The 72,089-nt window shown below is 43.2% G+C and overlaps 3 protein-coding genes across 4 annotated transcripts in view; 2 read left to right on the forward strand and 1 right to left on the reverse strand.

The window, feature by feature from the left end:
• The first annotated feature begins 3,921 nt into the window (after positions 1-3,921).
• On the forward strand, positions 3,922-7,391 carry LOC124044299 (tubulin alpha chain-like). The gene is made up of 4 exons (XM_046363950.1): positions 3,922-4,051; positions 5,453-5,675; positions 5,886-6,034; positions 6,256-7,391. The coding sequence occupies exons 1-4, from the start codon at positions 4,049-4,051 to the stop codon at positions 7,231-7,233; spliced, it is 1,353 nt and encodes a 450-aa protein (XP_046219906.1). The 5' UTR covers positions 3,922-4,048; the 3' UTR covers positions 7,234-7,391.
• Positions 7,392-9,193: 1,802 nt separating this feature from the next.
• Positions 9,194-55,689, forward strand: dnajb2 (DnaJ heat shock protein family (Hsp40) member B2). Of its 2 annotated transcripts, XM_046363955.1 has the most exons (11): positions 9,194-9,470; positions 13,037-13,126; positions 17,166-17,275; positions 17,395-17,451; positions 29,819-29,935; positions 32,404-32,505; positions 33,171-33,306; positions 33,467-33,537; positions 36,195-36,524; positions 54,281-54,354; positions 55,297-55,683. In XM_046363955.1, the coding sequence occupies exons 2-10, from the start codon at positions 13,062-13,064 to the stop codon at positions 54,307-54,309; spliced, it is 1,017 nt and encodes a 338-aa protein (XP_046219911.1). In that variant the 5' UTR covers positions 9,194-9,470; positions 13,037-13,061; the 3' UTR covers positions 54,310-54,354; positions 55,297-55,683. The 2 variants fall into 2 exon arrangements, with proteins under 2 accessions (XP_046219911.1, XP_046219910.1); XM_046363954.1 differs by having other exon boundaries at positions 54,281-55,689.
• Positions 55,690-60,762: 5,073 nt separating this feature from the next.
• LOC124044483 (receptor-type tyrosine-protein phosphatase-like N) overlaps positions 60,763-72,089 on the reverse strand; it is a 132,653-nt gene continuing 121,326 nt past the window's right edge. The window contains exons 16-23 of the mRNA XM_046364111.1: positions 70,251-70,324; positions 70,060-70,137; positions 69,397-69,516; positions 66,730-66,896; positions 64,927-64,980; positions 63,031-63,095; positions 62,794-62,867; positions 60,763-62,689 (exon numbers count right to left, since the gene is read on the reverse strand). Of these exons, the coding sequence (XP_046220067.1) occupies positions 62,618-62,689; positions 62,794-62,867; positions 63,031-63,095; positions 64,927-64,980; positions 66,730-66,896; positions 69,397-69,516; positions 70,060-70,137; positions 70,251-70,324 (704 nt within the window). The 3' untranslated portion in view covers positions 60,763-62,617. The remainder of the gene's footprint in view (positions 62,690-62,793; positions 62,868-63,030; positions 63,096-64,926; positions 64,981-66,729; positions 66,897-69,396; positions 69,517-70,059; positions 70,138-70,250; positions 70,325-72,089) is intronic.

The raw sequence follows: 72,089 nt of genomic DNA on the forward strand, positions 1-72,089 counted from the left end.
CAAACACTTCATCATCTACATCCATCAGCTACATCCATTATCTACATCCACCATCTACATCCATCAACTACATTCACCATCTACATCCTACATCCATCACCTACATCCATCAGCTACATCCATTATCTACATCCACCATCTACATCCATCAACTACATCCACCATCTACATCCTACATCCATCAACTACATCCATCAACTACATCCTACATTCCTCATCCATCATCTACATCCTACCCCCATCATCTACATCCACCATCTACATCAATCATCTACATCCCCACCAACTACATCCACCACCTATATCCATCATTTACATCCATTATCTACATCAACCATCTACATCCATCATGTACATCAACTATCTACATCCGTCATCTACATCCTACCTCCATCATCTACATCCATCACCTACATCCATCAGCTACATCCATTAGCTACATCCACCATCTACATCCACCATCTCTACATCCTACATCCATCACCTACATCCATCAGCTACATCCATTATCTACATCCACCATCTACATCCATCAACTACATCCACCATCTACATCCTACATCCATCAACTACATCCATCAACTACATCCTACATTCCTCATCCATCATCTACATCCTACCTCAATCATCTACATCCACCATCTACATACATCACCTTTATCCATCAACTACATCCATTATCTACATCCATCACCTACATCCACCATCTACATCCTACAGCCATCAGCTACATCCATCAACTACATCCTACATCCACCATCTACATCCTACATCCATCAGCTACATCCATCATCTACATCCTACTCCCATCATCTCCATCCACCATCTACATCCATCATCTATCAACTACATCCACCAACGACATCCACCATGTACATCCATCAGCTACATCCTACATCCATCAACTACATACATCATCTACATCCTACATTCTACATCCATCATCTACATCCTACCCTCATCATCTACATCCTACATCCATCAACTACATCCACCAACTACATCCACCATCTACATCCATCAACTTCAACCACCATCTACATCCACCATCTACATCCATCATCTACATCCACCATCTACATCCATCAACATCCCAACATCCTACATCCATCAACTACATCCATCATCTACATCCACCAACGGCATCCATTATCTACATCCACCAACGCCATCCATTATCTACATCCTACATCCATCAACTACATCCATCATCTACATCCATCACCTACATCCATCATTTACATCCATCATCTTCATCCACCATCTACATCCATTATCTACATCCATCAACTACATCCACCGTCTACATCCATTATCTACATCCTATATCCATCAACTACATCCATCATCTACATCCATCATCTTCATCCACCATCTACATCCACCATTTACATCCATCATCTTCATCCACCATCTACATCCACCATCTACATCCATTATCTACATCCATCAACTACATCCACCGTCTACATCCTACATCCATCAACTACATCCTTCATCTACATCCATCACCTACATCCATCATTTACATCCATCATCTTCATCCACCATCTACATCCACCATCTACATCCATTATCTACATCCATCAACTACATCCACCGTCTACATCCATTATCTACATCCTATATCCATCAACTACATCCATCATCTACATCCATCATCTTCATCCACCATCTACATCCACCATCTACATCCACCATCTACATCCATTATCTACATCCATCAACTACATCCACCGTCTACATCCTACATCCATCAACTACATCCATTATCTACATCCTACATTCTACATTCTACATCCATCATCTACATCCTACCCCCATCATCTACATCCACCATCTACATCCATCATCTACATCCTACATCCATCATCTACATTCATCATCTACATCCACCATCTACATCCATCACCTACATCATCTACACCAATAATCTACACCCTACATCAATCATCTACATCCATCAGCTACATCCATCATCTACATCCATCATCTATATCCATCATCAACTGCATCCTACATCCATCATCTACATCCATCATCTACATCCATCATCTACATCCATCAACTACATCCACCATCTACATCCTACATCCATCAACTACATCCTACATTGCTCATCCATCAGCTACATCCTACCCCCATCATCTACATCCATCACCTACATCCATCAGCTACATCCATCATCTACATCCACCATCTACATCCATCACCTACATCCATCACCTACATCCTACATCCACCATCTACATCCATCATCTACATCCATCACCTACATCCATCACCTACATCCTACATCCACCATCTACATCCATCACCTACATCCATCATCTACATCCTACATCCACCATCTACATCCTACATCCATCAACTACATCCATCAACTACATCCTACATCCCTCATCCATAATCTACATCCTACCCCCATCATCTACATCCATCATCTACATCCATCAACTACATCCTACATCCACCATCTACATCCATCATCTACATCCACCATCTACATCCATCATCAACACCCATCATCTACATCCTACATCCATCAGCTACGTCCATCATCTACACCCTACATCCATCATCTACATCCACCATCTACATCCATCATCTACATCCTCCTCTCCTCTCCTCTCCTCTCCTCTCCTCTCCTCTCCTCTCCTCTCCTCTCCTCTCCTCTCCTCTCCTCTCCTCTCCTCTCCTCTCCTCTCCCTCCACCATCCCTGTCCCCTGCACCATCCCTGTCCCCTGCACCATCCCTGTCCCCTACCCCATCCCTGTCCCCTACCCCATCCCTGTCCCCTGCACCATCCCTGTCCCCTACCCCACCCCTGTCCACTGCACCATCCCTGTCCCCTGCACCATCCTTCTCCCCTACCCCAACCCACTCCCCTACCCCATCCCACTCCCCCACCCCATCCCTCTCCCCTACCCCATCCTGTCCCCTGCACCATCCCCTCCCCTCCACCATCCCTCTCCCCTTTCACCTACTCCATCCCTGTCCCCTGCACCATCCCTGTCCCCTGCACCATCCCTCTCCTCTCCTCTCCCCTCTCCCCTCCACCATCCCTCTCCCCTTTCGCCTACCCCATCCCTGTCCCCTGCACCATCCCTCTCCTCTCCCCTCACCCCTTCTCACCCCTCCCCCTTGTGTAGCCTCTCCATACCATCCAGCTGTCTCTGACTTCATGACAGCTAGAGCAGGGAGTGACAAGTGTTGTCTGTATCACCCCGTTCTACCACAGCCTCAGATATGACAGAACAATAGACCAATTGTTATCTGTCAACAAAAAAAATATTTATCTTCAATAAATTAAACCGATCCCTGACTATTGCCATTTTGAGGGTTATAACCACAAAAAAATTATTTGGTTAATGATTTGGTTATCATATCAGGAAGGCACCAGCATCTTCTTGTTTACATAAGAAGCTGCTTTTCTAAAACCCTGTCTGCTATACAATTTATTTTGGCAATTTTGAGAAAGAGAACTGTTATTCAGTTTTAACGTGGACTGTATTTTTCGGCTGTTGAAACAGTCAATGCACACTGTGTTTGACAGGCAGGCTGTGTCGAAATCTTCACAGACCCCACCCTATGTAGTTCCTCCCGTAAAAGTGCCACAGTGTCAAATTACAAAAAAAGGATTTGAGTGGTTTGAAAACATCCACACACATACAATATGTGTATATATATATATATTTTTTACCAGATATTTCTAAGCAACTATCTCAGTGCAGGAAATGCTATCTCATAGTTCAACACACATTAGTCTTCCCTGCCAGGAAGCTGACTGTCTCACAGCTCAATACCCATAATTCTTCTCTGCATAGAGAAAGTGAACCCAGTCAGCCTCTGTCTGTGTGAAGGAGGAGGGGCTTGTTTCTTTTCATACCAACAGTGTCTCCCGCCAACCAGACTCTGCTGTAGCTTACTGCCTGTCTGTCTGCTTTCCAGGCATATAAAAACCCCACCTCTTCCTTTCTCCGACAGTTCTGCCTTCTCTTCTGAATCCTCGACGTCAGCCTGTGAAGGAAAAGAAAACTAGACAAAATGGTGAGTGCTGACAGCTGACATAGATTCTTTCTTTCCGAAGGGAAATCTGTTATTCTGTTACATAAAGATCATATGATTCTCTGCATTTCCTCTCTTTTTTAAAATATATATAGAGTTCAGATATTATGTTTACTATTGATAAGGGATAAATGTGATTTATTGTAAATTTAGGTAAAAAAAAAAGATATCATGCAAAATAAATCTGACAGAATGATAGCCATACATCAAATGTGAGTAATATTTTAGTGTTTAACTGTCCCTGTAATTAGTCATTGTTCTACTTGATCATAGACTATTCACTGTTTAGATAGAAAACCTCAAATAGCTTACATTCTTTTTCTGTAGATTTTTTATTTTTTTAAAACATGTTTTTATGATATTTTTGCAATTGTGAGAGAAGGATGAAATGATTGAGTACAAAGGAGAACAGGGAGGAGCAGTCTGGGATGGTAGCCATTTTCTCTGTTAGGATCTTGTGAGAGATATCTCTGGCTGAAAACACTGCAATGGGTGTGCAGCTGGACCGGACAGAGGGAAGAGAGGAGGAGGAGTCGGAGGAGTTAGGGGAGTGGCCCACAGTAACAAGGCACACCTTATCCTCTTCTGGTCCTCTGCTCTTAAAGAGACAGGGCCATTAAAAAAAACGGTAACTCATCAAAATGGCAGATAGAGGATTTGAAAAGATGGTGTTGGACATTCCTATGGGGGAAATAAATGGGGGAAAGAATGGGGTTTTGGAATAGACGCCAAAAATAAGGTCTGAGGTTAACACAGGCTTAGGAGACGTGGTACGTTTTGTTCTATGAGATAATATCAGTCAGTTGTTATTAAAACCTTTATGAATTATAAAGCCTTTATGTGCTTGTTTTAATGACATAAATAAAAAAAAAAGTGATTATTATTTTCATAGAACAAAATGTAAAACATCTCCTAAGCCTGTGTTAACCTCAGACCTTATTTTCAGCATTTTCTATTAAAAAGAAAAAAAAACACACATTAATTTGCCCGTAGGCTAACGAACGAGTTAGTCTCTGTTAATGGCTACAAAAAATACGCCATATACTCAAGATGGCGGTCCCACTTTTTAGCCGAATCCAACCGGGATAGCCTAGTGTAGCCAATGACTTTGCTTAAATGTCATTTTGCTTAATGGGTGACCGTATCCCTCCTGTGTTTATGTATTCTTTATTCTTTCACTTTCACTTTCAATAGGGAAGTAATATATTGCATTAATATATTACAGTAATATATTGATGATTGCTTTTTGCAGCGATACAATTACAATCGAGACTTTATTTGATCAATTCACTCCTTCAACACTCCAACTTCACTGTCTTAATTAAACACCTGATTTGATTCAAGTTTCCATGTGGTTGATCTCTTTTACCTCCTCTCTTTCAGCGTGAGTGTATCTCCATGCATGTGGGCCAAGCCGGAGTCCAGATGGGTAATGCCTGTTGGGAGCTGTACTGCCTGGAGCATGGGATCCAGCCGGACGGACAGATGCCCAGTGACAAGACTTGTGGAGGTGGAGACGACTCCTTCAACACCTTCTTCAGTGAGACCGGAGCTGGAAAGCATGTCCCCCGAGCCATCTTCGTTGATCTGGAGCCCACTGTCATCGGTAAGATGAGACAAACTAGAGAAAGCTCATCTTTGAATGTGCTGTTTTGATTATTCTGTCCAAAGATATTATGAATATTCGGATATTCCAAACATTCAGATATTGGGATTTCCGAATATTCAGATATTAGGATTTCCGAATATTCCGGATACTTGGATATTCTCATATTTGCAATATCCTGACATTTCGGAATTTACCTTTGTCTTTTAGATGAGGTGAGGACAGGTACCTATCGCCAGCTGTTCCACCCTGAGCAGCTCATTACGGGTAAGGAGGATGCTGCCAACAACTACGCCCGCGGTCACTACACCATCGGCAAGGAGATCATTGACCTGGTTCTGGACAGGACACGCAAACTGGTGAGTCATCATTCTTGATAACATAGAGTTCTACCTATGGTTCTGCTTAAGGGACTGGGTTCTAGATGGGTTTTAACATGTTCAAAAAAACGGTTCTACCTGGAACCATAAAAGGGATCTTCTAAAAGGACGAGCCAAAAACCTTTTATGTTTCTGGGTAAGACTGGGCAAACATGTTCTCCATTGTATTCTTACTGGTGTAACTTCATTTCTCCATTCAGGCTGACCAGTGTACAGGTCTCCAGGGGTTCCTCATCTTCCACAGCTTCGGAGGAGGCACCGGTTCTGGTTTCACCTCCTTGCTGATGGAACGTCTGTCTGTGGACTACGGAAAGAAGTCTAAGCTTGAGTTCGCCGTCTACCCAGCTCCCCAGGTGTCCACAGCTGTGGTGGAGCCCTACAACTCCATCCTGACCACTCACACCACCCTGGAGCACTCCGACTGTGCCTTCATGGTGGACAATGAGGCCATCTATGACATCTGCCGCAGGAACCTCGATATTGAGCGTCCCTCGTACACCAACCTCAACAGGCTCATTGGTCAGATCGTCTCTTCCATCACTGCCTCCCTGCGATTCGATGGAGCCCTGAATGTTGATCTGACAGAGTTCCAGACCAACTTGGTGCCCTACCCCCGTATCCACTTCCCTCTGGCCACCTATGCCCCTGTCATCTCCGCTGAGAAAGCCTATCACGAGCAGCTGTCAGTCGCTGACATCACCAACGCCTGCTTCGAGCCAGCCAATCAGATGGTGAAGTGTGACCCTCGTCACGGCAAATACATGGCCTGCTGTCTCCTGTACCGTGGTGACGTTGTTCCCAAAGATGTCAACTCTGCCATCGCTGCCATCAAGACGAAACGTACCATCCAGTTTGTGGACTGGTGTCCCACTGGGTTCAAAGTGGGTATCAACTACCAGCCCCCAACAGCGGTTCCTGGAGGAGACCTGGCCAAGGTCCAGAGGGCTGTGTGCATGCTGAGTAACACCACAGCCATCGCTGAGGCCTGGGCCCGTCTGGACCACAAGTTTGACCTGATGTATGCCAAGAGAGCCTTCGTGCACTGGTACGTTGGTGAGGGCATGGAGGAGGGAGAGTTCTCTGAGGCCAGAGAAGACATGGCAGCCCTGGAGAAGGACTATGAAGAGGTGGGCACTGACAGCGTGGGAGAAGAGGATGAGGAGGGAGAGGAATATTAAAGGGCTAAACAAACTAGGTGTTTGCCACCCTACATTCCAACACCGTTGTAGTCCTACACTTAACGTGACAGCAACACATTCCCCACTGTCATGGTAACAGTCTCTGTTACACCTAGTCATGTTGTGTCAGGGTTCTCAATAAACGCATCATAAACCAACTCATTTGTAACTGTACGTGGTTATTTTTAGTCTCAACGATCACTATGATTGACTTTCAAATAAGCAGCCCGTAGGAACTAAGGCTTTGAAAAGTGCAGGCTGCAGCTTCACATACTTGTTTTATGTCTGCGAGACTAGAACAGGCTTTATGTCTGCTAGAGTAGAACAGGTTTGATGTCTGCTAGAGTAGAACAGGTTTGATGTCTGCTAGAGTAGAACAGGTTTGATGTCTACTAGACTAGAACAGGTTTGTTGTCTACTAGACTAGAACAGGTTTGATGTCTGCTAGAGTAGAACAGGTTTGATGTCTACTAGACTAGAACAGGTTTGATGTCTGCTAGAGTAGAACAGGTCTGATGTCGACTAGACTAGAACAGGTTTGATGTCTGCTAGAGTAGAACAGGTTTGATGTCTACTCGACTAGAACTGCTAGAGTAGAACAGGCTTTATGTCTGCTAGACTAGAACAAGTTTGATGTCTACTAGACTAGAACAGGTTTTTATCTCTACTAGACTAGAACAGGTTTGATGTCTACTCGACTAGAACAGGTTTTTATCTCTACTAGACTAGAACAGGTTTGATGTCTACTCGACTAGAACAGGTTTGATGTCTGCTAGAGTAGAACAGGTTTGATGTCTACTCGACTAGAACAGGTTTGATGTCTGCTAGAGTAGAACAGGTTTGATGCCTACTAGACTAGAACTGCTAGAGTAGAACAGGCTTTACGTCTGCTAGAATAGAACAAGTTTGATGTCTACTAGACTAGAACAGGTTTGATATCTACTAGACTAGAACAGGTTTGATATCTACTAGACGAGAACAGGCTTTATGTCTGCTAGACTAGAACAGGCTTTATGTCTACTAGACTAGAACAGGCTTTATGTCTGCTAGACTAGAACAGGTTTGATGTCTGCTAGACTAGAACAGGTTTGATATCTACTAGACGAGAACAGACTTTATGTCTGCTAGACTAGAACAGGTTTGATGTCTGCTAGACTAGAACAGACTTTATGTCTGCTAGAGTAGTACAGGCCTAGAAGGTATACAGTTGAAGTCACACCCAGAGATGTTAGTACAACTATGAACTCTAAAATGTCACTCCACACACAGATTCAGATGGAAAAGCGACATAGATGTTTAATTTAAGGATTCTTAAAATAAGTGCACTATGTTGGCTACTTACACAGTGTTTTATACATGCTCACTATGAAGAAGAAGACTAGAATAATTTCAATGTGAGCAGCGTTTTGGTACTGCTCTGCATATTTCCATAAATGTTCTTATAACAATGGGCTTGGTTACAGTTACAAATGACAATGTCCAGACCAACGGCTCTCCTTCTGCTATTTCTTTATCCAGCCACTAGATGGCAGCAGTGACAACTGAAGGACCGTGAGTGATTCTCTACTATCAGCAGCCTGTGTGGAAATGGCTCTTGAACTGTTGTTAACTTTTAGCATTACTGCCAAATCAAGAAATGTAGGAATTACGCTCCATTAAATCCTTACACGAAGCATTTTTGTATAATAAATCATGGAGGTATATATAGCTTTCAAATTAAAATGTTTGGTACTGTATCTAATTCAGTTCACTCTGGTATATGGGATTACGTTTAGTTATGTTCCCTTGAGTTGGGTTATAGTTGCCTAAATGCCGATATATGAATTGTTTCCCCTGGTCATTTGTAGACCTACATTGATCACAATGCAACTAACTATCAGAGTGGGCGGGGAGAAGTGTAGTGGTAAAACACTGGCATGTTCTAGACGTTCTATTTGCCTCTCTGTCGACGCTCAGCTGACTGTGACGTGGTCATGTGGAGATATACCAAGAGACGGGCGAGGTGTCGAGGCAGGGGGACTGCGGCGTTATGGTGCGGGCCAGGCCACAGAGGAATACGGGCAACGAATTCACTATAGGAGCCTTTAGACATTCTGAAATACTGTATAATTCTTCCGTGGACAGTTGGACCCACCGTTGTTCGCTTGTCTCGAAGCTCTCCATAATCATTAATTTCCCATTTTCAATTAAGAAGAGAGATTGAGACACCGACAGCAGTTGCTGGTACTCCTAAAAAGGTACAGTAGGCTATCCATATTCATTATCCTTTCATGCGTAGGCTTATTTATTTTGCGTGTGGACTTTCTGTCAAGTTATGTAGCCATTCCAATGTTCGGTTCCCTACACGCTTAACACATGAGGCAATATTTAGTTACAATGTGTCCACGTCTTAAAATTGAAACATTTGTCTAGTCTGAAACGTTCCAATTTTCAAGTGTAACATATCGTTTAAATCTCACAACCTAGCTCCGGCGGCCCGACGCATGTGTTATGTGTGTGTGTGTGTGTGTATGTGTGTGTGTGTGTGTGTGTGTGTGTGTGTGTGTGTGTGTGTGTGTGTGTGTGTGTGTGTGTGTGTGTGTGTGTGTGTGTGTGTGTGTGTGTGTGTGTGTGTGTGTGTGTGTGTGTGTGTGTGTGTGTGTGTGTTGGTGGCAGCTGTCATATGTCAGGTCTCTCTCTCGGGAGGAGCTGGAAATAACCAAATAATATTGTTGTCGGGCTTCCAGAGAACTCAGAAGCACATTGCCAACCTCAGGGGGAATACCCGTGGATGGTCACTGTCATTAGTTTACCTCACAGGCCCAGCTGCCAGCGGTTTATTCTGTTGGTGCTGGAAAGATTGATACAGGCTACATAACGGTCCACTCTGAATGATATCATTAGTCATTGTAGATGCATGAGCCCACGAGTCATATCCCACCAGTTGAAGACAAAACAACATAAACTGTGTATCAGTACAGTAATACAACTGCACTAGTGGCCCAATAAACTCTTAAGGAATTACAAAACAATGTATGTAAAAGAAAATGCCATTAAACAGAAATATGATGCTCACAGATTGTTCCTTTAATAAGTTGTCCTATTATAAGTTATCCTATTATAAGTTATCCTATTATAAGTTATCCTATTATAAGTTATCCTATTATAAGTTATCCTATTATAAGTTATCCTTTAATAAGTTGTCCTATTATAAGTTATCCTATTATAAGTTATAATTTAATAAGTTATCCTATTATAAGTTATCCTATTATAAGTTATCCTATTATAAGTTATCCTATTATAAGTTATCCTATTATAAGTTATCCTATTATAAGTTGTCCTATTATAAGTTATCCTATTATAAGTTATAATTTAATAAGTTATCCTATTATAAGTTATCCTATTATAAGTTATAATTTAATAAGTTATCCTATTATAAGTTATCCTATTATAAGTTATCCTATTATAAGTTATCCTATTATAAGTTATCCTATTATAAGTTATCCTATTATAAGTTATCCTATTATAAGTTATCCTATTATAAGTTACCCTATTATAAGTTATAATTTAATAAGTTATCCTTTCATAAGTTATCCTATTATAAGTTATCCTATTATAAGTTATCCTATTATAAGTTATCCTATTATAAGTTATCCTATTATAAGTTATCCTATTATAAGTTATCCTATTATAAGTTATCCTATTATAAGTTATCCTATTATAAGTTATCCTTTCATAAGTTATCCTATTATAAGTTATCCTATTATAAGTTATCCTATTATAAGTTATCCTATTATAAGTTATCCTATTATAAGTTATTCTATTATAAGTTATCCTTTAATAAGTTATCCTATTATAAGTTATCCTATTATAAGTTATCCTATTATAAGTTATCCTATTATAAGTTATCCTATTATAAGTTATCCTATTATAAGTTATCCTATTATAAGTTATCCTATTATAAGTTATCCTATTATAAGTTATCCTATTATAAGTTATCCTATTATAAGTTATCCTATTATAAGTTATCCTATTATAAGTTATTCTATTATAAGTTATCCTTTAATAAGTTGTCCTATTATAAGTTATCCTATTATAAGTTGTCCTATTATAAGTTATCCTATTATAAGTTATCCTATTATAAGTTATTCTATTATAAGTTATAATTTAATAAGTTATCCTTTCATAAGTTATAATTTAATAAGTTGTCCTTTAATAAGTTATTCTATTATAAGTTATCCTTTAATAAGTTATCCTATTATAAGTTATCCTTTAATAAGTTATCCTATTATAAGTTATCCTATTATAAGTTATCCTATTATATCTTAAGCTTTTTAGTATGTCACGAGATGAAATGGGACACACACTTACAGTCAAGAAGGAGCTGAACAGATCTGATGAAATACCGGTGGATACCGGTAACAGTAATTAGTGGACGGTAACAGTAATTAGTGGACGGTAACAGTAATTAGTGGACGGTAACAGTAATTAGTGGACCGGTAACAGTAATTAGTGGACGGTAACAGTAATTAGTGGACGGTAACAGTAATTAGTGGACGGTAACAGTAATTAGTGGACCGGTAACAGTAATTAGTGGACCGGTAACAGTAATTAGTGGACCGGTAACAGTAATTAGTGGACCGGTAACGGTAATTAGTGGACCGGTAACAGTAATTAGTGGACCGGTAACAGTAATTAGTGGACTGGACCGGTAACCGTAATTAGTGGACCGGTAACCGTAATTAGTGGACCGGTAACCGTAATTAGTGGACCGGTACACTCTAACCACTAGGCTACGCTGCCACCTCTACACTCTAACCACTAGGCTACGCTGCCACCTCTACACTCTAACCACTAGGCTACGCTGCCACCTCTACACTCTAACCACTTGGCTACCCTGCCACCTCTACACTCTAACCACTAGGCTACCCTGCCTCCTCTACACTCTAACCACTAGGCTACCCTGCCTCCTCTACACTCTAACCACTAGGCTACCCTGCCTCCTCTACACTCTAACCACTAGGCTACCCTGCCTCCTCTACGCTCTAACCACTAGGCTACCCTGCCTCCTCTACACTCTAACCACTAGGCTACCCTGCCTCCTCTACACTCTAACCACTAGGCTACCCTGCCTCCTCTACACTCTAACCACTAGGCTACCCTGCCTCCTCTACACTCTAACCACTAGGCTACCCTGCCTCCTCTACACTCTAACCACTAGGCTACCCTGCCTCCTCTACACTCTAACCACTAGGCTACCCTGCCACCTCTACACTCTAACCACTAGGCTACCCTGCCTCCTCTACACTCTAACCACTAGGCTACCCTGCCACCTCTACACTCTAACCACTAAGCTACGCTGCCACCTCTACACTCTAACCACTAGGCTACGCTGCCACCTCTACACTCTAACCACTAGGCTACGCTGTCACCTCTACACTCTAACCACTAGGCTACCCAGCCACCTCTACACTCTAACCACTAGGCTACCCAGCCACCTCTACACTCTAACCACTAGGCTACCCTGCCTCCTCTACACTCTAACCACTAGGCTACCCTGCCTCCTCTACACTCTAACCACTAGGCTACCCTGCCTCCTCTACACTCTAACCACTAGGCTACCCAGCCACCTCTACACTCTAACCACTAGGCTACCCTGCCTCCTCTACACTCTAACCACTAGGCTACCCAGCCACCTCTACACTCTAACCACTAGGCTACCCAGCCACCTCTACACTCTAACCACTAGGCTACACTGCTGCCACCCCTATATGAGTGTATTCTACTCTGATGAGGTTGTTGTTGTTGTTGTTGTCGTCAACAGTTGCAGTGGGGGGAGTGAAGAAGACATGACGGATTATTATGATGTCCTGGGAGTGTCACGAAGCGCCTCTCCGGAGGACGTTAAGAAGGCGTAAGTACAGGATTCATGCTATATTTTATTATTTGACCGGGTCGGTCTTATTGAGATTAATTATTGACATCTTCTTTTACAAGACACACTTGACCAGCAGCAATACAAAGGTTTTTCAGACACATAAACAATATAAAAACACAAAGCTATACAGTTTAAAAAAACAACAACAACAACGTACATTTAGACATTGACCAGCTGCTTTGAGGAGGGGTACACAGCATCTAGAGATCAAAACATTGACCAGCTGCTTTGAGGAGGGGTACACAGCATCTAGAGGTCAAAACATTGACCAGCTGCTTTGAGGAGGGGTACACAGCATCTAGAGATCAAAACATTGACCAGCTGCTTTGAGGAGGGGTACACAGCATCTAGAGGTCAAAACATTGACCAGCTGCTTTGAGGAGGGCTACACAGCATCTAGAGGTCAAAACATTGACCAGCTGCTTTGGGGAGGTGTACACAGCATCTAGAGGTCAAAACATTGACCAGCTGCTTTGAGGAGGTGTACACAGCATCTAGAGGTCAAAACATTGACAATCCCCCACTCCATTCTATACGGTTGCAGGTTAAATAGTAGACTGATGTGGTTTATCTGTCTAGTTAGTTACAGGTTAAATAGTAGACTGGTGAGGTTTATCTGTCTAGTTACAGGTTAAATAGTAGACTGGTGAGGTTTATCTGACTAGTTAGTTACAGGTTAAATAGTAGACTGGTGAGGTTTATCTGTCTAGTTACAGGTTAAATAGTAGACTGGTGAGGTTTCTGTCTAGTTACAGGTTAAATAGTAGACTGGTGAGGTGTATCTGTCTAGTTACAGGTTAAATAGTAGACTGGTGAGGTGTATCCGTCTAGTTACAGGTTAAATAGTAGACTGGTGAGGTGTATCCGTCTAGTTACAGGTTAAATAGTAGACTGGTGAGGTTTATCTGTCTAGTTACAGGTTAAATAGTAGACTGGTGTGGTTTATCTGACTAGTTAGTTACAGGTTAAATAGTAGACTGGTGAGGTGTATCTGTCTAGTTACAGGTTAAATAGTAGACTGGTGAGGTTTATCTGACTAGTTAGTTACAGGTTAAATAGTAGACTGGTGAGGTGTTTCTGTCTAGTTACAGGTTAAATAGTAGACTGGTGAGGTGTATCCGTCTAGTTACAGGTTAAATAGTAGACTGGTGAGGTTTATCTGACTAGTTAGTTACAGGTTAAATAGTAGACTGGTGAGGTGTTTCTGTCTAGTTACAGGTTAAATAGTAGACTGGTGAGGTGTATCTGTCTAGTTAGTTACAGGTTAAATAGTAGACTGGTGAGGTGTATCCGTCTAGTTACAGGTTAAATAGTAGACTGGTGAGGTTTATCTGACTAGTTAGTTACAGGTTAAATAGTAGACTGGTGAGGTGTATCCGTCTAGTTACAGGTTAAATAGTAGACTGGTGAGGTTTATCTGTCTAGTTACAGGTTAAATAGTAGACTGGTGAGGTTTATCTGTCTAGTTACAGGTTAAATAGTAGACTGGTGAGGTTTATCTGTCTAGTTACAGGTTAAATAGTAGACTGGTGAGGTTTATCTGACTAGTTAGTTACAGGTTAAATAGTAGACTGGTGAGGTGTATCTGTCTAGTTACAGGTTAAATAGTAGACTGGTGAGGTGTATCCGTCTAGTTACAGGTTAAATAGTAGACTGGTGAGGTGTATCTGTCTAGTTACAGGTTAAATAGTAGACTGGTGTGGTTTATCTGACTAGTTAGTTACAGGTTAAATAGTAGACTGGTGAGGTTTATCTGTCTAGTTAGTTACAGTTTAAATAGTAGACTGGTGAGGTTTATCTGTCTAGTTACAGGTTAAATAGTAGACTGGTGAGGTTTATCTGTCTAGTTACAGGTTAAATAGTAGACTGGTGAGGTTTATCTGTCTAGTTACAGGTTAAATAGTAGACTGGTGAGGTGTATCTGTCTAGTTAGTTACAGGTTAAATAGTAGACTGGTGAGGTGTATCTGTCTAGTTACAGGTTAAATAGTAGACTGGTGAGGTTTATCTGTCTAGTTACAGGTTAAATAGTAGACTGGTGAGGTTTATCTGTCTAGTTACAGGTTAAATAGTAGACTGGTGAGGTTTATCTGTCTAGTTAGTTACAGGTTAAATAGTAGACTGGTGAGGTTTATCTGTCTAGTTACAGGTTAAATAGTAGACTGGTGAGGTTTCTGTCTAGTTACAGGTTAAATAGTAGACTGGTGAGGTTTATCTGTCTAGTTACAGGTTAAATAGTAGACTGGTGAGGTTTCTGTCTAGTTACAGGTTAAATAGTAGACTGGTGAGGTTTATCTGTCTAGTTACAGGTTAAATAGTAGACTGGTGAGGTTTATCTGTCTAGTTACAGGTTAAATAGTAGACTGGTGAGGTTTATCTGTCTATCCTATTGATAACTCAACCATACTGACTGATAGAGTTACTGGACAGACCCAGAAACCTTTTTAAACATGAATTACTCCGCTGTATCCCAATTTATACCCTATTCCCTACACAGTGCACTACGTTAGACCAGAGCCCTATGGCACCCTATTCCCTACATAGTGCGCTACTTTTGACCAACGCCAGACAGGGAAGTGCACTATGTAGGGAATAGTGTGCCATTTGGGATGCACCCTTCGTTTCATGACTCAGCACCGTTTAAATAAGGATGATTCATCCCCATCTGTCTCTCTCTCTCTGTCTCTGTCTGTCTGTCTGTCTGTCTGTCTCTCTCTCTCTCTGTCTCTCTCTCTCTCTCTGTCTCTCTGTCTCTCTGTCTCTCTCTCTCTCTCTCTCTCTCTCTCTCTCTCTCTGTCTCTCTGTCTCTCTCTCTGTTTCTCTGTCTCTCTGTCTCTCTGTCTGTCTGTCTGTCTGTCTGTCTGTCTGTCTGTCTGTCTGTCTGTCTGTCTGTCTCTCTCTCTCTCTTTGCCACCTGGACGGGCATTGAGTTACCAACGATCCTCTCTTTCTTTAAGCTCAATGCTCAGATTTTGTCTCCTGCATCAGATGTTGTGTCCTGTCAGTCTTCTGCATACAGTGGGGCAAAAAAGTATTTAGTCAGCCACCAATTGTGCAAGTTCTCCCACTTAAAAAGATGAGAGGCCTGTAATTTTCATCATAGGTACACTTCAACTACGACAGACAAAATTAGAAAAAAAGCAGAGAAAATCACATTATTTGGTCACCTACAAACAAGCAAGATTTCTGGCTCTCACAGACCTGCAACTTCTTCTACCTCCTTTGCAGGAACCTAAATCCATGCAATTAAAGAGCGCCACCTGTAGTACTCGATAAAACTCAAACTTTCATTAAAACACACATGCAAGGTACTGAATTAAAGCATGACAATGATCCCAAACACACCGCCCGGGCAACGAAGGAGTGGCTTTGTAAGAAGCATTTCAAGGTCCTGGAGTGGCCTAGCCAGTCTCCAGATCTCAACCACATAGAAAATCTTTGGAGGGAGTTGAAAGTCCGTGTTTCCCAGCAACAGCCCCAAAACATCACTGCTCTAGAGGAGATCTGCATGGAGGAATGGGCCAAAATACCAGCAACAGTTTGTGAAAACCTTTGACCTCTGTCATTGCCAACAAAGGGTATATAACAAAGTATTGAGAAACTTTTGTTATTGACTAAATACTTATTTTCCACCATAATTTGCAAATAAATTCATTAAAAATCCTACAATGTGATTTTCTGGATTTTTTTCAAATTTTGTCTGTCATAGTTGAAGTGTACCTATGATGAAAATTACAGGCCTCTCTAATCTTTTTAAGTGGGAGAACTTGCACTATTGGTGGCTGACTAAATACTTTTTTTGCCCCACTGTATGTTTCCTATAGTCTTCTATAGTCTTTTAGGCTTGTCCTCTGTTTTGCTGTCCCCTCCAAAAGGGAATAGTTTTGTCTTCAAATGTTTCTCTCAATATAAGACGCTGTTTTAATACATGTCGAGGCCCCTTTATAGGCCAACAATGTAGCTCTTGAAAATGATTACTTGTGCTATTGAATATGTCACTGTGTTTGTGTGTTCAGGTACAGGAAACAGGCTCTGCGATGGCATCCGGACAAGAACCCAGACAACAAGGAGGAGGCAGAGAGGAAGTTTAAGGAGCTGGCTGAGGCCTATGAAGTTCTGTCAGACCGTAAGACCAACCTCAACCTGGTTTAAACCTATAGTTAACCTCATTATTACCCCTTTTCTCCACTGTTCTGTGGACTTTGTGTTTAACAACAGTGAGAATACATCTCCTTATCTTTACAGGGAGAAAACGAGAGGCGTATGATACCTATGGCAAAGACCGAATTCCCAACAACACAGGTGAAGGAATCTTCTCTGTTCTATCTCTTGTGATTCTGTTACTAAAACACGTTTTCGAGGTATCCCTTATGGGATACGCCATAGGACGAGTCACAAGCTCCAAGTATGCAATCACACAGCGTCTGTTGGAGACAGACAGGTCAAGTGTCGAATGAGGTTAGCCCCTCTCCTCCGTAAAGGGAGCCACTCGTTCGCCAACTGGTCATTCCCGCCTGTCTTCCTTGCGGAAGTGACTGCGTTCACTAAAAAAACTCCCCTTAGCATGACTAGATTCCTGTCTTCCTACTGAACCATTATCAGAGAAACCGTGAGGTTAACTCTGCTGAATGTAGGACCGTGAGGTTAACTCTGCTGAATGTAGGACCGTGAGGTTCACTCTGCTGAATGTAGGACCGTGAGGTTCACTCTGCTGAAAGTAGGACCGTGAGGTTAACTCTGCTGAATGTAGGACCGTGAGGTTAACTCTGCTGAATGTAGGACCGTGAGGTTAACTCTGCTGAAAGTAGGACCGTGAGGTTCACTCTGCTGAATGTAGGACCGTAAGTTTAACTCTGCTGAATGTAGGACCGCGAGGTTCACTCTGCTGAATGTAGGACCGTGAGGTTAACACTACTGAAAGTAGGACCGTGAGGTTAACTCTGCTGAATGTAGGACCGTGAGGTTAACTCTGCTGAAAGTAGGACCGTGAGGTTAACTCTGCTGAATGTAGGACCGTGAGGTTAACTCTGCTGAAAGTAGGACCGTGAGGTTAACTCTGCTGAAAGTAGGACCGTGAGGTTAACTCTGCTGAAAGTAGGACCGTGAGGTTAACTCTGCTGAAAGTAGGACCGTGAGGTTAACTCTGCTGAAAGTAGGACCGTGAGGTTAACTCTGCTGAAAGTAGGACCGTGAGGTTAACTCTGCTGAAAGTAGGACCGTGAGGTTAACACTGCTGAATGTCAGTCTCAGTTTAGCTAACACCACAAGGCTAGCTATTGAGCCTTGGTTAGTCCTTGCCGCAAAGACTTTAGCTAACTTGGCTAGCTAGCTGCAAGGATAGATAACCACACAAAGGGCTCAACTTGCCCAACCTCTCGGACAAGGAAAAGGCGGCTAACGGCTAACAAACTGTTTGGGCCTTCTGACGTTACCATGGGAACAAAAGGTTGAAGGTGAAGCCTCAAACTTCTTCTTACCCTGTAGACCTGGGTACCGTGGCAACTCTGTCTACCCCTCCACAAAGCAAGGAGGGGGCAACTTCTAGACTTCTGAAACCCCTCGTTCAGCACCTCATCTCTATGCATCTGCTCACAGGGAAGACTCACTCAACCTTCCCCCCCCAGCTCCTCCCTCAGTCTCCACCAATCACTGTCCCCAAATACCAGTCTTTCAACCACCGACAGACACAAACAATAAGTATCTGTCGCATCCAGGCGGCTTACCAAGAGCACAGAACCCAAAACAGACTAAATAAAAAGGAAAGGGCAGAAAGTGTATCAATGCATTAAACACTGTCAGCAGTTCAAAGGTCATTTATATACGCGTGGCGGAGCTGTGGGGACCACAATGCGGTATATAAATGACCTTTGAACTGCTGACAGTGTTTAATGCATTGATACACTTTCTGCCCTTTCCTTTGAAATTGTCACATCCTTGTCAGGGGCGGACAATACTACTGTTGTGGTATACATCAACCGCCAGGGTGGCACACGCTCTTCTGTGTCTACACAGACTACTGTCGTGGTATACATCAACCGCCAGGGTGGCACACGCTCTTCTGTGTCTACACAGACTACTGTCGTGGTATACATCAACCGCCAGGGTGGCACACGCTCTTCTGTGTCTACACAGACTACTGTCGTGGTATACATCAACCGCCAGGGTGGCACACGCTCTTCTGTGTCTACACAGACTAACTGTTGAGATTATTCTGTGGAGCAGAGCACACCTACTTTTACTATGCGTGACTCAAGTCCCAGGTGTATTGAATGTGGAACTTTTTGTCCAGAGGGAATCCCCTATATGGGGGCGATTCCATTCCATTCAGTTGTTCAAAAGTTACCTAAGCGGATTTCGGCGATGAGATAGGATTAAATGTTATAATTTTAACAGAAAAATAAATAAATAACTGAAATATATTTTTTAACTGAATATGTGATTCTGATCCTCCAGATATGGGTCAGGATTTGTTAATCCAATTTGCCCTTTTTAGTCAGGATTAAATTATGTTTTTGCATTTTTTTCAAAATTCAAAAGATAGTAAATAGGATAGTTTTGATGCTGAAAATCTGGATTATCTTGATCCCACTGGAAGGGAGGATTTAGAAAAGATGAAGAAGATAAATCCAAGAAATGTGAGGAAGTTTAGAACAGTTTAACTGGTCTGGGAACAGTGGGTTAACTGGTCTAGGAACAGTGGGTTAACTGGTCTAGGAACAGTGGGTTAACTGGTCTAGGAACAGTGGGTTAACTGGTCTAGGAACAGTGGGTTAACTGATCTAGGAACAGTGGGTTAACTGGTCTAGGAACAGTGGGTTAACAGGTCTAGGAACAGTGGGGTTAACTGGTCTAGGAACAGTGGGTTAACTGGTCTAGGAACAGTGGGTTAACTGGCCTGGGAACAGTGGGGTAACTGGTCTAGGAACAGTGGGTTAACTGGTCTAGGAACAGTGGGTTAACTGGTCTAGGAACAGTGGGTTAACTGGCCTGGGAACAGTGGGGTAACTGGTCTAGGAACAGTGGGTTAACTGGTCTAGGAACAGTGGGTTAACTGATCTAGGAACAGTGGGTTAACTGATCTAGGAACAGTGGGTTAACTGGTCTAGGAACAGTGGGTTAACTGGTCTAGGAACAGTGGGTTAACTGATCTAGGAACAGTGGGTTAACTGATCTAGGAACAGTGGGGTAACTGGTCTAGGAACAGTGGGTTAACTGGTCTAGGAACAGTGGGTTAACTGATCTAGGAACAGTGGGTTAACTGGTCTAGGAACAGTGGGTTAACTGGTCTAGGAACAGTGGGTTAACTGGTCTAGGAACAGTGGGTTAACTGGTCTAGGAACAGTTGGGTTAACTGGTCTAGGAACAGTGGGTTAACTGATCTAGGAACAGTGGGTTAACTGGTCTAGGAACAGTGGGTTAACTGGTCTAGGAACAGTGGGTTAACTGGTCTAGGAACAGTGGGTTAACTGGTCTAGGAACAGTGGGTTAACTGGTCTAGGAACAGTGGGTTAACTGGTCTAGGAACAGTGGGTTAACTGGTCTAGGAACAGTGGGTTAACTGGTCTAGGAACAGTGGTTTAACTGGTCTAGGAACAATGGGGTTAACTGGTCTAGGAACAGTGGGTTAACTGGTCTAGGAACAGTGGGTTAACTGATCTAGGAACAGTGGGTTAACTGATCTAGGAACAGTGGGTTAACTGATCTAGGAACAGTGGGTTAACTGAACAGTGGGTTAACTGATCTAGGAACAGTGGGTTAACTGGTCTAGGAACAGTGGGTTAACTGGTCTAGGAACAGTGGGTTAACTGGTCTAGGAACAGTGGGTTAACTGGTCTAGGAACAGTGGGTTAACTGGTCTAGGAACAGTGGGTTAACTGATCTAGGAACAGTGGGTTAACTGGTCTAGGAACAGTGGGTTAACTGGTCTAGGAACAGTGGGTTAACTGGTCTAGGAACAGTGGGTTAACTGGTCTAGGAACAGTGGGTTAACTGGTCTAGGAACAGTGGGTTAACTGGTCTAGGAACAGTGGGTTAACTGGTCTAGGAACAGTGGGTTAACTGGTCTAGGAACAGTGGGGTTAACTGGTCTAGGAACAGTGGGTTAACTGGTCTAGGAACAGTGGGTTAACTGGTCTAGGAACAGTGGGTTAACTGGTCTAGGAACAGTGGGTTAACTGGTCTAGGAACAGTGGGTTAACTGGTCTAGGAACAGTGGGTTAACTGGTCTAGGAACAGTGGGTTAACTGGTCTAGGAACAGTGGGTTAACTGGTCTAGGAACAGTGGGTTAACTGGTCTAGGAACAGTGGGTTAACTGATCTAGGAACAGTGGGTTAACTGGTCTAGGAACAGTGGGTTAACTGATCTAGGAACAGTGGGTTAACTGGTCTAGGAACAGTGGGTTAACTGGTCTAGGAACAGTGGGTTAACTGGTCTAGGAACAGTGGGTTAACTGGTCTAGGAACAGTGGGTTAACTGATCTAGGAACAGTGGGTTAACTGATCTAGGAACAGTGGGTTAACTGGTCTAGGAACAGTGGGTTAACTGGTCTAGGAACAGTGGGTTAACTGATCTAGGAACAGTGGGTTAACTGGTCTAGGAACAGTGGGTTAACTGGTCTAGGAACAGTGGGTTAACTGGTCTAGGGACAGTGGAACAGTGGGTTAACTGGTCTAGGAACAGTGGGTTAACTGATCTAGGAACAGTGGGTTAACTGATCTAGGAACAGTGGGTTAACTGGTCTAGGAACAGTGGGTTAACTGGTCTAGGAACAGTGGGTTAACTGATCTAGGAACAGTGGGTTAACTGATCTAGGAACAGTGGGTTAACTGGTCTAGGAACAGTGGGTTAACTGGTCTAGGAACAGTGGGTTAACTGATCTAGGAACAGTGGGTTAACTGATCTAGGAACAGTGGGTTAACTGGTCTAGGAACAGTGGGTTAACTGGTCTAGGAACAGTGGGTTAACTGGTCTAGGAACAGTGGGTTAACTGGTCTAGGAACAGTGGGTTAACTGGTCTAGGAACAGTGGGTTAACTGGTCTAGGAACAGTGGGTTAACTGGTCTAGGAACAGTGGGGTTAACTGGTCTAGGAACAGTGGGTTAACTGATCTAGGAACAGTGGGGTTAACTGGTCTAGGAACAGTGGGTTAACTGATCTAGGAACAGTGGGTTAACTGGTCTAGGAACAGTGGTTTAACTGATCTAGGAACAGTGGGTTAACTGGTCTAGGAACAGTGGGTTAACTGATCTAGGAACAGTGGGTTAACTGGTCTAGGAACAGTGGGTTAACTGATCTAGGAACAGTGGGTTAACTGGTCTAGGAACAGTGGGTTAACTGGTCTAGGAACAGTGGGTTAACTGGTCTAGGAACAGTGGGTTAACTGGTCTAGGAACAGTGGGTTAACTGGTCTAGGAACAGTGGGTTAACTGGTCTAGGAACAGTGGGTTAACTGGTCTAGGAACAGTGGGTTAACTGGTCTAGGAACAGTGGGTTAACTGGTCTAGGAACAGTGGGTTAACTGGTCTAGGAACAGTGGGGTTAACTGGTCTAGGAACAGTGGGTTAACTGGTCTAGGAACAGTGGGTTAACTGGTCTAGGAACAGTGGGTTAACTGGTCTAGGAACAGTGGGTTAACTGGTCTAGGAACAAGGAACAGTGGGGTTCACTGGTCTAGGAACAGTGGGTTAACTGGTCTAGGAACAGTGGGTTAACTGGTCTAGGAACAGTGGGTTAACTGGTCTAGGAACAGTGGGTTAACTGATCTAGGAACAGTGGGTTAACTGATCTAGGAACAGTGGGGTTAACTGGTCTAGGAACAGTGGGTTAACTGATCTAGGAACAGTGGGTTAACTGGCCTAGGAACAGTGGGTTAACTGATCTAGGAACAGTGGGTTAACTGGTCTAGGAACAGTGGGTTAACTGGTCTAGGAACAGTGGGTTAACTGGTCTAGGAACAGTGGGTTAACTGGCCTGGGAACAGTGGGTTAACTGATCTAGGAACAGTGGGTTAACTGGTCTAGGAACAGTGGGTTAACTGGTCTAGGAACAGTGGGTTAACTGATCTAGGAACAGTGGGTTAACTGGTCTAGGAACAGTGGGTTAACTGATCTAGGAACAGTGGGTTAACTGATCTAGGAACAGTGGGTTAACTGATCTAGGAACAGTGGGTTGACTGGTCTATGAACAAGGAACAGTGGGTTAACTGGTCTAGGAACAGTGGGTTAACTGGTCTAGGAACAGTGGGGTTAACTGGTCTAGGAACAGTGGGTTAACTGGTCTAGGAACAGTGGGTTAACTGGTCTAGGAACAGTGGGTTAACTGGTCTAGGAACAGTGGGTTAACTGGTCTAGGAACAGTGGGTTAACTGGTCTAGGAACAGTGGGTTAACTGGTCTAGGAACAGTGGGTTAACTGGTCTAGGAACAGTGGGTTAACTGGTCTAGGAACAGTGGGTTAACTGGTCTAGGAACAGTGGGTTAACTGGTCTAGGAACAGTGGGTTAACTGGTCTAGGAACAGTGGGTTAACTGATCTAGGAACAGTGGGTTAACTGGTCTAGGAACAGTGGGTTAACTGGCCTAGGAACAGTGGGTTAACTGATCTAGGAACAGTGGGTTAACTGATCTAGGAACAGTGGGTTAACTGGTCTAGGAACAGTGGGTTAACTGATCTAGGAACAGTGGGTTAACTGGTCTAGGAACAGTGGGTTAACTGGTCTAGGAACAGTGGGTTAACTGGTCTAGGAACAGTGGGTTAACTGGTCTAGGAACAGTGGTTTAACTGGTCTAGGAACAGTGGGTTAACTGGTCTAGGAACAGTGGGTTAACTGGTCTAGGAACAGTGGGTTAACTGATCTAGGAACAGTGGGTTAACTGATCTAGGAACAGTGGGTTAACTGGTCTAGGAACAGTGGGTTAACTGGCCTAGGAACAGTGGGTTAACTGGTCTAGGAACAGTGGGTTAACTGATCTAGGAACAGTGGGTTAACTGGTCTAGGAACAGTGGGGTTAACTGATCTAGGAACAGTGGGTTAACTGGTCTAGGAACAGTGGGTTAACTGATCTAGGAACAGTGGGTTAACTGGTCTAGGAACAGTGGGTTAACTGGTCTAGGAACAGTGGGTTAACTGATCTAGGAACAGTGGGTTAACTGGTCTAGGAACAGTGGGTTAACTGGTCTAGGAACAGTGGGTTAACTGGTCTAGGAACAGTGGGTTAACTGGTCTAGGAACAGTGGGTTAACTGGTCTAGGAACAGTGGGTTAACTGGTCTAGGAACAGTGGGTTAACTGGTCTAGGAACAGTGGGTTAACTGATCTAGGAACAGTGGGTTAACTGGTCTAGGAACAGTGGGTTAACTGGTCTAGGAACAGGGGTTAACTGGCCTAGGAACAGTGGGTTAACTGATCTAGGAACAGTGGGTTAACTGGTCTAGGAACAGTGGGTTAACTGGTCTAGGAACAGTGGGTTAACTGGTCTAGGAACAGTGGGTTAACTGATCTAGGAACAGTGGGTTAACAGGTCTAGGAACAGTGGGTTAACTGATCTGGGAACAGTGGGTTAACTGGTCTAGGAACAGTGGGTTAACTGGTCTAGGAACAGTGGGGTTAACTGATCTAGGAACAGTGGGTTAACTGATCTAGGAACAGTGGGTTAACTGGTCTAGGAACAGTGGGTTAACTGGTCTAGGAACAGTGGGTTAACTGGTCTAGGAACAGTGGGTTAACTGGTCTAGGAACAGTGGGTTAACTGGTCTAGGAACAGTGGGTTAACTGGTCTAGGAACAGTGGGTTAACTGGTCTAGGAACAGTGGGTTAACTGGTCTAGGAACAGTGGGTTAACTGATCTAGGAACAGTGGGTTAACTGGTCTAGGAACAGTGGGTTAACTGGTCTAGGAACAGTGGGTTAACTGATCTAGGAACAGTGGGTTAACTGATCTAGGAACAGTGGGTTAACTGGTCTAGGAACAGTGGGTTAACTGGTCTAGGAACAGTGGGTTAACTGGTCTAGGAACAGTGGGTTAACTGATCTAGGAACAGTGGGTTAACTGGTCTAGGAACAGTGGGTTAACTGATCTAGGAACAGTGGGTTAACTGGTCTAGGAACAGTGGGTTAACTGGTCTAGGAACAGTGGGTTAACTGATCTAGGAACAGTGGGTTAACTGGTCTAGGAACAGTGGGTTAACTGATCTAGGAACAGTGGGTTAACTGGTCTAGGAACAGTGGGTTAACTGGTCTAGGAACAGTGGGTTAACTGGTCTAGGAACAGTGGGTTAACTGGTCTAGGAACAGTGGGTTAACTGGTCTAGGAACAGTGGGTTAACTGGTCTAGGAACAGTGGGTTAACTGATCTAGGAACAGTGGGTTAACTGGTCTAGGAACAGTGGGTTAACTGATCTAGGAACAGTGGGTTAACTGGTCTAGGAACAGTGGGTTAACTGGTCTAGGAACAGTGGGTTAACTGATCTAGGAACAGTGGGTTAACTGGTCTAGGAACAGTGGGTTAACTGATCTAGGAACAGTGGGTTAACTGGTCTAGGAACATTGGGTTAACTGGTCTAGGAACAGTGGGTTAACTGGTCTAGGAACAGTGGGTTAACTGATCTAGGAACAGTGGGTTAACTGGTCTAGGAACAGTGGGTTAACTGATCTAGGAACAGTGGGTTAACTGGTCTAGGAACAGTGGGTTAACTGGTCTAGGAACAGTGGGTTAACTGATCTAGGAACAGTGGGTTAACTGGTCTAGGAACAGTGGGTTAACTGGTCTAGGAACAGTGGGTTAACTGGTCTAGGAACAGTGGGTTAACTGATCTAGGAACAGTGGGTTAACTGGTCTAGGAACAGTGGGTTAACTGATCTAGGAACAGTGGGTTAACTGGTCTAGGAACAGTGGGTTAACTGATCTAGGAACAGTGGGTTAACTGGTCTAGGAACAGTGGGTTAACTGATCTAGGAACAGTGGGTTAACTGATCTAGGAACAGTGGGTTAACTGGTCTAGGAACAGTGGGTTAACTGATCTAGGAACAGTGGGTTAACTGGTCTAGGAACAGTGGGTTAACTGATCTAGGAACAGTGGGTTAACTGGTCTAGGAACAGTGGGTTAACTGATCTAGGAACAGTGGGTTAACTGATCTAGGAACAGTGGGTTAACTGATCTAGGAACAGTGGGTTAACTGGTCTAGGAACAGTGGGTTAACTGATCTAGGAACAGTGGGTTAACTGATCTAGGAACAGTGGGTTAACTGGCCTGGGAACAGTGGGTTAACTGATCTAGGAACAGTGGGTTAACTGGCCTAGGAACAGTGGGTTAACTGGTCTAGGAACAGTGGGTTAACTGGTCTAGGAACAGTGGGTTAACTGGTCTAGGAACAGTGGGTTAACTGGTCTAGGAACAGTGGGTTAACTGATCTAGGAACAGTGGGTTAACTGGTCTAGGAACAGTGGGTTAACTGATCTAGGAACAGTGGGTTAACTGATCTAGGAACAGTGGGTTAACTGGTCTAGGAACAGTGGGTTAACTGATCTAGGAACAGTGGGTTAACTGGTCTAGGAACATTGGGTTAACTGGTCTAGGAACAGTGGGTTAACTGGTCTAGGAACAGTGGGTTAACTGATCTAGGAACAGTGGGTTAACTGGTCTAGGAACAGTGGGTTAACTGATCTAGGAACAGTGGGTTAACTGGTCTAGGAACAGTGGGTTAACTGGTCTAGGAACAGTGGGTTAACTGATCTAGGAACAGTGGGTTAACTGGTCTAGGAACAGTGGGTTACCTGGTCTAGGAACAGTGGGTTAACTGGTCTAGGAACAGTGGGTTAACTGACTAGGAACAGTGGGTTAACTGGTCTAGGAACAGTGGGTTAACTGATCTAGGAACAGTGGGTTAACTGGTCTAGGAACAGTGGGTTAACTGATCTAGGAACAGTGGGTTAACTGGTCTAGGAACAGTGGGTTAACTGATCTAGGAACAGTGGGTTAACTGATCTAGGAACAGTGGGTTAACTGGTCTAGGAACAGTGGGTTAACTGGTCTAGGAACAGTGGGTTAACTGGTCTAGGAACAGTGGGTTAACTGATCTAGGAACAGTGGGTTAACTGGTCTAGGAACAGTGGGTTAACTGATCTAGGAACAGTGGGTTAACTGATCTAGGAACAGTGGGTTAACTGATCTAGGAACAGTGGGTTAACTGGTCTAGGAACAGTGGGTTAACTGGTCTAGGAACAGTGGGTTAACCTAGGAACAGTGGGTTAACTGGCCAGGAACAGTGGGTTAACTGATCTAGGAACAGTGGGTTAACCAGGAACAGTGGGTTAACTGGTCTAGGAACCTGGTCCAGTGGGTTAACTGGTCTAGGAACAGTGGGTTAACTGGTCTAGGAACAGTGGGTTAACTGATCAGGAACAGTGGGTTAACTGGTCTAGGAACAGTGGGTTAACTGATCAGGAACAGTGGGTTAACTGATCTAGGAACAGTGGGTTAACTGATCTAGGAACAGTGGGTTAACTGGTCTAGGAACAGTGGGTTAACCAGGAACAGTGGGTTAACTGATCTAGGAACAGTGGGTTAACTGATCTAGGAACAGTGGGTTAACTGATCTAGGAACAGTGGGTTAACTGATCTAGGAACAGTGGGTTAACAGCCTTGTTCAGGGGCAGAACACAGATTTGTACCTTGTCAGTTCAGGGGAATTGAGCTTGAACCTTCGGTTCCAAGTCCAACACTCTAACCACTAGGTTACCTGCCAGCCCTACACTCTAACCACTAGGCCACCTGCCGCCTCTACACTCTAACCACTAGGTTACCTGCCAGCCCTACACTCTAACCACTAGGTTACCTGCCAGCCCTACACTCTAACCACTAGGTTACCTGCCAGCCCTACACTCTAACCACTAGGTTACCTGCCAGCCCTACACTCTAACCACTAGGTTACCTGCCAGCCCTACACTGTAACCACTAGGTTACCTGCCAGCCCTACACTCTAACCACTAGGCTACCTGCCATCCCTACACTCTAACCACTAGGCCACCTGCCGCCTCTACACTCTAACCACTAGGTTACCTGCCAGCCCTACACTCTAACCACTAGGTTACCTGCCAGCCCTACACTCTAACCACTAGGTTACCTGCCAGCCCTACACTCTAACCACTAGGTTACCTGCCAGCCCTACACTCTAACCACTAGGTTACCTGCCAGCCCTACACTCTAACCACTAGGCCACCTGCCACCCCTACACTCTAACCACTAGGCTACCTGCCGCCCCTACACTCTAACCACTAGGTTACCTGCCAGCCCTACACTCTAACCACTAGGTTACCTGCCAGCCCTACACTCTAACCACTAGGTTACCTGCCAGCCCTACACTCTAACCACTAGGCCACCTGCCGCCTCTACACTCTAACCACTAGGTTACCTGCCATCCCTACACTCTAACCACTAGGCCACCTGCCGCCTCTACACTCTAACCACTAGGTTACCTGCCAGCCCTACACTCTAACCACTAGGTTACCTGCCAGCCCTACACTCTAACCACTAGGTTACCTGCCAGCCCTACACTCTAACCACTAGGTTACCTGCCAGCCCTACACTCTAACCACTAGGTTACCTGCCAGCCCTACACTCTAACCACTAGGTTACCTGCCAGCCCTACACTCTAACCACTAGGTTACCTGCCAGCCCTACACTCTAACCACTAGGTTACCTGCCAGCCCTACACTCTAACCACTAGGTTACCTGCCAGCCCTACACTCTAACCACTAGGTTACCTGCCAGCCCTACACTCTAACCACTAGGTTACCTGCCAGCCCTACACTCTAACCACTAGGTTACCTGCCAGCCCTACACTCTAACCACTAGGTTACCTGCCACCCCTACACTCTAACCACTAGGTTACCTGCCAGCCCTACACTCTAACCACTAGGTTACCTGCCAGCCCTACACTCTAACCACTAGGTTACCTGCCAGCCCTACACTCTAACCACTAGGTTACCTGCCAGCCCTACACTCTAACCACTAGGTTACCTGCCAGCCCTACACTCTAACCACTAGGTTACCTGCCAGCCCTACACTCTACCCACTAGGCTACCTGCCAGCCCTACACTCTAACCACTAGGTTACCTGCCAGCCCTACACTCTAACCACTAGGTTACCTGCCAGCCCTACACTCTAACCACTAGGTTACCTGCCAGCCCTACACTCTAACCACTAGGTTACCTGCCAGCCCTACACTCTAACCACTAGGTTACCTGCCAGCCCAAAGGTTCATGTTAAATTGACTGTAGGTATGTGATCAGTTGTTATTGAGAAGTGTCAAATAAATGCATCTACGCACTTATACGTTGATATGCAGGCTCTATTCTTTTTTAAAAATCTAGGTATCTTTATTCATGTAGTTTACTCATCTCTGTTTCCCTATGACAGTGTCGAAGTAGTAACCTGTCCAGTAGATGGCGACGTGCCTGTTCAAATCACAGAAAGGGCAGATTATGGCATCTGGATCAAAATGATCCTATCTGATTATTTTCTGAAAAATAACAAATAAATAAAAAAGTCTGTCAAGTTTTATAGAGTTGTCTACAATTACATAATCCATTCTGTTCTGTTTTTGATCAACAATGTTGGTAGTGTCCATATTAATCAATCAAAATGTATCCCTTCTCTCCCTCCCTCCCACCAGGCTCCAGTAGCCATCCCACTCCAGAAGACTTCCCAGGGTTCACCTTTACATTCCGGAGTCCAGAGGAAGTGTTTCAGGAATTCTTTGGAGGCCAGGATCCTTTTGCAAATTTCTTCGGTGGGTCTGACCAATATCCTACGTCTTTATGTGTTCCTTAGTAGAGGCTAAATCTGACCGGGAAACCAGTCCGTAGGGGAATCGCAGCAGTTCACACAAAGCAGAACACTACCTGCTTCTTCTATGTTTCATAGTCTCTCTGTTATCACTGTCCTCATAGTCTCTCTGTTATCACTGTCCTCATAGTCTCTCTGTTATCACTGTCCTCATAGTCTCTCTGTTATCACTGTCCTCATAGTCTCTCTGTTATCACTGTCCTCATAGTCTCTCTGTTATCACTGTCCTCATAGTCTCTCTGTTGTCACTGTCCTCATAGTCTCTCTGTTATCACTGTCCTCATAGTCTCTCTGTTATCACTGTCCTCATAGTCTCTCTGTTATCACTGTCCTCATAGTCTCTCTGTTATCACTGTCCTCATAGTCTCTCTGTTGTCACTGTCCTCATAGTCTCTCTGTTGTCACTGTCCTCATAGTCTCTCTGTTATCACTGTCCTCATAGTCTCTCTGTTGTCACTGTCCTCATAGTCTCTCTGTTGTCACTGTCCTCATAGTCTCTCTGTTGTCACTGTCCTCATAGTCTCTCTGTTATCACTGTCCTCATAGTCTCTCTGTTATCACTGTCCTCATAGTCTCTCTGTTGTCACTGTCCTCATAGTCTCTCTGTTGTCACTGTCCTCATAGTCTCTCTGTTATCACTGTCCTCATAGTCTCTCTGTTGTCACTGTCCTCATAGTCTCTCTGTTGTCACTGTCCTCATAGTCTCTCTGTTGTCACTGTCCTCATAGTCTCTCTGTTATCACTGTCCCATAGTCTCTCTGTTGTCACTGTCCTCATAGTCTCTCTGTTATCACTGTCCTCATAGTCTCTCTGTTATCACTGTCCTCATAGTCTCTCTGTTATCACTGTCCTCATAGTCTCTCTGTTATCACTGTCCTCGTAGTCTCTCTGTTATCACTGTCCTCATAGTCTCTCTGTTATCACTGTCCTCATAGTCTCTCTGTTATCACTGTCCTCGTAGTCTCTCTGTTATCACTGTCCTCATAGTCTCTCTGTTATCACTGTCCTCATAGTCTCTCTGTTATCACTGTCCTCATAGTCTCTCTGTTATCACTGTCCTCATAGTCTCTCTGTTATCACTGTCCGCATAGTCTCTCTGTTATCACTGTCCACATAGTCTCTCTGTTATCACTGTCCTCATAGTCTCTCTGTTATCACTGTCCTCATAGTCTCTCTGTTATCACTGTCCTCATAGTCTCTCTGTTATCACTGTCCTCATAGTCTCCCTGTTATCACTGTCCTCATAGTCTCCCTGTTATCACTGTCCGCATAGTCTCTCTGTTATCACTGTCCTCATAGTCTCTCTGTTATCACTGTTATCACTGTCCTAGTCTCTCTGTTATCAGTCTCAGTCTCTCTGTTATCACTGTCCACATAGTCTCTCTGTTATCACTGTCCACATAGTCTCTCTGTTATCACTGTCCTCATAGTCTCTCTGTTATCACTGTCCTCATAGTCTCTGTTATCACTGTCCTCATAGTCTCTGTTATCACTGTCCTCATAGTCTCCCTGTTATCACTGTCCTCATAGTCTCCCTGTTATCACTGTCCTCAGTATCTCTGTTATCACTGTCCACATAGTCTCTGTTATCACTGTCCTCATAGTCTCTGTTATCACTGTCCTCATAGTCTCTGTTATCACTGTCCACATAGTCTCTGTTATCACTGTCCTCAGTATCTCTGTTATCACTGTCCACATAGTCTCTGTTATCACTGTCCTCATAGTCTCTGTTATCACTGTCCACATAGTCTCTGTTATCACTGTCCTCAGTATCTCTGTTATCACTGTCCTCATAGTCTCTCTGTTATCACTGTCCTCATAGTCTCTCTGTTATCACTGTCCTCATAGTCTCTCTGTTATCACTGTCCTCATAGTCTCTCTGTTATCACTGTCCACATAGTCTCTCTGTTATCACTGTCCTCATAGTCTCTCTGTTATCACTGTCCTCAGTCTCTCTGTTATCACTGTCCTCATAGTCTCTCTGTTATCACTGTCCTCAGTCTCTCTGTTATCACTGTCCTCAGTCTCTCTGTTATCACTGTCCCCGTAGTCTCTCTGTTATCACTGTCCTCGTAGTCTCTCTGTTATCACTGTCCTCAGTCTCTCTGTTATCACTGTCCTCATAGTCTCTCTGTTATCTCTGTCCTCATAGTCTCTCTGTTATCACTGTCCTCTTAGTCTCTCTGTTATCTCTGTCGTCATAGTCTCTCTGTTATCTCTGTCGTCATAGTCTCTCTGTTATCTCTGTCGTCATAGTCTCTCTGTTATCTCTGTCGTCATAGTCTCTCTGTTATCTCTGTCGTCATAGTCTCTCTGTTATCTCTGTCGTCATAGTCTCTCTGTTATCTCTGTCGTCATAGTCTCTCTGTTATCTCTGTCGTCATAGTCTCTCTGTTATCTCTGTCCTCTCAGATGACTTTGCCTTCGGAGGAGGGATGCACAGTGGCTTCCATGGACATCCTGGCACTTCGAGGCTCGGCCCAAGCCGGTTTTTCTCCTTCCCCTCTGCTGGAGGTCCGTAATAAAACAATATCTGGATCCCAAATGTCACCCTATTCCCTATGTAGTGCACTACGTTCGACTGCGCTGATAGGGCTCTGGTCAAAACTAGTGCACTATGTAGAGAATAGGGTGTCATTTGGGACACAATTCTATAATAAGATGGTTTGAACACATATATTACACAGTTACAACACAATTCTATCAGCTCCAGTCACAGTATAGTTTATCTGACTGGTCCTCTTCCTCCCTCCTTCACAGTGCATGACTTCCCCTCTTCCTCCCTCCTTCACAGTGCATGACTTCCCCTCTTCCTCCCTCCTTCACAGTGCATGACTTAACCTCTTCCTCCTCCTTCCTCCTTCACAGTGCATGACTTCACCTCTTCCTCCTCCTCCCTCCTTCACAGTGCATGACTTCCCCTCTTCCTCCCTCCTTCACAGTGCATGACTTCACCTCTTCCTCCCTCCTTCACAGTGCATGACTTCACTTCTTCCTCTTCCTCCCTCCTTCACAGTGCACGACTTCACCTCTTCCTCGTCCTCCTCCCTCTTTCACAGTGCACGACTTCACCTCTTCCTCGTCCTCCTCCCTCTTTCACAGTGCACGACTTCACCTCTTCCTCATCCTCCTCCCTCTTTCACAGTGCACGACTTCACCTCTTCCTCCCTCTTTCACAGTGCACGACTTCACCTCTTCCTCGTCCTCCATGGCTGGAATGGATTGGGTGGACAGCATCGGAGGAGGGATGGGGAATTTCAAGTCTGTCTCCACCTCTACGCGTGTCATCAACGGCAAACGCACCGCCACCAAGAAGTCAGTAAATCTGCATCCCAATTTGCACCATAAACCCTATTTAGTGTAAAACAAATGGTACCATTTGTTCCAGTGTTTGTGTCTCTGCATGGTCATGTGAGGGGAAACAGGTTCCCTAAATATGACGATATGGGCGGTGACTGACTGTTCTTGTCAACAGGATCAAAGAAAACGGTCAGGAGAGAACAGAGATCGAGGAAGACGGGGTCTTGAAGACGGTGCTCATCAATGGTAATCCATCCTCCCCGTGTCCCTCCCTCCCCTCATTCAGTCCCCAGTCAACTGTTCCTGACTAGCTGTGTCTGGGTTATTCTTCCTCCTGTCTCCCTCCTAACCCCCTCCTGTCTCTCTCCTGTCCCCCTCCTAACCCCCTCCTGTCCCCCTCCTGTCCCCCTCCTAACCCCCTCCTAACCACCTCCTAACTCAGGACTACCTGACATGATGACTCCTTGCTGTCCCCAGTCCACCTGGTTGTGCTGCTGCTCCAGTTTCAACTGTTCTGCCTTATTATTATCTGACCCTGCTGGTCATTTATGAACATTTTAACATCTTGGCCATGTTCTGTTATAATCTCCATCCGGCACAGCCAGAAGAGGACTGGCCACCCCACATAGCCTGGTTCCTCTCTAGGTTTCTTCCTAGGTTTTGGCCTTTCTAGGGAGTTTTTCCTAGCCACCGTGCTTCTACACCTCCATTGCTTGCTGTTTGGGGTTTTAGGCTGGGTTTCTGTACAGCACTTTGAGATATCAGCTGATGTACGAAGGGCTATATAAATACATTTGATTTGATTACTAACCCCCTCATGTCCCCCTCCTAACCTCCTCCTGTCTCCCTCCTAAACCCCTCCTAACCACCTCCTGTCCCCCTCCTGTCCCCCCTCCTAACACCCTCCTGTCCCCCTCCTGTCCCCCTCCTAACCCCCTCCTGTCTCTCTCCTGTCCCCCTCCTAACCCTCTCCTGTCCCCCTCCTAACCCCCTCCTAACTCCCCCTGTCCACCTCCTAACCCCTCCTGTCTCTCTCCTGTCCCCCTCCTAACACCCTCCTGTCCCCTTCCTAACCCCCTCCTAACTCCCTCCTGTCCACCTCCTAACCCCCTCCTAACCACCTCCTAACCCCTCCTAACTCCCTCCTGTCCCCCTCCTAACCCCTCCTGTCCCCCTCCTAACCCCCTCCTAACACCCTCCTGTCCCCCTCCTAACACCCTCCTGTCCCCTCCTAACTCCCTCCTGTCCCCTCCTGTCCCCCTCCTAACCCCCTCCTAACCCCCTCCTAACTCCCTCCTAACTCCCTCCTAACTCCCTCCTAACTCCCTCCTAACTCCCTCCTGTCCCCCTCCTAACTCCCCCTCCACCTCCTAACCCCCTCCTGTCTCCCCTGTCCCCCTCCTAACACCCTCCTGTCCCCTTCCTAACCCCCTCCTAACTCCCTCCTGTCCACCTCCTAACCCCCTCCTGTCCACCTCCTAACCCCTCCTAACTCCCTCCTGTCCCCCTCCTAACTCCCTCCTGTCCCCCTCCTAACCCCCTCCTGTCCCCCTCCCCCTCCTGTCCCCCTCCTAACTCCCTCCTGTCCCCCTCCTAACCCCCTCCTAACCCCCTCCTAACCCCCTCCTAACCCCCTCCTAACTCCCTCCTAACTCCCTCCTAACTCCCTCCTAACTCCCTCCTAACTCCCTCCTAACTCCCTCCTAACTCCCTCCTAACTCCCTCCTGTCCCCCTCCTAACTCCCCCTGTCCCCCTCCTAACACCATCCTGTCCCCCCTAACCCCCTCCTGTCCCCCTCCTAACCCTTTCCTGTCCCCCTCCTAACACCCTCCTGTCCCCCTCCCTCCCTCCTGTCCCCCTCCTAACCCCCTCCTAACTCCCTCCTAACCCTCCTAACTCCCTCCTAACTCCCTCCTAACTCCCTCCTAACTCCCTCCTAACTCCCTCCTAACTCCCTCCTAACTCCCTCCTGTCCCCCTCCTAACCCTCCCCTGTCCCCTCCTAACCCTCCCCTGTCCCCTAACCCTCCCCTGTCCCCCTCCTAACCCCCTCCTGTCCCCCTCCTAACCCTTTCCTGTCCCCCTCCTAACCCTTTCCTGTCCCCCTCCTAACACCCTCCTGTCCCCCTCCTCCCCCTCCTAACTCCCTCCTGTCCCCCTCCTGTCCCCCCCTCCTAACTCCCTCCTCCTAACTCCCTCCTAACTCCTAACTCCCTCCTGTCCCCCTCCTAACCCCCTCCCCCTCCTAACCCTCCCCTGTCCCCCTCCTAACACCATCCTGTCCCCCTCCTAACACCATCCTGTCCCCCTCCTAACCCTTTCCTGTCCCCCTCCTAAAACCCTCCTGTCCCCCTCCTAACCCTCCCCCTCCTAACCCCCTCCTACCCCCTCCTGTCCCCCTCCTAACCCCCTCCTGTCCTCCTGTCCCCCTCCTAACCCTCTCCTGTCCCCTCCTAACCCCCTCCTGTCCCCCTCCTAACCCCCTCCTGTCCACCTCCTAACCCCCTCCTGTCCCCCTCCTAACCCCCTCCTGTCCCCCTCCTAACCCCCTCCTCTCCCCCTCCTAACCCCCTCCTGTCCACCTCCTAACCCCCTCCTGTCCCCCTCCTAACCCTTTCCTGTCTCCCTCCTAACACCCTCCTGTCCCCCTCCTAACCCCCTCCTAACCCTCTCCTGTCCCCCTCCTAACCCTCTCCTGTCCACCTCCTAACCCCTTCCTGTCCACCTCCTAACCCCTTCCTGTCCACCTCCTATCCCCTCCTGTCCCCCTCCTAACCCCCTCCTAAACCCCTCCTAACCCCCTCCTAAACCCCTCCTAACCCCCTCCTAAACCCCTCCTCTCCCCCTCCTAACCCCCTCCTGTCCACCTCCTAACCCCCTCCTGTCCCCCTCCTTTCCCCCAGGTGTGGAGGATGAGTTGGCCTTGGCTCTGGAGCTCAGCAAGAGAGACAGCCTGCCCCCTAGCCAACCCTCACAGACTCCCAGGCAACACCTTCAGCAGCAGGCAGAGCGGGCATTACCTGTGGAGCTCCAGACCCATCCACACCGACCCGGCTCCGGCCCCCGGTCTATGGCCCAGCGCTCCTTCAGCTCAGCCCCCTACTTCCACTACCCTGACGTCCCCAGGGAGGAAGAGGATGATGATGAAGATCTCCAGATGGCCCTGGCCTACAGCCTGTCTGAGATGGAGGCCCAGCAGAGAGCGTCGGCTTCAGCACCAGATGTCATCTCAGGTGCTGGGGGTGTGGTGATGGTAGAGGTTGGGGGTGAGGCGGGGGTTGGGGTGGGGAGAGTGGTCCTAGACCTTGGCCCAGGCCAGTCAACAGCACCAAAGAAGAGGTCAGGGTCAGGGGACATGTCACCACACAGCAGCCCCTCTCCACTGGACCACAGGGGGCTCCTCAACCACCTCCAGGAGCAGGGAGCCACTGAGGAGCCGGCTGCTAAAACCACCAGCAGCACCACTGTGAAAAATAAAAAGTGTGGTTGTATGGTGTGTTGAGTGTGTGAGTGTGTGAGTGTGTGAGTGTGTGAGTGTGTGAGTGTGTGAGTGTGTGAGTGTGTATGAGTGTGTGAGTGTGTATGAGTGTGACTGTGAGTGTGAGTGAGTGTATGTGTGAGTGTGAGTGTATGGTGAGTGTGAGTATATGGTGAGTGTGAGTATATGGTGAGTGTGAGTATATGGTTAGTGTGAGAATATGGTGAGTGTGAGTATATGGTGAGTGTGTGGTGAGTGTGTGGTGAGTGAGAGTGTGAGTGTGTGTGGTGAGTGTGTGGTGAGTGAGAGTGTGAGTGTGTGTGGTGAGTGTGTGGTGAGTGAGAGTGTGAGTGTGTGTGGTGAGTGTGTGGTGTGTGTGTGAGTGAGTGTATGGAGTGTGTGTGGTGTGTGTGGTGAGTGAGTGAGTGTGTGTGTGAGTGTGTGTGTTCTCAGAGATCAAACTCTACTCCAGTGTTTATGTGATTCTGCCCTTTCTGAAGTGTGTGCCATGCCTTGGCCCATTAGATGTATATAGAGCTGTCCGAGGGCCTTGTACAGTGTTGTTGTGTTGTGACTGCCTTGGCCCATTAGATGTATATAGAGCTGTCCGAGAGCCTTGCTGTGTTCTCTCAGATGGCCACTTTTCACAATGTAGCCAAACCAGCCAATAAATCTACAATGATCCCAGTTTACAGTATGTCTGTATATCAAGTCTGGGGGTTTATAACATAATGTGTTCATGCGCCAAGTCCACAGTCCCTTTTCTAAAGGAGCGTAGAAATAGAATGTCTATGAGTTTACCTGTCACAATGCCGTGGTCAGACGGGCTTTTCCCCCTTTCTACTCATTCTATTTCTAGGAGTTGGATAGAATTCACTAGGAACAAAAACGTGCCTCGCGCTTTTATTGTCACGTGCACATGTTTAAAAAAAATCTTTACATTTATTTTCTCATTTTACCCCCTATTTATGGTATCCAATTGTTAGTAGTTACGATCTTTTCTCATTGCTACAACTCCCGTACGGTCTCGGGAGAGACGAAGGTCGAGAGACATGCGTCCTCCGATGCACGACCCAACCAAGCCGCACTGCTTCTTAACACAGCGCGCATCCAACCCGGAAGCCAGCCGCACAAATGTGTCAGAGGAAACACCGTGCTCCTGGCGACCTGGTTAGCGTGCACTGCGCCCGGCCCACCACAGGAGTCGCTAGTGTGCGATGAGACAAGAATATCCCTGCCGGCCAAACCCTCCCCTAACATGAACGACGCTAGGCCAATTGGACCTCCCGGTCGCGGCCGGCTGCAGCAGAGCCTGGGCTCGAACCCGGAGTCTCTGGTGGTACAGCTAGCACTGCGATGCAGGTGCCTGAGACCACTGCACCACCCGGGAGGCCACGTGCACACATTTGATTGTCACGTGCACACGTTTTATTGTCAAGTGCACAAGTACAGTGAAATGCTTAACTTCTTGCGTCGAGCCATCCCGGATCCGGGATCGTGACTACAGCCTCAAGTCCATTACCATAACGCAACGTTAACTATTCATGAAAATCTAAAATGAAATTAAATCAATATGCTAGCTCTCAAGCTTAGCCTTTTGTTAACAACACTGTCATCTCAGATTTTCAAAAATATGCTTCTCAACCATAGCAAAACAAGCATTTGTGTAACAGCATTGATAGTTAGCATAGCATTTAGCGTTAGCATTCAGCAGGCAACATTTTCACAAAAACCAGAAAAGCATTCAAATAAAATAATTTACCTTTGAAGAACTTCGGATGTTTTTAATGAGGAGACTCTCAGTTAGATAGCAAATGTTCAGTTTTTCCTGAAAGATTATTTGTTTAGGAGAAATCGCTCCATTTTGTGCGTCACGTTTAGCTATGAAAAAAACCTGTATACAGGATTGTGTAAATCTATCCGCAAGCTCATTAGCATAACACAACGTTAACTATTCATGAAAATCGCAAATGAAATGAAATCAATATGCTAGCTCTCAAGCTTAGCCTTTTGTTAACAAAACTGTCATCTCAGATTTTCAAAAATATGCTTCTCAACCATATCAAAACAAGCATTTGTGTAACAGTATTGATAGCTATTGATAGCTAGCATAGCATTTAGCGTTAGCATTCAGCAGGCAACATTTTCACAACAACCAGAAAAGCATTCAAATAAAATCATTTGCCTTTGAAGAACTTCGGATGTTTTCAATGAGGAGACTCTCAGTTAGATAGTAAATGTTCAGTTTTTCCTGAAAGATTATTTGTGCAGGAGAAATTGCTCCGTTTTCTGCGTCAAGTTTAGCTACCAAAAAAAAAACGAAAATGCAGTCATCAAAAGGAATCAATCCTCAAGGTGTTTTTCCACATATCTCTTCATGATATATCGTTCGTGGAATTCTCCTCTCTCCTCTCAATCACATGGATGAATGCTTGCAGCTTGTAGATTACGCAGCAATTTCAACAAAGTACACCGGGCGGACACCTGGTAAATGTAGTCTCTTATGGCCAATCTTCCAATGATATGCCTACATATACGTCACAATGCTGCAGACACCTTGGAGAAACAATAGAAAGTGCAGGCTCATTCCTGGCGCATTCACAGCCATATAAGGAGACGATGGAAAACAGAGCCTCAAAAATCCTGCTCATTTCCTGTTTGAAGTTTCATCTTGGTTTCGCCTGTAGCATCAGTTCTGGGGCACTCACATATAATACCTTTGCAGTTTTGGAAATGTCAGAGTGTTTTCTTTCCAAAGCTGTCAATTATATGCATAGTCGAGCATCTTTTTGTGACAAAATATTGCGCTTAAAACGGGCACGTTTTTTCATCCAATAATGAAATAGCGCCCCCCTAGCTTCGACAGGTTAACTTGCGAGCTCTACCCAACAGTGCAGTAATCAATATCAAAATATTATAACTAAAAATAAAAACATTAGAAATAAGAAATTAAAGAGGAAGCTTTATACTGGCTCAGTGTTCAGTGCCTCAGATGGGAAGCTTTATACTGGCTCAGTGTTCAGTGCCTCACTAGCTCAGAGAGGAAGCTATATGCAGGGTCACTGCCAGTACCACATTTACAATGTGCAGGGGTAATAGACTATTGAGGTAGATCTGGACATATAGTCAGGGATACTGGAACATTGAGGTAGATAGGGACATATAGTCAGGGATACTGGCATATTGAGGTAGATATGGACATATAGTCAGGGATACTGGCATATTGAGGTAGATATGGACATATAGTCAGGGATACTGGCATATTGAGGTAGATATGGACATATAGGCAGGGATACTGGCATATTGAGGTAGATATGGACATATAGTCAGGGATACTGGCATATTGAGGTAGATATGGACATATAGTCAGGGATACTGGCATATTGAGGTAGATATGGACATATAGGCAGGGATACTGGAGTATTGAGGTAGATATGGACATATAGGCAGGGATACTGGAGTATTGAGGTAGATATGGACATATAGGCAGGGATACTGGAGTATTGAGGTAGATATGGACATATAGGCAGGGATACTGGAGTATTGAGGTAGATATGGACATATAGGCAGGGATACTGGCATATTGAGGTAGATATGGACATATAGGCAGGGATACTGGCATATTGAGGTAGATATGGACATATAGGCAGGGATACTGGCATATTGAGGTAGATATGGACATATAGTCAGGGATACTGGCATATTGAGGTAGATATGGACATATAGGCAGGGATACTGGCATATTGAGGTAGATATGGACATATAGGCAGGGATACTGGCATATTGAGGTAGATATGGACATATAGGCAGGGATACTGGCATATTGAGGTAGATATGGACATATAGGCAGGGATACTGGCATATTGAGGTAGATATGGACATATAGGCAGGGATACTGGCATATTGAGGTAGATATGGACATATAGGCAGGGATACTGGCATATTGAGGTAGATATGGACATATAGGCAGGGATACTGGCATATTGAGGTAGATATGGACATATAGGCAGGGATACTGGCATATTGAGGTAGATATGGACATATAGGCAGGGATACTGGCATATTGAGGTAGATATGGACATATAGGCAGGGATACTGGCATATTGAGGTAGATATGGACATATAGGCAGGGATACTGGCATATTGAGGTAGATATGGACATATAGGCAGGGATACTGGCATATTGAGGTAGATATGGACATATAGGCAGGGATACTGGCGTATTGAGGTAGATATGGACATATAGTCAGGGATACTGGCATATTGAGGTAGATATGGATATAGGCAGGGATACTGGCGTATTGAGGTAGATATGGACATAGGCAGGGATACTGGCATATTGAGGTAGATATGGACATATAGGCAGGGATACTGGCATATTGAGGTAGATATGGACATATAGGCAGGGATACTGGCATATTGAGGTAGATATGGACATATAGGCAGGGATACTGGCATATTGAGGTAGATATGGACATATAGGCAGGGATACTGGCATATTGAGGTAGATATGGACATATAGTCAGGGATACTGGCATATTGAGGTAGATATGGACATATAGTCAGGGATACTGGCATATTGAGGTAGATATGGACATATAGGCAGGGATACTGGCATATTGAGGTAGATAGGGACATATAGGCAGGGATACTGGCATATTGAGGTAGATATGGACATATAGTCAGGGATACTGGCGTATTGAGGTAGATATGGACATATAGTCAGGGATACTGGCATATTGAGGTAGATATGGACATATAGTCAGGGATACTGGCGTATTGAGGTAGATATGGACATATAGGCAGGGATACTGGCATATTGAGGTAGATATGGACATATAGGCAGGGATACTGGCATATTGAGGTAGATATGGACATATAGTCAGGGATACTGGCATATTGAGGTAGATATGGACATATAGGCAGGGATACTGGAGTATTGAGGTAGATATGGACATATAGTCAGGGATACTGGCATATTGAGGTAGATATGGACATATAGGCAGGGATACTGGAGTATTGAGGTAGATAGGGACATATAGTCAGGGATACTGGCGTATAAATGGATTTCTTGAAAGTGACTGGTAGCAGAAAACAATGACTGGTATATAAATAATAATATTAATAATGATAATAATAATAATATTATTATGAATAATGATAATGATCATATAAATATTAATAATGATAATATAAATATTAATAATGATAATATAAATATTAACAATGATAATATACATATTAACAATGATAATATACATATTAATAATGATAATATACATATTAATAATGATAATATACATATTAATAATGATAATATACATATTAATAATGATAATATACATATTAATAATGATAATATAAATAATAATGATGATAATATAAATAATAATAATGATAATATAAACATTAATAATGATAATATAAATAATAATAATGATGACAATAATGATAATATAGCGATAATAATGATAATATCAATAATAATTATGATAATAATAATGAACATATAATGATAATATTAATAACAATTATGATGATAATATAGGGATAATAATGATAATAATGATAATAATAATGATAATATCAATAATAATTATGATAATAATAATGAACATATAATGATAATATTAATAATGATAATAATAATGATAATATCAATAATAATTATGATAATAATAATGAACATATAATGATAATATAAATAATAATTATGATGATAATAATGATAATATGAACAATAATTATGATAATAATAATTATAATATAACGATAATAATGATAATATTAGTAATAATTATGATAATAATAACGATAATAATGATAATATTCATGATAATTATGATAATAATAATGAACATATGATGATAATATTAATAATAATGATAATAGTAATAATAATTATGATAATACTGATAATGATAATATAAATAATCATGTTAATGATAATAACAATAGTAATGATAATATTAATAATGATGATAATATTAATACCAACGATACTATTAATAATAATAATGTTCATAATAGTAATCATAATTATAATAATAACAGTGATAATGATAATAATTATGATAATAATAATAATAATAATCAACGGTATGGCATCAGAATAAGTTGTGGGTTCATGTGAGTGTGTGTGTGGTGGTGAGTGTGTGGTGGTGAGTGTGTGGTGGTGAGTGTGTGGTGGTGAGTGTGTGGTGGTGAGTGTGTGGTGGTGAGTGTGTGGTGGTGAGTGTATGTGTCCGGGTGTTAGTGTGAGTGTGTGTGTAAGTGTGTCAGTGTAGGTGTGTTTTCACAGTGAGGGATGGAGGGAGGTCTTCACATGTTTAGTTAACCAGCATTTATACTGCCTTTTAGAAAGTATTCACACCCCTAGACTTATTCCACGTTTTGGTATGTGGAATAAGAGTTAAAAAATAATTCTCACCAATCTACACCCATCCGTCAATACATGTTAGAATCACGTTTGGCCGTGATTACAGCTGTGAGTCTTCCTGGGTAAGTCTCTATGAGCGAATACAGCTGTGAGTCTTCCTGGGTAAGTCTCTATGAGCTTTGCCCATCTGGATTGTATCATATTAGTCTTTAAAAAAACGTCAAGTTCTGTCAAGTTGGTTGTTGATCGTTTCTAGACAGCCATTTTAAAGTTCTGCCATAGATTTTCCAGCAGAATTAAATCCAAACTGTAAGTAGTCTTCTTGGTAAGCAAGATTTGGCCTTGTGTTTTAGGTTATTGTCCTAATGAAAGGTGAATTCATCTCCCAGTGTCTGGTGGAAACCAGGTGTTCCTCTATGATTTTGTATGTGCTTAGCTCCTTTCCGTGAATTTATTTTATCCTAAAATACTCTCCAGTCCTTAATGATTACAAGCATACCCATAACATGATGCAGCCACCACTATGCTTGAAAATATGGAAAGAGGTACTCAGTAATGTGTTGTTGTATTCGTTACACTTTGTATTCAGGACAAAAAGTGAATTGCTTTGCCACATTTTTTGCAGGATTATTTTAGTGCCTCGTTGCAAACAAGATGCATGTTTTGGAATGTTTTTTTGTTGTTGAACAGGCTTCTTTATTTTCAATCTGTCATTTAGGTTAGTATTATGGAGTAACTACAATGTTGTTGATCCATACTCAGTTTTCTCCTGTCACAGCCATTCAACTCTGTAACTGTTTTAAAGTCACCATTGGCTTCATGGTGAAAATCCCAGAGCGGTTTCCTTCCTCCCTGGCAACTGAGTTAGGAAGGATGCCTATAACTTTGTAGTGACTGTGTGTATTGATATACCATCTAAAGTGTAATTAATAACTTCACTATGCTCAAATGGATATTCAGTATCTGCTTTTGATTTTTTTTTATACCCATCTACCAATAGGTGTCCTTCATTGCGAGGCATTAAAAAAACCTCCCTGATCATTATGGTTGAATCTGTGTTTGAAAATCACTGCTCAACCTTACACATAATTGTATGTGTGGGATACAGAGATGAGCTAGTCATTAAAAAATAATGTTAAACACTATTATTGGACACAGAGTGAGTCCATGCAACTTATTATGTGACTTTATAAGCACATTTTTACTCCTGACTAATTTAGGCTTACCATAACAAAGGTGTTGAATACTTATTGACTCAGGACATTTCAGCTTTTCATTTTTTATCCTTTTCGAAAAACATCATTCGCTTATGGGGTCATTGGCTCAGCATAGTCCAGGTTAGAGGAGGGTTTGGTCACGGTAGCCCATCATTGAAAAATAAGAAATGGTTCTTATCTGACTTGCCAAGTTACATAAAGGTTAAAAAATAGCCTCAACATCTGTAGGGTAGAGCCACGGTGTTGCCGGAGGACAGCTAGCTTCCGTCCTCCTCTTGGTACATTGACTTCAATACAAATCCTAGGAGGTTCATGGTTCTCACCCCCTTCCATAGACTTACTCAGTAATTATGACAACTTCCAGAGGCCATCTTCCAACCTATCAGAGCTCTTGCAGCATGACCTGACATGTTGTCCACCCAATCAAAGGATCAGAGAAATAATCTAGTACTGAAAGCATAAGCTACAGCTAGCTAGCACTGCAGTGCATCAAATGTGGCGAGTAGTTGACTCAGAGAGAAAGTCAATAATTGAACAGTTTAGAACAACTTAATTTCTTTAAAAATGAAGGAGAAGAAAGAGAAATGTAGTAATCCACTATCAGGTTCACTTATTTAGCTAGTAAATGCAGTTCAGTTATTCAAACACCCTGCTCAAACAGAGGAATGCTATGTTCGCTAGCTGGCTATGACTATCCAACACAACACTGGAACTTTTCCAAGTCAAGGTAAGCTTTTGGTTTTATTAATTGAATGCCACCGGAGCCCGCCGGTGTATCTGCTTACTGATTATACACGGTTACTGCATGGTTGTAACAGGTTTACAACAGGTTATTTGCATTTGTTCTGTGTAGCTATGACTAGGACGTTACTTTAGCTAATATGGGGACAACGATGTAGGCTGTGTTTTTTTTCTCTCGCTTGGTCACACAGCTGATGTGTTGTTTATTGAGGTCCACAAACAAACGTGTGAGAGTGTTGTTCTGAACGTGACCTTGTTCTGATGGCACTTTGGGTTAGCTAATCCAAGTTGATCATTTTTAAAAGGCTAATTGAACATTAGAAAACCCCATTTGCAGTTTTGTTAGCATAGCTGAAAACTGTTGGTCTGATTAAAGAAGCAATAAAACTGACCTTCTTTAGACTAGTTAATTTTCTGGAGCATCAGCATTTGTGGGTTCGATTACAGACTCAAAATGGCCAGAAACAAAGAACTTTCTTCTGAAAACTCGGCAGTCTATTCTTGTTCTGAGAAATGAAGGCTATTCGATGCGAGAAATTGCCAAGGAACTGACGATCTGATACAACGCTTTCTACTACTCCCTTCACAGAATGACACAAACGGGTTCTAAACAGAATAGAAAGAGGAGTGGGAGGCGCCGGTGCACAGCTGAGCAAAAGGACAAGTACATTAGTGTCTAGTTTGAGAAACAGATGCCTGAAGCAGCATAGGTAAGCTTGGGGCGGCAGGGTAGCCTAGCGGTTAGAGTGTTGGACTAGCAACCGGAAGGTTGCAAGCTCAAATCCCCGAGCTGACAAGGTACACATCTGTTGTTCTGCCCCTGAACAGGCAGTTAACCCACTGTTCCTAGGCCATCATTGACAATAAGAATTTGTTCTTAACTGACTTGCCTAGTTAAATAAAGGTAAAAAAATAAAATAAAAATAGTCTCTGCTTCAGCTGACTATTTTTCCAAGGAGCGCAGGGTACTTCCTGTTTGAGCTTTTGTTTGTAAACCGGAAGCGGGAGTATAGAGTCATAATCCGACATGCCAAAGGGGGAGGGGCTTGTTCAGTGCCTTGCAAAAGTATCCATCCCCCTTGCCGTTTGTTCTATTTTGTTGCATAACAACCTGTAATTGAAATGGGTTTTATTTGGATTTCATGTAATGGACATACACAAAATAGTCCAAATTGGTGAAGTGAAATTTAAAAAATAACTTGTTTAGAAAATAAAATAAAAAAAATGAAAAGTGGTGCGTACATGTGTATTCAACCCCTTTGCTATGAAGCCCCTAAATAAGATCTGGTGCAACCAATTACCTTCAGAAGTAACATAATTAGTTAAATTAAGTCCACCTGTGTGCACTCTAAGTGTCACATGATCTCGGTATATATACAACTGTTCTGAAAGGCCCCAGAGTCTGCAACACCACTCAGCAAGGGGCACCACCAAGCAAGCGGGACCACGAAGACCAAGGAGCTCTCCAAACAGGTCAGGGACAAAGTTGTGGAGAAGTACAGGTCAGGGTTGGGTTATAAAAAAATATCCGAAACTTTGAACATCCAAAGGAGCACCATTAAATCCATTGTAAAAAAATTGAAAGAATATGGCACCACAACAAACCTGCCAAGAGAGGGCCGCCCAACAAAACTCACAGACCAGGCAAGGAGGGCATTAATCAGAGAGGCAACAAAGAGACCAAAGATAACCCTGAAGGAGCTGCAAAGCTCCACAGCATAGATTGGAGTATCTATTCACTTTAAACCGTGCATTCCACAGAGCTGGGCTTTACGGAAGAGTGGCCAGAAAAAAATAATGCTTTAAAGAAAAAATAAGTAAACACGTTTGATGTTCACCAAAAGGCATGTGGGAGACTCCCCAAACATATGGAAGAAGGTTCTCTGGTCAGATGATGGCCAAAAAGTCAATTTTAGTCTCAAGGAAAATGCTATGTCTGGAGCAAACCCAACATATCTCATCACCCCAAGAAAACCATCCCCACAATGAAGCATGGTGGTGGGAGCATCAAGCTATGGGGATGTTTTTCATCGGCAGGGACTGGGAAACTGGTCAGAATTGAAGCAATGATGGACGGCGCTAAATAAAGGGAAATTCTTGAGGGAAACCTGTTTCAGTCTTCCAAAGATTTGAGACTGGGACGGAGGTTCACCTTCCAGCAGGATAATGACCCTAAGCATACTGCTAAAGCAACACTCGAGTGGTTTAAGTGAAACATTTAAATGTCTTGGAATGGCCTGGTCAGACCTCAATCCAATTGAGAATCTGTGGTATGACTTAAAGATTGTTGTACACCTGCGGAAACAATTTAACTTGAAGGAGCTGGAGCAGTTTTGTCCTTGAAGAATGATGTGCCAAGCTTATAGAGACATACCCCAAGAGACTTGCAGCTGTAATTACTGCAAAAGGTGGCTCTAACCAAGTTTTGAATTTGGGGGGGTGTTTAATAGTTATGCACGCTCAAGTTCTCCATTTTTGTCTTATTTATTGTTTTTGTTTCACAATAAATGCATCTTCAAAGCGGTAGGCATGTTGTTTAAATCAAATGATACAACCCCCCCCCAAAATATCTATTTTAATTCCAGGCAACGAAATAGGGAAAATGAAACGGGGGGGTGAATACAGTCACTGTATTCTTGTGGGTAGAGGATCTGTGATCTAAGACTCTATCGCCCCCTAGTGGTGACGGAGACGTGTTGATAGAAGTTGGGCATCGCGTGTCTTAGTGATACAACCATAAAATCACTGTCAACCAGAAAAGCAGCCTCCGCGTGCTGTGGGTTTCCTGCTTGTTCATAGCCTCGTGCAGTTCATCGTGCCAGCTTGTTGTTGTTGTCCTGAAGTGGAATATATTCAGCATGTTTTAACAGATGAAAACTCTCTCAGTGAGGTAGGAGGGTTGGCATTTGACTATCCATGTATTCCAAGACAGGTGACAGTTGAGAATTCCACTGCGCTAGAGTCAGAACATCATTTGTTGTTGATGAAGAGACATACCCTTCCTTCCCTCTTCTCTATTTCCCTAAAACCGATGTCCTGTCCGCTCTGTGAATGAAAAATGCATTGAGTTAGATATCCATGGGGCTGTTGCATCCGTTAAGCTTTGGATTGTCTATCAGAGGTGCTTCCATCTTCCATACCCAGTCTGCCGGGGCTGTGTGGCTGACTGACCTTGTGTCTTGTCTGTTCACTACTGTGTGTGTTTTGGAGGGGTTTCAGACACCCATATGGAATGTGCCCCTGACAGAACTTATTTTCAAGGCAAAGGGAATTTGTCAACCTTGATACCTTGATTTTACAGTTTGACAGCCTCGCTGAGGGCTCAATTTTATGTGTCGAAAAATATGAATAGTTATGGCACATTTAAAATGGTAGAAACACACCCCATAATAATCACTTGGAACATTTAAATCGTAGAAACACACATGCATCATCCAGACATGCAAAGGCACTAAACAAACATTAACTTTGGTAATTCTATTTAAATAATATTAAATTATAGTAAAATAAATGTTTCCCTTTTTGCTTTAGAGACTTTGATTACATCCACATATATTGAATTGTATCCGTTGTCCTTTATTCTAGAAAGTGATTTTATGGACCTGGGTGAAACCTATTTCTAAGTGCCAAACTAAGAAGGACTGTTTTATATTGATTTTTGTTCCAGGCTGTTTTATATTGATTAGTGTTCCAGGCTGTTTTATATTGATTAGTGTTCCAGGCTGTTTTATATTGATTAGTGTTCCAGGCTGTTTAATATTGGTTAGTGTTCCAGGCTGTTTTATATTGATTAGTGTTCTAGGCTGTTTTATATTGATTAGTGTTCTAGGCTGTGTTATATTGATTAGTGTTCCAGGCTGTTTTATATTGATTAGTGTTCCAGGCTGTTTTATATTGATTAGTGTTCCAGGCTGTTTTATATTGATTAGTGTTCTAGGCTGTGTTATATTGATTAGTGTTCCAGGCTGTTTTATATTGATTAGTGTTCCAGGCTGTTTCATATTGATTAGTGTTCCAGGCTGTTTCATATTGATTAGTGTTCCAGGCTGTTTCATATTGATTAGTGTTCCAGGCTGTTTTATATTGATTAGTGTTCCAGGCTGTTTTATATTGATTAGTGTTCCAGGCTGTTTCATATTGATTAGTGTTCTAGGCTGTGTTATATTGATTAGTGTTCTAGGCTGTTTTATATTGATTAGTGTTCCAGGCTGTTTTATATTGATTAGTGTTCCAGGCTGTTTTATATTGATTAGTGTTCTAGGCTGTTTTATATTGATTAGTGTTCCAGGCTGTTTTATATTGATTAGTGTTCCAGGCTGTTTTATATTGATTAGTGTTCCAGGCTGTTTTATATTGATTAGTGTTCCAGGCTGATTCATATTGATTAGTGTTCCAGGCTGTTTTATATTGATTAGTGTTCTAGGCTGTTTTATATTGATTAGTGTTCCAGGCTGTTTTATATTGATTAGTGTTCCAGGCTGTTTTATATTGATTAGTGTTCCAGGCTGTTTTATATTGATTAGTGTTCCAGGCTGTTTTATATTGATTAGTGTTCCAGGCTGTTTTATATTGATTAGTGTTCCAGGCTGATTCATATTGATTAGTGTTCCAGGCTGTTTTATATTGATTAGTGTTCCAGGCTGATTCATATTGATTAGTGTTCCAGGCTGTTTTATATTGATTAGTGTTCCAGGCTGATTTATATTGATTAGTGTTCCAGGCTGATTCATATTGATTAGTGTTCCAGGCTGTTTTATATTGATTAGTGTTCCAGGCTGTTTTATATTGATTAGTGTTCTAGGCTGTTTTATATTGATTAGTGTTCCAGGCTGTTTTATATTGATTAGTGTTCCAGGCTGTTTTATATTGATTAGTGTTCCAGGCTGTTTTATATTGATTAGTGTTCCAGGCTGTTTTATATTGATTAGTGTTCCAGGCTGTTTTATATTGATTAGTGTTCCAGGCTGTTTTATATTGATTAGTGTTCTAGGCTGTTTTATATTGATTAGTGTTCCAGGCTGATTCATATTGATTAGTGTTTCTGTAATGGCTGTTTTATATTGATTAGTGTTCCAGGCTGTTTTATATTGATTAGTGTTCCAGGCTGTTTTATATTGGTGGTAGGCAGAGTGGGCTGTTTTATATTGATTAGTGTTCCAAATTAGTGTTCGGCTGTTTATTGATTAGTGTTCCAGCGTGTTTTATATTGAAAGTGTTTTATATTGATTAGTGTTCCAGGCTGATTTTTTTATTCAAAAAACACTCAAACAAAATAACAAAAGCGAAAATAAAAGCGCACAGTTCTGTCAGGCAAAGACACTAAACAAGATCCCACAACAAGATCCCACAACCTAATGGTGGGAAAAGGGCTGCCTAAGTGTGATCCCCAATCAGAGACAACGATAGACAGCTGCCTCTGATTGGGAACCACACTCGGCCAAAAACAAAGAAACAGAAAACATAGAATTTCCCACCCGAGTCACACCCTGACCTAACCAAACAGAGAATAATAAGGATCTTTAAGGTCAGGACGTGACAGTTCCAGGCTGTTTTATGTTGATTAGTGTTCAAGGCTGTTTTAAATTGAGGTACAGAGTTAATATAGTTTTAAATTGAGGTACAGAGTGAATATCGTTTTTATATTGAGGTACAGAATGAATATCGTTTAATGAGGTACAGAGTTAATATAGTTTAATGAGGTACAGAGTTAATATAGTTTAATGAGGTACAGAGTTAATATAGTTTAATGAGGTACAGAGTGAATATAGTTTAATGAGGTACAGAGTTAATATAGTTTTATATTGAGGTACAGAGTTAATATAGTTTTATATTGAGGTACAGAGTTAATATAGTTTAATGAGGTACAGAGTTAATATAGTTTAATGAGGTACAGAGTGAATATAGTTTAATGAGGTACAGAGTTAATATAGTTTTATATTGAGGTACAGAGTGAATATCGTTGTATATTGAGGTACAGAGTGAAAGCTTCTGAGCTGCAAATAGCAGAAGAACTGAGACTGCCCTGCCCAGCCCTGCCCTGCCCAGCCCTGCCCAGCCCAGCCCTGCCCAGCCCTGCCCTGCTCTGCCCTGCCTCTAGACCCAAACTGTTACAGACCTATATCCATCCTGCCCTGCCTCTGTAAAGTCTTTGAAAGCCAAGTTAATAAAAAAATCACTGACCATTTCGATTCCCACCGTACCTTCTCCGCTGTGCAATCCGGTTGCCGAGCCGGTCACGGGGGAACCTCAGCCACGCTCAAGGTACTAAATGATATCATAACCACCATTTCTTTATTTTCCCAGTGGGAGAGCTATTGGTTTCCCAAAATTAATCTTATTAACAGAAAAGTAACTGTAAGTAACTGAAAAGTAAGTCATTAAATATCTGAATGAGCATTGGGACAGAGGCTAAACTCTGCTCGTTTCGTAACCAAAGCAAATAAGAAGGGAGATTGAGGACACCCTTGTTTTGTGCCTCTACCTATGAGGAAGGGATGCAATAACTATGCCGTTTATAGGAACACCTGCTTGAGGGGCTGAGTAAATAAGTCTGACCCAGTCAGTGAGTGCCTCTCCAAAAGACAATTGTTGCAGTCTTAAAAAGATGGTACCACTCAATTCTATCAAATGTTGTTGATTTTTTTCCAGAGAGAGAGCATCCCCTTTTTTTGACTTTAGCATACTGCAGTATTTCTAACAATCTCCAGGCAGAGTAGGACTGCCTATTTTGCACAAATCAGTTGGGTCTGGAACCACAATAGTGGGTATAATAGGATTTAGCCTCAAAGATAATAACGAATCAGTGTCATCATTATCAATCACCTTAATAAACATCTGCAGCTGATAGTGCAGAATTATTACATTGCCAATTGAACCTCTGGTGGTTTGAATTGGAAATAAGGAAGCTGGAATGAAACTGGGTTGGGATTGGAGATATGGATAGAACCAATAGTACATTTCTGAACTAAATCAGTGGTAATCCGGGGAACCAGGAAGAAGTCAATCCTGCAGTATGATTTATGCAGATTAGAATACCATGTATCATTTCTATTGGCAGGATTGAAAAGTCTCCACACATCTGTTAGACCAATCACATCTATCATTTGGTGTATAGTTTTTGACCTAGAGCCTATCTTTAGTGTAGTAGGCTTTGGTTGCTCGTCAAGATTCACACCGAGTCCAGCATTCCAATCACCACCAAAATAACAGCTATACTCCAAAACCAGATGTATTAATCTGGTGAAAAAGAGCCGTAGAATTGTGCTCTCTCACCATAAAGAGAGACCTGTAGGAAAACCTAACAGCATCATAATAATCAACTTTTATTTTTTTAAATATGTCACCTTTATTTAAGTCAGTTAAGAACCATCTTATTTTCTTATCTTATTTAGAATGAATTATTTAGAATTTAGAACTTATTTAGAATGAATTATTTAGAATTTAGAACTTATTTAGAATGAATTATTTAGAATTTAGAACTTATTTAGAATGAATTATTTAGAATTTAGAACTTATTTAGAATGAATTATTTAGAATTTAGAACTTATTTAGAATGAATTATTTAGAATTTAGAACTTATAGAACTTATTTAGAATCTTATTTACAATGACAGACTACACAAACAGCCTGGATATAATACCTTTCAGAGGCAAAGTGTCTAGGATCAGGTCCCCCATGTTATTAATTAGGACGTTAAGGGGCAACACTGATCCTAGATCAGCACTCTAACTCTGAGACACTTTGTGAATACAGGCTCTGATTAAGTTCTAGATTCCCCTAGATGTGTTTATTATTTTGTTCTGGTCCTTTGGTTTTGGCTAGATGGGGTACAGCTACGGACAGAAGTGACTTTAGCTCAAACTTCTACAGTTGCGACTGGATCATGCAACTTTTGGTCAGTCGTTGTACTCCATCTAGCCAAAACTGCACCGCCCTATGGGACTCCCAATAATGGCCTGTTGTGATACAGCTTGGATAGAATATCTTTTAAGAGGCAGATTCTTGTGAATTTGTAAATCTCTCTATTATAGGAGGCTGAGAACATTTGTCCAACACAATCTTTCTTCAATGTTCGATGCTCCAAATCTGTGAAATGGTTCTCTTGGAGAATCGCTTTAAGCACCTTTTTCTTCTTTAGAAATGAAATAATGTTTGTTTGTTTTTTAACAGGAGAAAGCCTCCCTTTTATGTTCGTAGATAATACTAGCCATCTAGATATGAAATGATTTAATACATATTGAACTCTATATTCCCCTTTTATTTTATCCATCTGATAGGAGTATGTACTTTTCACCAACATTTCCAGAGATATGTACTATATATTGTCTAATTGTCTTAATACAAACACTACAATTACAACCAACATAAAATACAAAAAAATAAAAATAAATACAAAACTTCAGTATGTGGTGAAAGAACGGGAGACTATTGCTTACATTAGGTGATAAATTGCTTCGTGTTTGTTCTTAAGACGCTGCTCTGATCCAACTTAACCTCACCCTCTCTTGGTAGACACAAATGCTATCGTCTGTCATTCCATCTGCTCACGCACAGATATCAAACTATTTCCATCTCTGTGTGTTCACCTCTCTGGTCGCTCTAGATTCTCCATTTAACAGTTAACCGTTGAACAGGTTGATGCTTGGGAGGATCCTTTTGATGGCCCAATCCCATTCCATATTCATGTTATTGTGTCTTTGAAGGCTAGCCATAGGCCTATCAGGGCCAAGTCATAGCTCACATATATCACTCTGTTTTCTGGTGGGGTTTTCTGTTCTGAGCAAGTACTTCTTCTAGGGCTCATTTTGGTTGTTGTTTTGATCACTTCTGGGCCGGTTGTCACAAAGTGTCTAGGATCAGGTCCCCCATGTTATTAATTAGGACATTAAGGGGCAACACTGATCCTAGATCAGCACTCTAACTCTGAGACACTTTGTGAATACAGGCTCTGATTAAGTTCTAGATTCCCCTAGATGTGTTTATTATTTTGTTCTGGTCTTTTGGTTTTGGCTAGATGGGGTACAGCTACGGACAGAAGTGACTCAAATTTCTACAATTGTCCCTGAAGCGACTGGACCATGCAACTTTTGGTCAGTCGTTGTACCCCATCTAGCCAAAACCTGGCGTTTTTTTTCTCTGTGTCACTCTTCTTACTTGCTGTGCTTCCTGTTTCAGACTCACACTTCCAGGCCTTCACGGGCTGATCTGATTGGCCGTTGCCCATCTGACCCCTGACCTCTGAGCCTGAGGTAAAGCCCAAACAAAACAGTCTCCTCCTCCATCATCAGCTCCTCCCACCTTCACTGTTGCGTCATCCAACCCTTCATCCCATCCTGTCACCCCTAGAACACCACTAAACTCTGGGTCCCACCAGCAGCCCATCTGCTTACTCTCCAAACCACGACCTACCCTGCGTTTTGCCCTCCGATACTCACCGTAGTAGAAGACCTGAGTAATAGACCTCTGGTTATCACAAGAGAACATAGAGGATATAGAAGAAAACGTACAACTGATTTTTTTTGCTGTGTTTACAGTAGGCTGTAGGGAAGTTACTATAACCTATTCAATAGGGAGAATGAGTGAACCTTGGAGAGGGAGGCAGGATGAACAGATTGGGGGTAGATGTCGGGGTTTGATTACAGGATAGCTAGTAGCTAGTTAACCGAGGAGGAACAGGATAGCTAGTAGCTAGTTAATCCAAGATTGAACAGGATAGCTAGTAGCTAGTTAACTGAGGATGAACAGGATAGCTAGTAACTAGTTATCCCAAGATGAACAGGATAGCTAGTAACTAGTTATCCCAAGATGAACAGGATAGCTAGTAGCTAGTTAACCGAGGAGGAACAGGATAGCTAGTAGCTAGTTAACCAAGGTTGAACAGGATAGCTAGTAGCTAGTTAACTGAGGATGAACAGGATAGCTAGTAGCTAGTTAACCAAGGTTGAACAGGATAGCTAGTAACTAGTTATCCCAAGATTAACAGGATAGCTAGTAACTAGTTATCCCAAGATTAACAGGATAGCTACGAGCTAGTTAACCAAGATGAACAAGATAGCAAGTAGCTAGTTAACCGAGGATGAACAGATTGGGATAGATATGTATAGATGTAGACTAGAGAGAGGTGTGCTGTAACTCCCAGCAGCCTTTGCTGTGGCTCTAATGTTGCATCCATATCCGTTTGCTCCCAACAGCTCAAAGGTCAAATCTCCCAATGGTGCACCTTGTCTCTCAGCCCGCCCCTTTCAGCTTACTGTTGTCTCTCAGCCCACCCCCCCTGGCGTACTGTACCAGCTGATCAACACTTTTCAAAGTTTTATTTGAAAAAGAAAAGTAAACTGACAAAAACAAATGTATGTACTTTGTATGTGTGAGTGTGTGTGTGTGTGTGTGTACATAGCTAAATTAAATAAAGACTCTTTGTAAAGTATTTTCAACCATAAGAAACTCATCCACATTAAAGCATTTTAACGTGTCTTATAAGAGAAGTGTCCTGGAAAGCATTTTAAACCAGTTTCAATACCATGGAAATGTATGATAATAAAGTTATCTATATATGAATTGAAAACTGATCAATTTGCCGCACACCTTGAATGTTAGCCTGGTTGTACCAGACTGAAACTTTACACCGAGCACCCCCTCACATCAACAACAAGTGATTGTATTACATATGAAAACATGGTTATTTCTCCATTTCCAGCGACATCTGGTCTCCCTTTCAGGGACCGACCAGGACCAACCCTGCTCAGCTTCAGAGGTAAACCAACAGTGGGATGCAAGGTGCTATGTTGCTGAAGTGAATGTGCCAAAACTTGCAACTGGAGAAAAGGCAGTGTAAGCAAAGACTAGGGTAACATTACCCAAGACTAGGGTAACATTACTCAAGACCAGGGCAACATTACCCAAGACCAGGGCAACATTACTCAAGACCAGGGTAACATTACTCAAGACCAGGGCAACATTACTCAAGACCAGGGTAACATTACCCAAGATCAGGGTAACATAACAAAGACCAGGGTAACATTACCCAAGACTAGGGTAACATTACTCAAGACCAGGGCAACATTACCCAAGACCAGGGTAACATTACTCAAGACCAGGGTAACATTACCCAAGACAAGGGTAACATTACCCAAGACCAGGGCAACATTACTCAAGACCAGGGCAACATTACTCAAGACCAGGGCAACATTACTCAAGACCAGGGTAACATTACCCAAGACCAGGGCAACATTACCCAAGACTAGGGTAACATTACTCAAGACCAGGGTAACATTACTCAAGACTAGCATCCATCTATCTATAACATTACTCAAGACCGGGGCAACATTACCCAAGACTAGCATCCATCTATCTATAACATTACTCAAGACCAGGGTAACATTACCCAAGACCAGGGTAACATTACTCAAGACCAGGGCAACATTACCCAAGACAAGGGTAACATTACTCAAGACCAGGGTAACATTACCCAAGACCAGGGTAACATTACCCAAGTCCAGGGTAACATTACTCAATAGCAGGGTAACATTACCCAAGACCAGGGTAACATTACCCAAGATCAGGGTAACATAACCAAAGACCAGGGTAACATTACCCAAGACCAGGGTAACATTACTCAAGACCAGGGTAACATTACAGGGTAACATTACCCAAGACCAGGGTAACATTACCCAAGACCAGGGCAACATTACCCAAGACCAAAGACCAGGGTAACATTACTCAATACTAGGGTAACATTACCCAAGACCAGGTAACATTACCCAAGACCAGGGTAACATTACCCAAGACCAGGGTAACATAACCCAAGACCAGGGCAACATTACCCAAGACTAGGGTAACATTACCCAATACCAAGGCAACATTACCCAAGACCAGGGTAACATTACTCAAGTCCAGGGTAACATTACCAAAGACCAGGGTAACATTACCAAAGACCAGGGTAACATTACCAAAGACCAGGGTAACATTACCAAAGATAGAGAAAATTGCAGTAAAGAGGTAGACGTTTTTATTTAATTTGGTTCTTATAAAAAAAGTATCACTGAAAACATTTAGTTTTGCATCCATCTATAATTAATTTGCGTTCTCATTTAAACATGATCTCCCCACCACAGTTTCAGTAAAAAGCTGAGGGATGCAGCTGGAGAAATGCAGCCACTCTCAAATCCATTGATTACGCTATGAACGTAAGGACGGAACATCCATGAGATCAAAGTGATACTTTTAACCCTGTTTTTAGGGCTTTACGGTGTTTGTTATCGTCTTATGTTTTTACAAACACTGGAGTAATGTGGAGTTTATTACACGTGAAACTGCAAATTTGATTTTCACACGTGATTGTTTTTCACGTGAAAGTGAGATTCTCACGTGATAGTTTTTAACACGTGAAACTGCAAATAATCACATGTGAAACTACAATTCGCAAAGTGAAAACATGTTATTCTCCTCACGTGTGAAAAAGGTGGTGTTAGCATGTGAACTCAACATTTAATTAGTGGCGTGTTGTGTCACATGGATGACAAAATATTTACAAAAAAAAACAAACCATAATAATAAAAACATGTATCTTTCGTCTCTCTGTGATTCATAATAATCTCACCGGAGAAAGCATCCTAGCGAGCGAAACAGTTCCCCTCTGTCTCTCTACGTGTAGAGACCATCTATCTCATACTGTCTGGTCCAAACGAGAAGGACATTGTTTGCCGCCCGTAGCATTGAAGGCAAAGGGAAGCCAGCGAGCATCTGGCCTCCCTTCATCAAATGAAGAGTATACAAAATTAGCCAATCAGCGTTGAGCTAAACTGAGCGCGCTCAACTGTGAATGGTCTTAGTGACCCTCCTCAAACAAGTGTGAAGGGAAGCCATGTTGGATTTGGCATCACTCCTATCAAATCCCATGGTGAGCAAACGTCAATGACATAAACACTTGAACTGTTGCATCTCATTGTGTTGTTGTCCTCCAGTGGGTAGCTAGCCAGCCAGTCCCTTTTCTGAAATTAGCCATGGACGGAGAGGTGGGCTTGTGGTTTTACTTCATTCTCCTTACTGGTCAATAATTATAACGCCGATTCTGAGCCACCCATTCATTCATACATTGTTGTGCCCCTGGCCTGAGAAGATGGAAGTTCAATATGTAGCTAGATGTAGAAGGCTAATGTTAACTAGCTAACGTTGGAAGTTAGGCTAGCGAGCAAGCGTTTTAGCCAGGTAGCCAAGGACAACAAAAACTGAAAGTGTGTCCTGTATGACTGGGTGATAGACTGTTTCAGCAACATGAGAGGAGGATGCCATTGATGTTTCTCTACAAGTATAGTGAGTCAACATGTTTTCTACTCGCACGAACACGCACGCACGCACGCACGCACGCACGCACGCACGCACACACACACACACACACACACACACACACACACACACACACACACACACACACACACACACACACACACACACACACACACACACACATCATATTTAGCTTACGTTGATTGGACTAAATTGTTTTTGGTATTTAGTTGTCACTGTATTAGACTAAGCGGAGATGATTTTACATTGAAATGGTGCTGGAATAGAGGAGGCAGCTCCTGTTTTCTTTGCGACCTGCGATAACTCTCTGTGGTTCTAAATCAATAGTTGTTTAGTTGTCTGAACGTGCTTGACCGTGCTGTAGCTCTGTCTGGTACTGTACATTAACTTGACCGTGCTGTAGGTCAGGTAACTGTCTGGTACTGTACATTAACTTGACCAGGCTGTAGGTCAGGTAACTGTCTGGTATTGTACATTAACTTGACCATGCTGTAGGTCAGGTAACTGTCTGGTATTGTACATTAACTTGACCGTGCTGTAGGTCAGGTAACTGTCTGGTACTGTACATTAACTTGACCATGCTGTAGGTCAGGTAACTGTCTGGTACTGTACATTAACTTGACCAGGCTGTAGGTCAGGTAACTGTCTGGTATTGTACATTAACTTGACCGTGCTGTAGGTCAGGTAACTGTCTGGTACTGTACATTAACTTGTAGGTCAGGTAACTGTCTGGTACTGTACATTAACTTGACCATGCTGTAGGTCAGGTAACTGTCTGGTATTGTACATTAACTTGACCATGCTGTAGGTCAGGTAACTGTCTGGTATTGTACATTAACTTGACCAGGCTGTAGGTCAGGTAACTGTCTGGTATTGTACATTAACTTGACCAGGCTGTAGGTCAGGTAACTGTCTGGTACTGTACATTAACTTGACCAGGCTGTAGGTCAGGTAACTGTCTGGTACTGTACATTAACTTGACCATGCTGTAGGTCAGGTAACTGTCTGGTATTGTACATTAACTTGACCATGCTGTAGGTCAGGTAACTGTCTGGTATTGTACATTAACTTGACCAGGCTGTAGGTCAGGTAACTGTCTGGTATTGTACATTAACTTGACCATGCTGTAGGTCAGGTAACTGTCTGGTACTGTACATTAACTTGACCAGGCTGTAGGTCAGGTAACTGTCTGGTATTGTACATGCAAAATGCTGTTGTGGACTTCACTGGACAGAAGTTGCTAGCCGGGTTTTGTTATAAAACAAAGGTGTGGTTGAATTAATTCTTATTGTCTCGGGCCTCTAATATATATCAGGGTCACAAGGCATATGAACTAACAGGTTATAGAGAGAACAATTATCACAACACGTAGTTTGTTATATGGTTGTAATATGGGGGGAGGGGGCTTGGCCTCCCCAGGGATTTTACCCACGCACTGCTACTGAATTTAATACATGTGCAAATATGGTTTCAACATGTGAAATTCAAAATTACCTGTCAGTATTATGGGATGTAGACATTGATTCCTAATGGTTACCTGTCAGTATTATGGGATGTAGACATTGGTTCCTAATGGTTACCTGTCAGTATTATGGGATGTAGACATTGGTTCCTAATGGTTACCTGTCAGTATTATGGGATGTAGACATTGGTTCCTAATGGTTACCTGTCAGTATTATGGGATGTAGACATTGGTTCCTAATGGTTGCCTGTCAGTATTATGGGATGTAGACATTGGTTCCTAATGGTTACCTGTCAGTATTATGGGATGTAGACATTGGTTCCTAACGGTTACCTGTCAGTATTATGGGATGTAGACATTGGTTCCTAATGGTTACCTGTCACTATTATGGGATGTAGGGATGTAGACATTGGTTCCTAATGGTTACCTGTCAGTATTATGGGATGTAGACATTGGTTCCTAATGGTTGCCTGTCAGTATTATGGGATGTAGACATTGGTTCCCAATGGTTACCTGTCAGTATTATGGGATGTAGACATTGGTTCCTAATGGTTACCTGTCAGTATTATGGGATGTAGACATTGGTTCCTAATGGTTACCTGTCAGTATTATGAGATGTAGGGATGTAGACATTGGTTCCTAATGGTTACCTGTCACTATTATGGGATGTAGACATTGGTTCCTAATGGTTACCTGTCAGTATTATGGGATGTAGACATTGGTTCCTAATGGTTACCTGTCAGTATTATGGCATGTAGGGATGTAGACATTGGTTCCTTATGGTTACCTGTCAGTATTATGGGATGTAGGGATGTAGACATTGGTTCCTAATGGTTACTAGTCAGTATTATGGGATGTGAATGGAAAAGAACACAGTCAGACCCCTCTATGCTGTTGCACCACATCACAATAGAGATTTAATTACATACATTGAGTGAAAAATATTTTTATAGTTGTTTTCTATGTGTTTGCTACATTAATAAACATATAATAAATCATCAGGTGAATTATTTACAATAAACACAGACGTTTTACGGTAACATTGAAGACACTAATTGATATGATTCAGATGTGAGTGATTAGGTCGTCAGTGTACAGTAATAGTTGAATTACAAAATGAATAAATCATTGGGTTTAGAGTTAAACTTAGAGGTAAACGCCATCCCCTTAGAGGTAAACGCCAGCCCCTTAGAGAAACTGGTGTAACGTATTGTACTCTAGCATGTCACTCACTTCATCCTCACCATAGTGAGGGTCTCTGTCTTCTTGCATAAACAAGCCACGGGCCTCATGCTGTTATGTTATATGGATGGATACCTTCTGGAGTACAATGTGGTTTTAAACAACATCTCCATGACAACAGAACAGGAGGGATCATGGTAATACAACATCTCCATGACAACAGAACAGGAGGGATCATGGTAATACAACATCTCCATGACAACAGAACAGGAGGGATCATGGTAATACAACATCTCCATGACAACAGAACAGGAGGGATCATGGTAATACAACATCTCCATGACAACAGAACAGGAGGGTTCATGGTAATACAACATCTCCATGACAACAGAACAGGAGGGTTCATGGTAATACAAAATCTCCATGACAACAGAACAGGAGGGTTCATGGTAATACAACATCTCCATGACAACAGAACAGGAGGGTTCATGGTAATACAACATCTCCATGACAACAGAACAGGAGGGTTCATGGTAATACAACATCTCCATGACAACAGAACAGGAGGGTTCATGGTAATACAACATCTCCATGACAACAGAACAGGAGGGTTCATGGTAATACAACATCTCCATGACAACAGAACAGGAGGGTTCATGGTAATACAACATCACCATGACAACAGAACAGGAGGGTTCATGGTAATACTACATCTCCATGACAACAGAACAGGAGGGATCATGGTAATACTACATCTCCATGACAACAGAACAGGAGGGTTCATGGTAATACTACATCTCCATGACAACAGAACAGGAGGGATCATGGTAATACTACATCTCCATGACAACAGAACAGGAGGGTTCATGGTAATACAACATCTCCATGACAACAGAACAGGAGGGTTCATGGTAATACAACATCTCCATGACAACAGAACAGGAGGGTTCATGGTAATACTACATCTCCATGACAACAGAACAGCAGGGATCATGGTAATATAACATCACCATGACAACATAACAGGAGGGATCGTGGTAATTGTAATATCTCTAGTGAGACATGTCTGAGACTGAGAATCAGAGAAAGGAGAAATGTTACAGAATCAAGACACAGTATTTTAAGACCAAATCTCAATCTAAAATCGAATAACAAGACACTGTAAAGGGGTCCTACTGTACATTTAAAGTGTTTTTAACCTGAACGGAATAATCTCCAGGATTTTAAAATGTAATTTCATTATGAATGCATAATGATAGCAGCCTGGCCTCAGATCTGTTTGTTCGGTCTTGCTGACTCCTATGGTCATTGGTGTAGTAGTAAAGGACTCTGGGAAATGTAGTTCCTCCCTGGCTGTGTATCTGGATGTAGAGGAAGGGTTCATAATGGCCATAGAAATAGAATTACTAGATCGTCAACAACCCGTCAGACCACAGCAGTGTGAATGGTACAATCATGGGGGACACTCAATATGGCCGTCATTGGTATTATGATGCATAACTTTCATGGTCATTCTAGTTGTAAGGTTCTGGCACACGAGGTGGTAGGGTGGACAGAATGGTTCACTGTGGCAGAGCCTTCAGGATGGCATTGACCTCTTCTGCCACGGCAGTCAGTGCAAACTCAAACTGATCCTGGAGAGGGTGACAGAAAGGGAGGGAGACTGTCAGAGATACGCATGCACGCACACAGACAGATCATGCTGCTGCCATGAGATATATAGTTGAGAAGGCCATACCTTGGTGCGGACTAAGTTCGGTCTCTGATCCCGAATGTGTTCCAATGTCGCAGCAATATCAATCTCCTTCACGCCTGGAAACACACAGTTCGCGTTACGACACGGGGGAGAAAAAAAAATCACATTCGCCAACAAGGAATCTCTCACTCGCAATACTATCCTGGTGTCTATCCAGGGATATAAACTACAAGGCCAGACTATCAAAGACGTCTGATAAGATCAAGATGTCTGACTCACCTTTAGCCATGCGATTGAGGACCATGTCAATAAGGATGTAGGTTCCCGTTCTGCCAGTGCCGTCACTGTACGAGACAGGAAATACCTGGTCAGATCACACAGCACGGCATAAAGACCGCAGAAATGGGATCTATAAATGAGAACCTGTTCTCAACTAGCCTACCTGGTTAAATAAAGGTGAAATAAAAATAAATAAATAAATAAATAAATAAAAGAACGGGTGTCCCTATTCAATGATGTCATAATGGGTGGAGAGGCAGCCGTTGTGTGTGTACACATCTCCCGTCAAATTGTCAGGGTTAGAGGTTCCAAGACCCTTTAAAAACTTAAAAATAAAAAAAATCTAAATTGTAACATTATGTCTACGGAGCTGTGAGGGGAACGGCACCTCAGTACCTCCAGGCTCTGATCAGGCCCTACACCCAAACAAGGGCACTGCGTTCATCCACCTCTGGCCTGCTCGCCTCCCTACCACTGAGGAAGTACAGTTCCCGCTCAGCCCAGTCAAAACTGTTCGCTGCTCTGGCCCCCCAATGGTGGAACAAACTCCCTTACGACGCCAGGACAGCGGAGTCAATCACCACCTTCCGGAGACACCTGAAACCCCACCTCTTTAAGGAATACCTAGGATAGGATAAGTAATCCCTCTCACCCCCCCCCCCTTTAAGATTTAGATGCACTATTGTAAAGTGACTGTTCTACTGGATGTCATAAGGTGAATGCACCAATTTGTAAGTTGCTCTGGAGCGTCTGCAAAATGACTTAAATGTAAATGTAATGTCATAAAGCGCACATTTTAAACTTACAAAAATAACATGTTTTCCAATATCAAAGGAGGTTAAAGAAACAATATATATATTTTAAGTGCCTATTAAGTGTAAAATAAAGTAACAGATTACTGTAATTTCATCTTAAATCAGCCAAAAATCCCCCCCCCCCCGTGACAGAGGGAATGGACTCTTATGTCTAATTGGGAATGGCAATTGAATGCCAGCTTCACAATTTTTGGGGGAAATTTGTTAAAACGTTTCTAAGGGTAGTAGGGTTGACGTGCCACACTCAACCCGTTCTGTGTTTCCTCCACAAAGGACAAAGAGGCTAAAGGCTAAAACAAGAACCTGCTTTTACACTATGATTTGACTATTGGATGTTTTCTTTTGAAAATTTGTTTAAAAAATAAATTGTTTCACCATATTAAAATGAGAGTTCAGTTCACAAAACAGGGTTGATCTTAAAATGACGGACAGACGTAAATGAATCATCTTCAATAATTACTTTGCCAAAGCAACAAAAATAAACTAGAGATTTACAATGATGACAACTTTGAGATTTTTTTGGGGGGGTTTAAGTGGGTTAAAATCTTCTTGAAAGTCACAGAAGATGCAGAGGGACATGTCAAATGCTGAATTATTTATTATTATTATTATTATTAGAATTATTATTAGAATTATTTGCACTTCAGGAAGTCTTCATTCATATTTACAATCAGATGTATTGTGGTCTATATTAAAAGAGCCCTTCATTCAATATAACATGTTTTTTTTAAATTCAATATTGTTGCACAATTTCTACTTAAAATATCAAAAGGGATGCAAATGTCTGTTCTACCTGTTTGTGCTGCACAGCCAACTTCTATCTGTTTGTGCTGCACAGCCAACTTCTACCTGTTTGTGCTGCACAGCCAACTTCTACCTGTTTGTGCTGCACAGCCAACTTCTACCTGTTTGTGCTGCACAGCCAACTTCTACCTGTTTGTGCTGCACAGCCAACTTCTACCTGTTTGTGCTGCACAGCCAACTTCTACCTGTTTGTGCTGCACAGCCAACTTCTACCTGTTTGTGCTGCACAGCCAACTTCTATGGCCCTTTGTCGATGAAGACACTGAGCTAAGTTTACCTGCAGTGGACGATGATGGGGCAGGATCGAGCTCTGTAGCACCTATTCACCTTCCTGTTGGAGGGAGACAGAGGACAGGAAGGGAGGAAGGGAGAGAGAGAGGGGTGGGGGAGGGAGGGGTGGGAGAGAGGGAGGAGGGGGTGGGAGTGAGGGAGGGAGGGGGTGGGAGAGAGGGAGGGGTGGGAGGTAGAGAGGGAGGGAGGGGGTGGGAGAGAGGGAGGGGAGGAAGAGGGGAGGGGTGGGAGGGAGAGAGGGAGGGAGAGAGGGAGAGAGGGAAGGGGTGGGAGAGAGGGAGGGGAGGGAGAGAGGGAGGGAGAGGCATGGCGGGAGGAGGGATAGAGAATATATCATAAAATATAATTTTAGCTGGCAAGTTTAATTGGGTACTGCAGTACTGTGTTACATTTCTACTGTACTGATCTTAAACCATACACAGAAACACAACATGCCAAACTCTGCCTGCCTAAAGGATAACAATTCAAGTTAGTTATGGCATATATATATATATATATGTTATAAAACAATAGTCTTTGAGGTTGAGGTTAGAGAAACTCAACCCTCCAGTGGACAGGACAGAAAGTGAGGGAGGAGTAGAGGAGGGAAGGAAGGAAGGAAGGATGGAAAAAGGAAGGAAGGTTAGAAGGAAGGATGGATGGATGGAAGGAAGGATGGAAGGAAGGTTAGAAGGATGGATGGATGGATGGATGGAAGGAAGGAAGGAAGGTTAGAAGGAAGGAAGGATGGAAGGTTAGAAGGAAGGATGGAAGGTTAGAAGGAAGGATGGATGGATGGAAGGATGGTTAGAAGGAAGGAAGGATGGAAGGAAGGTTAGAAGGAAGGAAGGATGGAAGGAAGGTTAGAAGGAAGGATGGAAGGAAGGATGGAAGGAAGGTTAGAAGGAAGGAAGGAAAGAAGGAAGGAAGGAAGGAAAGAAGAAAGGGGGAGGAGACTGATGCACTGTCCGGCCAGCGTCGACTCCTGCTGCAGTCACACCTGCCAATAATCATTTTTGTGACTATGCAACTGGACCCAGACTACTAGCTGCAAATCACAAAAATGACACTGGGAGATGTGGGGACCCCAAGGGCCAATAGCTGACCACTGTCACAGAGAGAGGGACGGAGAGATATAGATGGTTGGAACGAGAGATAGCTAGAGGAAGAAAGGGACTATCAGGGAGGGACAACTAAAAATGAAGGCTAATATACAGTACACGGGTTTCATTAATCATGTCAGGGTCAAGGGTCAAGGAGGCGAGGTCATACAGGACCCTATGGGGCATCACTGGCCATATGATAGTGAAAAAGACATCACGCTGTTTGCTTAGCGAGTACCGCTTCCTCCCGATTCGGCTCATACCCAAGGGTCTAACCCTGGACCTCTGCCTTGCAAACAGACACGACCGCCCTCCCGAAGCTTCTTATCCTATTCGGCAGTGCAAGAGGAGACACCTGGGGTTGAGGAGTGAGTTTCACAGACCCCCATCTGCTACTAGGTTACAGCTACAGTATCATACACAGTAGAACCAGGGAGACAGGGACACAAAGACCACATAGGTGCAGTGAAATATATTGACACATAGACCACATAGGTGCAGTGAAATATATTGTTTTACAGTGAGTGAAATATATTGTTTTACAGGGTCAGGCATATAGTAGTATGGCGCACCTGGAGTAAATTAGGGTCAAGTGTCTTGCTCAAGGACACATTGACAGAATGTTTCACCTTGACAGCTTGGATATTTATATCAGCAACCTTTCAGTTACTGGCCCAAAGCTCTAACCTCGAGGTTATTTGCAGTACCTGCGGAAGTCCAGCAGAGGGCGTGTGGAGGTAGGGATTCCGTTGGAGGGCCAGCTGAGCAGGTGGAACTGTGTCAAGGTACGAGTCTCCTGGGTCTGAACGTTCTTCAGGTAGAAACTACGAACCAGGAAGTCTTTACACCAGATGTGTTCAGAGACCAAATTCACCTGGTAGGGAATATCCATAGAGATATATAATACAAATTCACCTGGTAGGGAATATCCATAGAGATATATAATACAATTTCACCTGGTAGAACATTTTTGCTCTGACCTGGGGTCTGTGAAAAGACCCCTGGTGGTATGTCTGGTGGAGTAAGTGTTGGTGTCAGTGCTGTGTGTAAATTGACTATGTTAACAATTTGGGATTTACAACACATTAATATTTCTCTCCTCATCTCTTTGCCAAGAGAGACTGGCAGCATAGTATTTATATCAGTCCTCTGATTACAATGACGTGCCGCTCTGTTCTGGACCAGCTGCAGATTAACTAGGTCTTTCTTAGCAGCACTCGACCACACGACTGGACAATAATCAAGATTAGACCAAACTAGAGTCTGCAGAACTTGACTGGACAATAATCAAGATTAGATTAAACTAGAGCCTGCAGGACTTGACTGGACAATAATCAAGATTAGATTAAACTAGAGTCTGCAGGACTTGACTGGACAATAATCAAGATTAGACCAAACTAGAGTCTGCAGGACTTGACTGGACAATAATCAAGATTAGACCAAACTAGAGTCTGCAGGACTTGACTGGACAATAATCAAGATTAGATTAAACTAGAGCCTGCAGAACTTGACTGGACAATAATCAAGATTAGATTAAACTAGAGTCTACAGGACTTGACTGGACAATAATCAAGATTAGATTAAACTAGAGCCTGCAGGACTTGACTGGACAATAATCAAGATTAGATTAAACTAGAGCCTGCAGAACTTGACTGGACAATAATCAAGATTAGATTAAACTAGAGTCTGCAGGACTTGACTGGACAATAATCAAGATTAGATTAAACTAGAGCCTGCAGGACTTGACTGGACAATAATCAAGATTAGATTAAACTAGAGTCTGCAGAACTTGACTGGACAATAATCAAGATTAGATTAAACTAGAGCCTGCAGGACTTGACTGGACAATAATCAAGATTAGACCAAACTAGAGTCTGCAGAACTTGACTGGACAATAATCAAGATTAGACCAAACTAGAGTCTGCAGGACTTGACTGGACAATAATCAAGATTAGATTAAACTAGAGTCTGCAGGACTTGACTGGACAATAATCAAGATTAGATTAAACTAGAGTCTGCAGGACTTGACTGGACAATAATCAAGATTAGATTAAACTAGAGTCTGCAGGACTTGACTGGACAATAATCAAGATTAGACCAAACTAGAGTCTGCAGAACTTGACTGGACAATAATCAAGATTAGACCAAACTAGAGTCTGCAGAACTTGACTGGACAATAATCAAGATTAGATTAAACTAGAGTCTGCAGGACTTGACTGGACAATAATCAAGATTAGATTAAACTAGAGTCTGCAGGACTTGACTGGACAATAATCAAGATTAGATTAAACTAGAGGCTGCAGGACTTGACTGGACAATAATCAAGATTAGATTAAACTAGAGTCTGCAGGACTTGACTGGACAATAATCAAGATTAGACCAAACTAGAGCCTGCAGAACTTGCTTTGTGGAGTGTGGTGTCCAAAAAGCAGAGCATCTCTTCATCACGGCCAGACCTCTCCCCATCTTTACAACCACTGAATCTATATGTTTTGACCATGACAGTTTACAATATTAGGTAACGCCAAGTAATTCAGTTTCCTCAACGTGTTCAACAGCCACAGAATTCATTACCAGATTCAGTTGAGGTCTAGAACTTAGGGAATGATTTGTACCAAATACAATGCTCTTAGTTTTATAGATGTTCAGGACCAGTTTATTACTGACCACCCATTCCAATATAGACCAACTCTGTGTTAAGGGTTTCAGTGACTTCATTAGCTGCGGTTGCTGATGTGTTTATGGTTGAATCATCAGCATACATGGACACCCATGTTTGTTTAATGCCAGTGGCAGGTCATTGGTAACAATAGAAAAAAGTAGAGGGCCTAGAGAGCTGCCCTGTGGTACACCACACTTTACTTGTTTCCATTAAAGAAAACCCTTTGAGCTCTATTAGATAGATAGCACTGAATCCAGGATATGACAGAAGTTGAAAAGCCATAACACAAGTTCTCAACAACATAATATCAAAGGCTGCACTGAAATCAGCTACAATCTTCGTATTATCAATTTCTTTCAACCTATCATCAGTCATTAGTGCCAGTGCAGTACATGTTGAGTGCCCCTTCTCTATAAGCATGCAAAGTATGTTGTTCATTCTTTAAACAGAGAAATAGCGTTGTATTTGGTCAAACACAAAGAAAACTAAGAAGAACAATAATAAAAGGATTCAAACACACACACACACACACACACACACACACACACACACACACACACACACACACACACACACACACACACACACACACACACACACACACACACACACACACACACACACACACACACACACACACACACACACACACACACACACACACACACACACACACACACACACGTGTCTATCCAGAGTCAAACCCCCTCACCTCGTAGATGTGGTAGAGGGATGATCCCTCGTCAGGCCAGTAGCGAACACACTGAGTCTCTCCATCCTCAACCAGGGCAGTCATCATCACTATCACTGTACAGCCATTCTCCCAGACTGTCTATAGAAAAACACAGCAGTTACAACAGCAGTGTACTATACCGGCACATTGTGAGATATCTGTGTCAAATGTACTACTACACAACAAATACACAGTATTGGTCACCTTTGACTACCACAGTCTTTAGTGTTAGCAATAATGTTTCCTCAGAGTACTGTGTGCCACTGATCTGCCAGAAGGCAGCGATGGTGTGTGCTACTGACCTGCCAGAAGTCAGCGATGGTGTGTGCTACTGACCTGCCAGAAGTCAGCGATGGTGTGTGCTACTGACCTGCCAGAAGTCAGCGATGGTGTGTGCTACTGACCTGCCAGAAGTCAGCGATGGTGTGTGCTACTGACCTGCCAGAAGTCAGCGATGGTGTGTGCTACTGACCTGCCAGAAGTCAGCGAAGGTGTGTGCCACTGATCTGCCAGAAGTCAGCGATGGTGTGTGCTACTGACCTGCCAGAAGTCAGCGATGGTGTGTGCTACTGATCTGCCAGAAGTCAGCGATGGTGTGTGCTACTGACCTGCCAGAAGTCAGCGATGGTGTGTGCTACTGACCTGCCAAAAGTCAGCGATTGTGTGTGCCAGTGGTCCCTGGGTGGCGATGTAAGCAGGCAGTCGAGGGTCATGGTCAATCTGGGGTTTACGTAGAGAGAATAATAATGACATTTGGGACGTGTGACATTGTGTCAACCACGGGACAAAGTCTACACCATCACCATCTCAAGAGTAGCAGTCAGAGATCTTACTATGATGCTGGCGTTAATGTAGTCTTCCTTGGTGGAGTTGCTCTCTGCCTTCAATTTCACACGGGAATGATCATCTGGAATAAAACAGATAATAACTGACCAAGCTGTACAGGAGGATCAGAACAGACAGTGACTGACCAAGATGTACAGGAGGATCAGAACAGACAGTGACTGACCAAGCTGTACAGGAGGATCAGAACAGACAGTGACTGACCAAGCTGTACAGGAGGATCAGAACAGACAGTGACTGACCAAGCTGTACAGGAGGATCAGAACAGATAGTAACTGACCAAGCTGTACAGGAGGATCAGAACAGATAATAACTGACCAAGCTGTACAGGAGGATCATAACAGATAGTAACAGACCAAGCTGTACAGGAGGTACAGAACATAACAGATAGTAACAGACCAAGCTGTACAGGAGGTGCAGAACATAACAGATAGTAACAGACCAAGCTGTACAGGAGGATCAGAACAGATAGTAACAGACCAAGCTGTACAGGAGGATCATAACAGATAGTAACAGACCAAGCTGTACAGGAGGATCAGAACATAACAGATAGTAACAGGCCAAGCTGTACAGGAGGATCAGAACATAACAGATAGTAACAGGCCAAGCTGTACAGGAGGATCAGAACATAACAGATAGTAACAGACCAAGCTGTACAGGAGGATCAGAACATAACAGATAGTAACAGGCCAAGCTGTACAGGAGGATCAGAACAGATAGTAACAGACCAAGCTGTACAGGAGGATCAGAACAGACAGTGACTGACCAAGCTGTACAGGAGGATCAGAACAGATAGTAACAGACCAAGCTGTACAGGAGGATCAGAACAGATAGTAACAGACCAAGCTGTACAGGAGGATCAGAACAGATAGTAACAGACCAAGCTGTACAGGAGGATCAGAACAGATAGTAACAGACCAAGCTTTACAGGAGGTGCAGAACATAACAGATAGTAACAGGCCAAGCTGTACAGGAGGATCAGAACAGATAGAAACAGACCAAGCTGTACAGGAGGATCAGAACAGATAGTAACAGACCAAGCTGTACAGGAGGATCAGAACAGATAGTAACAGACCAAGCTGTACAGGAGGATCAGAACAGATAGTAACAGACCAAGCTGTACAGGAGGATCAGAACAGATAGTAACAGACAAAGCTGTACAGGAGGATCAGAACAGATAGTAACAGACCAAGCTGTACAGGAGGATCAGAACAGATAGTAACAGACCAAGCTGTACAGGAGGATCAGAACAGATAGTAACAGGCCAAGCTGTACAGGAGGTGCAGAACAGATAGTAACAGACCAAGCTGTACAGGAGGATCAGAACAGATAGTAACAGACCAAGCTGTACAGGAGGATCAGAACAGATAGTAACAGACCAAGCTGTACAGGAGGATCAGAACAGATAGTAACAGACCAAGCTGTACAGGAGGATCAGAACAGATAGTAACAGACCAAGCTGTACAGGAGGATCAGAACAGATAGTAACAGACCAAGCTGTACAGGAGGATCAGAACAGATAGTAACAGACAAAGCTGTACAGGAGGATCAGAACAGATAGTAACAGACCAAGCTGTACAGGAGGATCAGAACAGATAGTAACAGGCCAAGCTGTACAGGAGGTGCAGAACAGATAGTAACAGACCAAGCTGTACAGGAGGATCAGAACAGATAGTAACAGACCAAGCTGTACAGGAGGATCAGAACAGATAGTAACAGACCAAGCTGTACAGGAGGATCAGAACAGATAGTAACAGACCAAGCTGTACAGGAGGATCAGAACAGATAGTAACAGACCAAGCTCTACAGGAGGATCAGAACAGATAGTA

The sequence above is a fragment of the Oncorhynchus gorbuscha genome, linkage group LG09 (assembly GCF_021184085.1).
Source record: "Oncorhynchus gorbuscha isolate QuinsamMale2020 ecotype Even-year linkage group LG09, OgorEven_v1.0, whole genome shotgun sequence".
Lineage (NCBI taxonomy): Eukaryota > Metazoa > Chordata > Actinopteri > Salmoniformes > Salmonidae > Oncorhynchus > Oncorhynchus gorbuscha.

What these genes read in the sequence shown, in the direction of transcription:
- dnajb2 (XM_046363954.1), top strand. Translation starts at nt 13,062, where the DNA reads ATGACGGATTATTATGATGTCCTGGGAGTGTCACGAAGCGCCTCTCCG. An exon ending in TCCTTTTGCAAATTTCTTCG is followed by an intron (nt 29,936 to 32,403) that starts GTGGGTCTGACC and finishes CTGTCCTCTCAG; the next exon opens with ATGACTTTGCCTTCGGAGGA. An exon ending in AGCACCAGATGTCATCTCAG is followed by an intron (nt 36,525 to 54,280) that starts GTGCTGGGGGTG and finishes TTCCTGTTTCAG; the next exon opens with ACTCACACTTCCAGGCCTTC.
- LOC124044299 (XM_046363950.1), top strand. An exon ending in TCTGGAGCCCACTGTCATCG is followed by an intron (nt 5,676 to 5,885) that starts GTAAGATGAGAC and finishes TTTGTCTTTTAG; the next exon opens with ATGAGGTGAGGACAGGTACC. An exon ending in TGGACAGGACACGCAAACTG is followed by an intron (nt 6,035 to 6,255) that starts GTGAGTCATCAT and finishes TTCTCCATTCAG; the next exon opens with GCTGACCAGTGTACAGGTCT.